The sequence below is a fragment of the Urocampus carinirostris genome, chromosome 14 (assembly GCF_059441175.1).
Source record: "Urocampus carinirostris isolate Australia breed hairy pipefish chromosome 14, RoL_Ucar_1.0, whole genome shotgun sequence".
Taxonomy (NCBI): Eukaryota; Metazoa; Chordata; class Actinopteri; order Syngnathiformes; family Syngnathidae; genus Urocampus; species Urocampus carinirostris.
In genome coordinates, this window is record NC_142362.1 from 23,124,693 (window position 1) to 23,193,615 (window position 68,923).

At 39.9% G+C, this 68,923-nt stretch overlaps 4 protein-coding genes across 6 annotated transcripts in view; 1 reads left to right on the plus strand and 3 right to left on the minus strand.

The window, feature by feature from the left end:
- The window catches only part of phf11 (PHD finger protein 11), a 10,381-nt gene extending 5,383 nt beyond the window's left edge, over positions 1 to 4,998 (plus strand). Inside the window, exons 5-8 of one of the 3 annotated variants that reach the window (XM_088352999.1) lie at positions 1,551 to 1,688; positions 1,771 to 1,842; positions 3,459 to 3,556; positions 3,667 to 4,998. In XM_088352999.1, the coding sequence (XP_088209125.1) occupies positions 1,551 to 1,688; positions 1,771 to 1,842; positions 3,459 to 3,535 (287 nt within the window). In that variant the 3' untranslated portion in view covers positions 3,536 to 3,556; positions 3,667 to 4,998. Of the gene's footprint in view, positions 1 to 1,515; positions 1,689 to 1,770; positions 1,843 to 3,458; positions 3,557 to 3,666 lie in introns of those variants that run through there. The other 2 variants (XM_088353000.1, XR_015852711.1) reach the window with 2 other exon arrangements.
- Positions 4,999 to 10,922: 5,924 nt separating this feature from the next.
- On the minus strand, positions 10,923 to 27,874 carry rcbtb1 (regulator of chromosome condensation (RCC1) and BTB (POZ) domain containing protein 1). The gene is made up of 11 exons (XM_088352495.1): positions 27,746 to 27,874; positions 26,391 to 26,541; positions 26,149 to 26,315; positions 24,833 to 24,991; positions 24,652 to 24,759; positions 20,765 to 20,907; positions 18,060 to 18,250; positions 17,134 to 17,260; positions 15,888 to 16,039; positions 15,681 to 15,811; positions 10,923 to 13,250 (listed from the first exon to the last, which is right to left on the minus strand). The coding sequence occupies exons 1-11, from the start codon at positions 27,869 to 27,871 to the stop codon at positions 13,110 to 13,112; spliced, it is 1,596 nt and encodes a 531-aa protein (XP_088208621.1). The 5' UTR covers positions 27,872 to 27,874; the 3' UTR covers positions 10,923 to 13,109.
- A 7,203-nt stretch (positions 27,875 to 35,077) lies between these two features.
- kpna3 (karyopherin alpha 3 (importin alpha 4)) lies at positions 35,078 to 59,515 on the minus strand. Its single transcript, XM_088352201.1, has 17 exons — positions 59,298 to 59,515; positions 49,220 to 49,264; positions 48,059 to 48,148; positions 46,355 to 46,384; positions 46,208 to 46,260; positions 46,012 to 46,107; positions 45,579 to 45,664; positions 45,091 to 45,177; positions 42,705 to 42,874; positions 42,467 to 42,511; positions 42,062 to 42,193; positions 41,845 to 41,973; positions 41,651 to 41,755; positions 41,096 to 41,167; positions 40,218 to 40,380; positions 40,046 to 40,140; positions 35,078 to 35,550 (listed from the first exon to the last, which is right to left on the minus strand). Exons 1-17 carry the CDS (start codon positions 59,364 to 59,366, stop codon positions 35,452 to 35,454), a joined length of 1,566 nt encoding a protein of 521 aa, XP_088208327.1. The 5' UTR covers positions 59,367 to 59,515; the 3' UTR covers positions 35,078 to 35,451.
- Positions 59,516 to 62,956: 3,441 nt separating this feature from the next.
- spryd7b (SPRY domain containing 7b) overlaps positions 62,957 to 68,923 on the minus strand; it is an 8,888-nt gene continuing 2,921 nt past the window's right edge. The window contains exons 4-5 of the mRNA XM_088353263.1: positions 66,891 to 66,993; positions 62,957 to 63,811 (exon numbers count right to left, since the gene is read on the minus strand). Coding sequence (XP_088209389.1) covers positions 63,714 to 63,811; positions 66,891 to 66,993 — 201 coding nt within the window. The 3' untranslated portion in view covers positions 62,957 to 63,713. The remainder of the gene's footprint in view (positions 63,812 to 66,890; positions 66,994 to 68,923) is intronic.

Consider the following 68,923-nt stretch of genomic DNA (forward strand, 5'->3'; position numbering starts at 1 on the left):
TTTTTACAGCACAGACACCGACAATGACATAATATTTGCAGAAAATTATGCATAAATGTTTTATAAAATTTCAAATTTTAAAAAGTGACATTGGATAAGGGCAGCACGGCGAGGCAGTGGTTAGCGCGAGTGTGGCACAGTTCTGAGTTCATGAGATCGAACCTCCTGTGTGGAGCTTGCATGTTCTCCCCGTGCTTGCGTGGGTTTCCTCCCACGTTCCAAAAACATGCCTGTCGGGTTAAATCGTCCCTAGGTGTGAATGAGTGAGTGAGTTGTCTGTCTCTGTGTGCCCTGTGACTGCCTAGCAACCAATTCAGGGTGTCCCCTGCCCACTGCCCGGAGATGGCTGGGATGAGCTCAAGCACCCCCGCGACCCTACTGAGGATAAGCGGTGCAGATAATGGATGGATGGACTTTGGATAATTTCTCACGGAGCACCTGACGATCTCTCACGGCACACTAGTGTGTCGCGGCACAGTGATTCAAACTCACTGCTGTAAAGTATGAAACCTATAGAAAGGTTGACAGAAATTACCCAACGAAATAACAAAACTGAAAATGTTCGAATTACTGTTGAGTATGGAAAAGTCCAAAAGTAGGAAAAGTACAGAAGAGCATGAAAAACTATGTTGAAGAAAGTGCTGTGAAGTATGAAACGTATGATAAAGTAGAAATTTGAAAAAAAGTACTGAAAATGTACAAAAAGCTACTGAAAAGTATGGATATAGTACTGATAAGTACGGACTGAAAAAGTTCTGAAAGATTGTATTTAAAGGTACAGAACACCGCTAAAAAAAATGAACTATAAAAAATGTGATTTACTGAAAAGAATGGAAAAAAGTAATAATAGTAGGGAAAAGTATAAAAAGAACAGAAAAGGTACGTAAAAGTAACGAACCTTTATGTGGAAAAATGTACTGTAAAGTGTGAGCATTTACAAAATAGTAGTAGTACTGAAAAGTACTAAAATATCTGAAATGTCCTGAGGTTAAAATTTTACTGAATAGATTCCCAAAACATTGTAAACGTTTTAAAACATATTGAAAAGTATGCAAAAGTACCATATAGTATGAAAATGAGGTGCTCAATAATACACAATGTCCCTTCATGTTGGGATTTTAAATGATACCGTTTAGACTTTGAGTCATTTTGTTTCATTTGTGGTGTTGAGGTCCTCCAAGGGATTTTATCCGGACGGCTTTTTTCTCTTTCTTTTTTCTTCCTCTTGATTTATCTTGCTGTTTCTCTTTCCTTTGCTCTCTTTATATCTATGTATTTTTTCTCTCTCCCTTCATTCTATTTTTCTCTCTACCTCTTTTTTTCTCTTTCTTCACCCCTCCCTTTCTCTGTCATTTTCCTCCCCCTCTTTCTCTCTCATTTTCTCTTTCTTTTTCCCCCTCCCTCTCTCTTGCTTCCTCTTTAATTCACGAGTCCGGCCCCCATCAAAGTTTTTTGTCTACCATGTAGCCCCCCACCTCAAACGTTAACGAAAAACTGTTATTCGCAAATCCGCAGTTACGCAAAACAAACGGAAATATTGCCGTTTTCAGCAGAGGCCGTTTTGGACTCCGCCACCTTCTGGCGGCACTGCAACATGGCAGGATGCACGGACGCCATCTTCAGCGATTTCCTCAGCGACATGCAGGACGTATCTTTGAGGATCCAGCAGGATCAGGCGAGTCAGCAAGGTGAGCGGTGCTGGACTGCTCTGCGTCAACTGTGAACAAAACAGGAAAGACAAAGCAATGAAAAAAAAATACGTCCGTGCAGATTTTGACCTGGCATTTAACGTCATGATGGCGTCTGGGAAAATGGCGGAGCTGCTGAGGAAACAGCAAAAAGGTGATGTCGCTCACAAAATCTACATGAATATCGGGAATCTAATTACCGTAAATTCCGGACGGCGAGACGCTACTTTTTTCTTGAAGTTTGCGTGAAGTGCTTGTCAATGTTTGAAGTGGTTGCCGCTACTTTTTTCTACTTCTATGTTTTAGAATATGATGTGTCTTATTTTCAGGGTTCGTACGGGTGTTTGAAACCCTTAAAATGCTTGAATTTTTATGTTAAGTTTTCAAGGATTGAAACGGGCTTGAAGTTTGAGTGAAGTGCTTGGAAATGCTTGAAGTTGTTTTCATTTTCCTCCAAAAGTCTGCCTAATATGACGCCGATGCTGCTCTCCGTTGGCTTCGCTCTGCCATTGCATTTCTTCTACCCTCAAGATTAACTGCAGCCGGCATTAGTTTGTATGGCGTTACCCTTTGAAGTATCATTGGCCCCCATGGGTGGCGCCCAAAAGGGTGGGTGCATGCTACTCCTTAACAGGGCACTATGAATTATGTAGTAATGCCAAGTTTACGTATCGCTAATGGACATTTATTATGGGACATGCAAAAAAAATGAAGGTAGCGTTTCCTACTGGTAAAATGTAATTGGAAGAACTTCCTGCACCTGAAAATGTAAGATATTTATTAGCGTCAATGCAGAGGGAGAGCATTTTCTCAAAACATTTACACAAATACTGTTCAGATTCACAAATGTATCTGTGATTCACTCAATATGTAAAAATCAAGTAGTTTATTTTTATGGTTGTTTTAAGCCTGTCGCTCAAAATCCGGTGCAGCTTGTACAATGACAACGATGAGTGCAAAGTTGACTTAAAGGAAGATTGTGCAATATTCAACCACTGGATGTCTCTGTATGGTGTTGCGCAACTGAAAAAGAGTGCTACACGCACAAGGAAGAATACAAAACTAAGGTGACCAAGACACAAAAATTCTTTCCCCTCAATTTTTTGCCCTAGCCTTTCACGAAGAAGAAAGAAAAGAATAAGAATGGTGGAAGGGTAGAAAATAAAAGAGGAATTATAATAAAAAACAGAAAAAGGGAGAGAAAAAAAATATGAAAAAATGGAAAGAGGAAAAAATAAATGAAAAAATAAATAAAAAATAATACTTTGAACTATAATATTACTTTGCAGTAGAACTGTTTTTCAACATTTTAATGACGTGCAAAAGAAAAAAAGGTTCTGAGGGCATCATGTGCAGCAAGATGGCGACCAATCATGGCTTGAAGCCCCAGCGTGTAATATTTGACCACTAGATGGCATGTATTGTCTAATGCAAACAAAAACCAGTGCCAAGATGCCAGACAAACATGGTGGCGATTTCTAGGTACGGATTCCACTATGTGTAAGAAATACAAATTTCTCGACCTATAATTTTTTTTTTTTTACGATAGTTAATGTATTCTGCCTAGTATTCAAATCAATGTTTTGTTTTGTACTAAATTAATGTCCTTTCCTACCACTAGGAGGCGCTAAATATTACATGCTGTCCTTTTAAATCAATTTTCTTTTTTCAAAAATTTAGTTTTTTTCCCCACCAGGAAGCAGTAAATAATACGCACTGCCCCTTAAAATGAAATTTGGGTCTCACTGAGTCTTGTTTGTGGTTTGTTAGAATTGGAGCAGAAAGAAGTGGTGGTGAAGAAGTCCCTGGCAGCTATGCAGCAAGTCATGTCTTTGCTGAGGAGTTGATGAGAACGTTGCAGCGCAAAGGCGAGCAGCTCTTGAATTCAAAGCGTTTTTTTTTTGTTTTGTTTGTTTTTTCGCCTAAACCCCCCTCCCCCCGGCCCGCCATTTAAAACGGTCTATTTGTTTACTTCCAGATCTGGTGGAAATTGCCGACGTCCTCAGAAAGCATTTAGTCTTGTTGAAATGATCCTACCTTCCTTTTAGAACTTAAAAGAAAAGGCCATGTGGAGCTTTTATATCCCTCTCTGAATTGCCAAAAATCAGCATGTAAAGGGGGGTGCTTCTGAAGAGCAACGACCTGTAAAATAGATCCCCGTTTTTCAAACTTATGGAGTCAAGGCAGAAACAAATCTCAAGGCAGTCAGTGGGAAGTATTAAAGAATTAATTTAAGGCACCAGTTTTATGTTCATCTCATCTCATTAGCTGCGCCGCTTATCCTCAGTAGGGTCGCGGGGGTGCTGGAGCCCATCCCAGCTATCATCGGGCAGGGGACACCCTGAACTGGTTGCCAGCCAATCGCAGGGCACACAGGGACAGACAACTCGCTCGCTCATTCACACCTAGGGACAATTTGGACCGGCCAATCCAACTGAAATGCATGTCTTTGGAATGTGGGAGGAAACCGGAGTGCCCGGAGGAAACCCACGCAAGCACGGGGAGAACATACAAACTCCGCACAGGAAGTCCGGTAGCTGGATTTGAACCAACACAGGAGGTTCCCAAGACCATAGAACTGTGCCGCACACGCGCTAACCGCCGTGTTGCCAGTTTTATGTTATTTTAATTTTTTGTTATTGTTTTTTTAAGCTTATGTTGCCCAAATCCACAGTACAAAGTTATACAGACGCTCCCCTACTTACGACCATTAGACTTTTGAAAAACAGTAGATCCGAACATTTTTCTCGGGATGTCGAAAAATATCCGGACATTCCAGTAAGTTAGATTTTGTATTGTGTGCACTTTTTTGCGAATACAGGACATTACTGCAGTGTTCTCGTCTGCCGGCGTCACTGCGTCCTAGACGCATCGTTTTCTCTGGGGACACATAGTGACAAATCAACGTGCGTCCCTGGAACGCAACTTCTTTGACACAAAATTGTCATTATTACCCGATTACATTTTTTTTAAACAAAGATTCACCGCACTCCAAACTTTTCGTCAGGCAGATCCACAATTGTTGTTTTGGTCTCGCGGTTCGAGTTTTTGTCTGCACGCCGATCTCGGCAAACGAGATCTCGTTGCTTTGAAATTACGTCATTGTTGTGGTGCTTGTCGTTGAGTGAAGGTTAAGTATGCATAGCTGTCAACCTGTACGTTTTTGCCATACAAAGTATGTTTATTATGCATTTTAAGACGTTTGCGACGTACAAGAAAATCTGTACGGAAAAACGCAAATTTGGCAATGATGGGTACCATCCTGTATACACCGACTATCACGAAACGGCAAATCAATCATGTCAAACGAGTTCTCAAACGGCTCACTTGCTTTGATGCATTATATTACGAATTATGATGTTCTATAAAGAGGTTAAGAAAAAAGGAAGTATAAAAGGAGAAAATGAGAAGACAGGTTTGTGGTTATCCCTCTAATCAGTACATTACCAACAATAATTTAATGCAGAAAATGAATTCATAATTTGAATAAGAAAATGTAGTATTCTACATAGTTATATTTGCATGTATTTTTTCCTTCTATAGTGAACGTCCAAGCTACTTCATTTTCTAACTTTTTTTAATGATAAACCTCAATTCATGTCAAGCAACTCAGTGTCTCACAACAAAATGTTCATTAACAATATATATGATATAAGGAAACACATGTACAATATAACATGTTAAAGTACTTAAATAAACACGTTTGAAAAAAAAAATATGGTGTAAGATTTTTTGTATTTTGTAAGGGAGCCCTGGAGGTTGACAGGATGAGTATGCCTCCGAAAAAACAGTAAGTATTAGGGGACAATCAACACAAAATTGGTAATTTCTTCAGTGTCAGTAATAAGTCGAAACATAATGCAGAAAGTGATAACAACGGCAATAATTCCGGCACATGGAAACGGCAGAGAAATTCTTGGGAAGATCGCGGAGGCAAGGAAAACACGTGTGTTGAAGCGAACGATTCCACGAAAGAAAATAAACAAAAGAATACTCCTAGCAAGTAAAGGACTTTTCTGCCAAAATGGACTAAATTATATTCCTGGTGACGCTATGAGGATGATAATGGATTGGACTTTGAGAGGGCATTACAACTGTGGCGGGACAGCAAACCACGAAGAATATATGAACTGAAAAGTCTGAAGTGATAACTGCTTTGTATTACCAATTAACTGTGATAATTAAAACTGAATAAATATATAGATTTATATTATATATTTGTCGCCGATTTACAATTTCAACCTCGATAACACTAAATTTTGGGGACCCATAGATCTCTGTTGGGTTGCAAAATTCCCGGAATTTTCAATTTAGGGAAATTTTCCTGGAAATTTTCCGGAATTTTGGGAAATATTGGGAATATTCAGGACGTATTGCTTTGTCTTTTGTTTTATTCATAACAATTGCAAATAAAGTCTTGATTTATAATACACATAAGTCTAAAAAATGCAATGCTGACAGTATAAGAATTGGCAGAATGAACAAAAAAAAACACAGAAAAAATAACTTTTTGTGAAATATGTTTATTTGAAAATTCCCAACAAATAATTAACCGTCTAACTTTGCTAAAATTGCCTCAAATCTACCATAATCATCGCTTATACAACTTGCTGAACAAACAATAAATTATGAAATTTTGACCTAATAAAAGACTTAAGAACTGTAGTAGCTTAATTATCAGGTCCAGAACACTTATTAGTAACTAGTTCACCATTTCCATGTCTGACGTTTCATCCTCATTGTCTGTGTCATAGGCTTCATTTATGTGTGATTCCTCAAGGAGACTAGTGTTATCAGAGCTGGCTTCAAACAGTCCAAGATTAGCCCTTACAGAAACCAGCATCTGTATTCTGTCATTCGTTAGTCTGTTGCGTGTTTTAGTGTGGATATTGCCAAATAAAGACCAGTTGCGTTCAGATGATGCCGAACTAGGAGGAATTCGGAGAAGAATTGTTCCAATTGGTGAGACAGCTTCAGTACCACATAGGCCCTTCCACCAGGTTGATGGCGACACATGTTTAGCAGAGGCCCATAACCCTTCTCCCTTCCAAAGGCCATCTTTAGCTCTAAACTTGGCAAGGCTTGCCAAAACTTTTCCTTGGTCTAGATGGAGATGTTCTTCCAATTTACTTATTTCAGTGTAGCACCTGCCTATTACTTCTTCCTGGAAAGCTATGCCTTCTGTATGATCATCATCATCCTGTAAGTTGCTGTTCTGAAACTGTGGATCAAGCATGAATGCTAGTTTGTGAATAGGTGTGACAAAATGTTGTTGTCGTTTCTCAATATAGTCTCGAATTTTCTTTTCTTCTTGTCGCTGCAAGGGGGAAGTTGGTAGAGCCTCAATGATTTTCAGCTTTATGTCATGAAAAAGCCTGTAGACATCGGAGAGGCGAGCACTGTCACTCTCCACTTTTGCAATGGCACTGGTTATGGGTTCTAGGATTGACAAACAGGAAGTGATGCGTGCCCAAAATATATCATTGTCTAATATTGTTTTTCTGATATCTCCCGCAATGTCCAAAGAGTCCATGATTGCCATTTCTTGCAGAGACTCTTTTCCATCCTGGAGACTTTGGTACATAATCACTGTGGAACCCCACCTTGTAACGACAGGGAACTTTAAAGAAGTGGGTTTTCCTTTCTGCTTTTGTTTCTCTGCGAAGGTGGCAGACACTATTTGTTTATTTCTGACAAATTTTGCTATCTTTTTTGCCCTATTGTATATTGCTTGTAGGGTTGGTGTGGACATTATGTCCCCAAGAAGTAGATTGCGCCCATGAGCTGAACATCCAATGGGTGTAATGTGTGAATAGGCTTCCCTAATTTCGGTCCATGCAGATTTCATATTTGCTGCATTGTCCGTTACAGTTGCGTAAATTTTGTTGGGCCCTATTTCTTCTATGACAGTTTTTAGCTGATCTGCAATGTAGGCACCAGTATGTCTATTGTCCTTTGTATCAATGCATTTGAAGAAAACTGGTTGAGGTGTACAGGCAATAAAGTTAATTATTCCTTCCCCGCGAATGTTAGACCAACCATCTGATACCAGTGTAACACAGTCTGATGACTGGATCAGATTCATAACCTTTTCGTGGACTCTCATATTCTCCTTGCAACAAGGATGTGGACAGCATGTGTCTGGATGGTGGCACGTATGAAGGTCGGAGATCTTTTAAAAATCTCTGCCAATAGATGTTTGATGTTAGGGAAAGTGGACACCCTGTTGCATAGATTGCCTTCGCTAAGTTTTCATCTGCTCGCTCTTGAGATTTGGCATCCATGACATCAAAGAATTTGCGCAGAGAATGGGAACTCGGACTTGGCTGAGGTAGACCACTGTATGCACTCGTTGCGGATGAAGTGCTTGGCACAGGGCTCTCTCTTGTCGTTGAGGACTGACAATTCTGCTCCTCTTCGGATATTTCATACACTACTCTAGATGAGCTCTTTGTTTTGTTGCAATTTTTGTAAATCTTTGATCACAGTACTTGCAGATTGAAAACTGCTTGTTGTCTTCATTGACTACGGTAAAATGTTGAAACACATCTGATTTTTGACGAGGCATGTCTGGACCTGAAATGTAAAATGTTATTTCTGTTAATGCACCACTCAATGCATTATAAACAATGTGCTGTGGAAATATAAAAGCTACAATACTGTATTCAGGGATCAGAATGGAGATTTTCATTTTCAGCTGAAATAGCCAGCGTCCAGGAATAAACCAGGGCGGAACCCCCCCAAGCCCCCCCAAGACCCCCCCCCCCCCCCCAATTTTTCTAACGGCCGCCAGGGTGCGCCAGAGCAATAAAGGAAAGAGTGAGACAGTCGGATTTTGAATTTGTTTGCTACGCAAGAGAAAAAGTGAAAAAGTCGGAATGCCTTTGGGGTTCAAAAACAGCGGAAATCCGCGGATCCGCGGAAAATTCTGATCCCTGTGTATTGCAGTGATTAACAAAGCTAAGTAACAAAATTACCTTAGAAAATACCCGTACCCAACTGGCAATGATCAAACGAGCCGCTGAAACACAACTGACACAAGACCTTGCGAAATCACTGTGATCTTGGCAGGATGACATCAGCTTCAAATTAGGTCAGATTATAATAGACTTTGAGAGGCTGATTTCAGCAGTAAAAAAAAACAACTAATTGATTTCATAAATTCCTTGTGAAATTGTGAATAAAAATATAAAATATCGTTAAAAAGAATTTGTCAAATAAAAATCCCAATATTTCCAAAATTTCCGAGCTGTTGAAAGTTTCCGAAATTTCCAATATTTCCGGAAACTTTCCAAGCCTTTGCAACCCTAGTTGGGACCCATAGATTTTTGAGCATGCGAGTCCCCGGGACCCATCACTTTTCAGAGGTAAGATAAACACTGTTACTGTAGTGCTTCTTTCCACCACGCTGTGAGAGGTCACCCAGCATCCACCCGAAGAAGAAATCCGCTTCCTCTTCCTAATTCGTGTGTGAACATTATACACTGTAACTCCCGCTAAGAGCTTTGACACTTTTATTGTTCAATATCTCGTGCATCCATTCAGTATGGTTGGTGTAAAGTGTAAAAAAAGAGGCGAGCCATTTCTTTTGAAATGAAAGTGGAATAAGAAAGCTTGATGCGGTTGAGAAAATGGTCGGATTGCTTTTTTTTTCTGTCCACTTTTTACCACGGAGTAAAAGTAGCCTCATTCTTGAACCTCATCTTCCACAAGTAAGTTAAACTTCACTTTATCTTTATTGAGCATATCATTTTATTGAATGTTTATTTTCAGTACAAAAAATACAGTTTGCTTATATAAACTTTAAACATACATTCCATACAAAATATAGCACTGAACCAACTTACGAACAAATTCAACTTACGAACATTCGTAAGTAGGGCAGCGTCTGTAAATGTTACAGGTAATTATCACTGGAAAAATGAGATGACAAGAAAAAAAACAATGGCATGCTTTTGTTTCAAAGATAAAATGAGGCAATTTCCTGCTGCACGCGAGTTCAAAAACACGAAAGTAGATGATGTTGCCTCATGAGTTCTTTGCAAAAAAGTTAGGCAAAAACTTCAGCTTCTATCCATCTACCTGTCTTAGTCATATACCCCTCAAGAGGGGTGACTGATAGTAAGAAAAAACACATACAATAACAAAGAAAATAAAAAGGGGGAAAAAATAGCAAAAAAACAGATGAAATGGGACACAAGGAAGCGGCCATGTCACTCAGGGTGACACAACACACTCTTCTGTTCAACAGCAGGGCCCGACAGCTTTCACTGGTTTACCCCTGCCGCATCATACGAGTGCCCTGCCCATCCCTTAGATTAGAACGTGTCCAAACTTCTCACTAAAACTAAACAAGTGCAAATTTTAAGCTTAACGCACCTAAATTGATCAATTGTCAATTCAACATTTTTTTCTCTGTAATGACATTAAATATGACTTTTCCAGTGGCGGACTGTGCAGTTTACACCTACACCTTCCCTCCAGTGTAACTTAGCAGCTTGTCGTTTGTTTTTCCAGCGTTTCCTTGTCGTTGACTTTGAATTTGTCGAGTAAAGAAAAAGCTTAAATTGTTTTGCATTTGATTTTTTTTCGTAAAACTGTACATATTTCAATTTATGTTTCCCATGGCAAATGTAAAGTTTTGTTTTTTGCTGCGGTGAAAAGTCTTTTTAGTATTCTGTTTTTTAGAGATTGTCATTTGCTTGAAGTTGACTTTAATGATCGTTAATATAAAATAGTTCAAAGTTTAAATGAGTTACACAACACTGCGACATCCTTTGGTAGAGTGAAAGAATAAATGTTCTTATAATTTAGAACAATGGACTTTTTTTTTGAAATCATCAATTCTGTGTATTTTTACATCATTATTGGTGTTATACTGATAAAGGGGATCCCAGCTTTTTTATTTTTCTTCCTTATTTCTTGTTTTATGTTCTCCCTTTTTCAAGTAATGACTAATCTGAATCCATCCAGCCCATTATGAGTATTTCACAGCCATGAAACCGCGTATTGGTTACAACCGGGGCAACATAAGAAATGCATCAATAACCTCATCAAATTTCAATATAGCCACACTTTATACTCACCACAAATATATTTTTTTATTTTGACACAAAATCCATCCTCCTGTCTTTTCTCAAGAAATTTTCGATTATTCCGTACAGATGATACTGAAAGTGCGTTTCAGTTCCATGAAAATGTTCTTTTCTATAAAGATCCGGCACGTTTTCAAAATAAATGCACAAGTAATGTTTATTTGTGTAGCTCTTAATCACAAGAAATCTCATAGGCCTCTACAGTCAATTATTACAGCATCTCCTGATCTAAATCCAACATGAGGGTAAGGATAAAGTCAAAAACCTCAGCATGAGGAAAAAAAAATGTTGAGAAGGGGGCCACACATGAAGTAATCCCCCTTCCAGGAGAAATGAGCAAAAGTAAAACATTTTGTCGGATTTGGTCCGTGCATAGCCAAAGCTACTTTCTTTTAGTGAATTGTTCGGGCCAGTATATAAAGGGGTGTTTTACTTAGTTTACAGGCAAGGTGTCACACGGGTACAGACGGTGCTTTTTCAGCAGAGCGTGCACCAAATTTACAGCACCTGGTGAGCTCCCATCCAAGTACTTGCCCCTGCTTAGCTTTCCGAGATCAGGCATTCTCAGTGGTATGGCCGTAAACAGGCATGACTGTAAATCAGTTTAATAACCGAAGAAAAAAAATCAACTATTTTTCAATTCATAAAAAAAAGTCTTAATTTGGTCATAAAAACAAATAAAACAAACAGCAGTTTAAATACTAAAGGTATAAACTCTCAAACCACCATGGTCCTTTGAAAGTAAATGTGTGTTTGAGGTGTCATTCAAAAGTTGAAAGTACGTGATAACAAGGCCCAACAGCGTTTAAACGACCTCTAGGTGGCGTTAAGTACACACATCCCTTTTAATGCAATTGTATCTAGAAGTGCTTTCTGGGAATACATGGCCTTCACCATTTCAACCTCATTCAAGTGTGTACTTTGACTCTTGTTGGAACTCAACAAATCCATGTTTGTGAAAATTTCAAGTTTTAATAAAAAAATCTGTGTATTTTTGATTTTCTTTCTGAGCACATTTTGTCATTTGTATTCATTTCCATCCGAGGAATTGCTGACTATAATGTTGGCATGAAACTGATTTAATGTGTATATATTAATTGTAACATTACATCAAAATTCATTAAAAGTTGTACGGGACTCTGCATCGCTTATCCTCAGTAGGGTTGCGGGGGTGCTGGAGCCCATCCTAGCCGTCCTCAGGCAGTGGGCAGGGGACACCCGGAACTGGTTGTCAGCCCGTCGCAGGGCACAGAGACAGACAACTCACTCACATCTAAGGACAATTTGGACGGGCAAATTAACCTGACGTGCATGTTTTCGAAATATAGGAGGAAACCGGAGTGCCCGGAGGAAACCCATATAAGCACAGGGAGAACATGCAAACTCCACACAGAAGGTTCGATCTCATGACCTCAGAACTGCCACACTCGCTAACCACTGCGTCGCCGTGGTGCCTTGTACAGGACCAACACAGATATTTTTTCTACTTTGTCATATGTTAATTTAGATTTGTTACATTTTGATTCAGGCTAATTAGTCTTATATATGCAATGCCAAAGCAAAAATATTGATTTCGTATCAGGAGTAAAAGCAATTTTCGATGTGACCATCAGCTAAATTATATATTAAGATTCTGTTTAGTGATATAAAAAAAAAAATACTGATTTCATATCAGGAGTAAAATTGAATCATCTGATTTTCAACATGATCAGCCGCCAAACAGCAAATATTTTGTGTCCTTTATTTGTAAAATCAATATGAACAGACCTTTCAAATGATACAGTCGAATATCCGTAGTTCAAAAAAAGAAAATCAATTATTGACCTGTAGCAAAAGGAAGAGAACGTTAAATTATTCTGCCCAATCCGAATGATCAATCCTAAAAGCAAAGGGCACAAGTGCAAATCCAATAAAATTCTCGACTACTTGGTCCAAGATCTGTGTGGTCACCTGAATGTTCCGATTTCGTTTGGAGCCGACTAAACTTTCTTCGCTGTCCAGAAACCGTAATAAAAGCAGTCCCGCACTTGAAGCTTTTTCTTCAAAACTGGCCATCAAACGGTGTTTCTAGTGATTTAATGATTATTTCAAGAGGTCCGGCCTAGGGGCAGTACTGCTACTCGGAGTTTTGATGTTTCCATCCTTTCCAAAAATGATAATCGCCGTACTTTGGAGGACGGAACCATCGAAAACTCTCATTCAGATTTCTAAATACATTTTGGATCATTCCATGAGTGCAATCGGACGTAAAAAACAAAAGTGCTTCAAATTCCTTGGACCGATTATAAAAAAACATTCCGAATGTCCCTGAAGGCAACGTTCCAAGTTAGTTTTTGAATGCGCCAGAGCGGCTGGCTCGGCACATGAACGATTTGAGCAAGTCGCCGTCGATTTGACTGAAGGCGTCCGTCTGCGTCACTTTGGTCAGGTGGTTGACGCAAAACCTAAAGCAGAAATCCTCCAGGTCCTGTTCAACGAGAGGACAATCAAGTCATTCTTCTTGTAACTTTCCACCCCTGATACGGTGGTATGAATAACTATCCGAAACTTTGGGAAATTCTGACAATTTTGCATAAAATTCCCATCAAATGCGACTGCTTCAACTAAAACCATCCGAACTACGGGAATGAAAATCTATTACTTTTTGGAGTGTTGAAAATAAAAAGGGTGACCTATGCGAATTGTGTAGATTCAAGGAGAAAATTCTTTGAAGGAAGAAGGGGGATTTGTGAGATTTCGTAGAGAATGAACTGCAGGCGGTAGTAGTTTCTAGTTGGGCCGTGCAAGTGTGGGAAGATAAAGCAATGGATTCATTCAAAACCAAATTTCGGGGTTTCTAGCCAATCAGGGTGTAGAATGGTCAATCACAGCCCAAACATAATAAAAAGAATGTGAGAAAAACTAGAACAGGCCCCCAAGGACATGTCCTGAAAATAGCCCACTTATCCTGGGTCATTGTGATTTTCCAGGAAATGTGATTTTTCTGGGGGGTCGTGTACCAAGTTTAATTAACCCTTCTTTCAATAATTGACCTGGTAATAGTTGCCTTTACCTTTAAAATAAAAAATATCCGGTCTAACTCGTGAATTTTGCAGAGCCACAAATACATCTTTCATTTACATATGCCATTTTTACTCTTGTGTTAGATTTTAAGACAATTGCGAATATTTTTGTGGATGTGAACAATACGTGTGTCGATATTTTTGAGACAAATCCCTTCCCATATATGTAGCTTTTAAATAGCATGTTTTCCCATTAGAATTTACATGACCCACAATACATACATAATACTAGCACTAATGCACATTTTATCATTTTATAGTACACTGTTTGGGTGTAGCATGTATCAAAAAGTAAGCAAAAAAAGTCATAGTTAAGCTAGTCATCTCTGTGAGTAACCTTTCACATGACTGGAAAGCACCGACTCTCCCATTTTGTAACCTAAGATATCTCATAAAAAGAAAAGTCTCTAGGGCCTCTAAAAAAGGTTTGGGATTCCTTATCTGAAGGTTTCTCTTCCCGTCTTCCTTGCAAGTTCCAAAACCATGGATGTCTTCTCTCTTCATTTTGAGTGTCTATTAAAGTTCAAACTTAACAGCTGGTTCGTTTAAAGACGGTCTGCAATACGCCTCGGGCTTCTGGCCACTGTGATGGACGTCTAGCTACATCCTCAGCAATGGCAGCGAGTGTTCTCTGGGACTTGGTTCTGTGTCTGCGGGCTGACTACTGTGGCAGCACCACCGGGAGTGAAAACATCTGCTTACTTGGCTGTGAGCACGGTTGGCACGCGTGTAGGGGGAGTGATAATGACTGGCACTTATAACCCTGAGAATACAAATCCCTGTCAGGTGGTAGCGGACTTGGTCTCTGCGTCCTATCTGCTATGTGCACAGTTTTAAGCACTGAACACCAAACCTCGCTTTAGTATCCATATCTGTATAACAATGGTATTAATTTTGATGAATACAGGCTGGGATTTGACTTGCTAAAAGGATTGGAGCATGTGCACTGACCAGCTTAATTCGCGATAGGCTCGAATGAGGGTGGCATGCTGCTCTTTAGGCAGATAATTCAGTTACTTATTCCTCCCCCTCAGCGTTTGCATGTTATCCTCATTCAAATATGAAAACCTATAAATGTTTGGCTGATTTTAAAGCAGACACCCTTTTCATTTGTGTGATTTTGCTAAAGATCAGATCACATTTGATGGTGATTTCATTTAGTCTATCTACCTTGGTCATATCCCTCAAGAGGGGTGACCGACAGCAAGACAAACACATACAATAACAAAGAAAATTAAAGGGAAAAAAATGTTTGGACCATGGCCAACCCAAATGCCCAAACAAGTTAGGCACCTCAGCACCCAAGTTGATCATGCTTTCGTCCCTCCAGATGAAACAGGACACAAGAAAGCGGCCATGTCACTCGGGTCAGGGTGACACGACACACTCTTTGTTCAACAACAGGGCCCGACAGCTTTCACTGGTTTACCCCTGCCGCATCATACAGGTGCCCTGCCCATCTCTTAGAACGCACCCAAACATCCCACTATCCTTTTATAACAATCCTTTTGTCCCTGTGGTGAGGGGGGCCTCTCCTCGTGAGAGGTAAGAGAATTCTGCCACCGTGGACCGCTGCGTGTCGTAAGAGGCGACTGAAATGGAGGGAGTGAGGGGACCCTCTCCTCTCTCTACTCCCTAAGAGACAGCAAGGCAAAAAAAGGGGGGCGGGAGACCGAAAGGTCTCACAAACCCTAGTTATAGGGTCACTGAATGTGAGAGGATGTGGAAGTAAAGCGACTGAGTGGAAGAAAGAGGAGATCGGATTTCATTTAGAAATGTGAGAATTTCCAAAAAGGTTGGGATACATTTTCATACATCTGTTCGAGCGACCGAACCTCGGCTTCGTATCGTACGGCGGCCGACAGCAGCGTGAAGGCGTTCTCCTCCGTGATGCCTCGCTTGATGATGAGCTGGCATAGACGCTTCAGTCGGTTCTCACAATATGACGTTGCCAAGTCCAGGAGTCCTGCAACACACGGCGCTCGAGATAAGCAGTCGTTCTGGGTGTATTTTGTCTCCAAGTCACAATCTTTTTAGACTACCGATGGCGTCCTCTGGTGGAAGGTCCACGCAGTCTGTGTAGAGGAACTCCAGGAAGGAGCGATACACCGGGAAAGAGAAGTGGTCGATTTCAATCACCTCCTTGAGGTCTTCGTTCCAGTGTGAGCGGAACATGTTGCGGAAGTGCTCACACCTGAACAAGATTGCATGGCGCATCGTCACATCTGGTCATTTCCAAACAGACTGAACTACAGCTTGGCATTAGACAACATTATTTAACAGTGGCCCATCTAAATACGAGATTAGGTAGATTCAATTTAATTTATTCGTCCTCTTGGGGGAATTCACTTCCAACGACTGTATTGGGTAACACAACAGACATTACACATTAAAAAAAAAAAACAGCAGCAGGATGACATACATGTCAGTGGACCAATGATGGCAGACCTAGTCGATGAGTCAGCGGGGCTTGCTGTTTAGAAAGGGAATGGTAGAGGGGATCAGGCTTTTCTAGAGGCGGGGCCTCCGAAATATTACTGTCCTGTGTCTGCCCCTGACATATCGGTATAGTGGGTGAGAGATACCCTTGACTAATGTGTTTGCCAGTGGGATGATGGACCTGTTATTTAAGTCTGAGAGGTTGGGTGTGGCTCTACCGATTTAAGCTACCGTGTATGCGATGCGTTCAGTTTGTACCTGAGCATTGTAAAGAAACATGTGGAGCAATACAGGAGAATGGGTTGAATAATGCTTTGGTACAGTAATAACAGGAGGTGAGGAGCATATATAACCCTTTAAATTCACAGATGAGTGATAGTCTTTGTGGGCTCCTTTTTTCGAATGTCTAATGTGAGTTCAAAGGTGAGTTTGTTGACAGATGTTACTAAAATGAGTATAGTGTTAGCATTTAAACATTAGCCAAATATCAGCTAGTTGCTACCTGAAAGGTGCCAGAAGAGGGACAACCGAACTTTAGAGAAGATGCCTGGTTGGTAAAAATTTAGAAGAGCTCCTCTTTTGATGGCTCTCTCCCCTTTTCTTCTTGCATCCAAAATGAAAAAGAAGCCGCGCCTTCAACAAACTTCTGCCAAGGTGAAAGCCAGCTACGCAACTCTCGCCTCACATTTGAAGTCAAAGATGCAACAGACTGTCTCCCTTAACAAAATATCTTTGGCGGCATTTATAGTTTAGTATTTTTCTTTCGGATGAAACTGGAAACACACTTTTTGGTTCAAAATCACTAGTTTCCCAGATTTTTAATTAAATACACATTGAACGGTGTCCAACCTGATCTTCAGAACTGCTTTGTGGACGTGGATGTACTTGCCATCCACGAGGAACTTGAGGTCCGTCGTCTCCGGGTTGTCAAACTGATTCTTAAGGGACTGAGCAACCGTCATGGAGTCGTCAAACTCTGAAATAAGATCGAGCACACGTGAGGCAAAAATCTCGTTAACTCATTCAGAGCCATAACGTATAAATATGTTTTCAGAAGCGTAGTCGCCGAGTGCAAAAATGTTCAAATATGTTGGGGTTTTTTTGTTTTATTAAAAAATAAAAAACAAAACTATTTTAAGGCTTTGACACTGCTGATCAGTAAGAGTCAAGCCCTTGGGAAAGATTTCAGTATGATAAATAACCAATAGGTGGTAGGGATGCCATTTATCAGATCTTTGTCTACATATCAAGGAGCCTCCACTTCATGTTGCTTTATTTTCTCTATCAAGCGATTGAAAGTGTGTGAGCAGCCCCCAAAAGACCAAAATCTCAGGTGCTGTAAAGTTCTTGCAAAGTGAATGCATCGTTTATGCCTGAGTGTTGCAGTAATATATAATTTAAAAAGCCATTTTTCTTCTTGGAAACTAGTATTTTCAGGAAACTTAGTAATGTTTAACTGAAGTTTACTTAACAGTGGTAAAAGCTAGAAATATTTTTTCCTCATAAAAAGAGGGTTGAAGCTTTTATCTGATATGTCCAATGCTTATATAGCTACAGAACCACATTTTCAGTAGGCCTTCAAAAAATGAGTCAAAATGGCAAAAATTGTCCAGCACTCACACTTCCCATTTGGGAGAAACGTCTTGCCCTGAATGAGTTAATCTCATCCCAGATTTGGGTTGTGACTCGTTTCATCATCTTCTTAGTAGGACAGGCTTGATTTACCAGCTTTCTGTTGATTTATGACCACGACGCAAAACGATTCTGTATCTCACCCATGGAGAGAAGCCTCCATGTGACGGAGGGCGTGGCGAAGCAGGCAAAGACGTCGTCAGTGCAGCTGAAGTGCGTGAGGTGGGGCTCCAGGATGGACTGGCCCCGACATTGGCCCCACATGTACACCTGGCCGCTCTGCGTCTTTGCGGCCGACGTGTGGGTGGAGTGACAGGCGGCCACCTCCACAATCCTGTAGGGTTGATGATGTCATAGCTACATATAAAATTACACATTCAAAAAGAAGGAACACACCACTTCTCTCAGGTAACTAACATCTACAGCCTAAAAAAAGCACACTAGGCATCCACAAGTGTTCATCCAAACAGTAAAGTTCCAGGAAGGTGACTTGTGCTGGGATCAAGCGCTTCAAACACATTTCTTTCATTAGCTATTTCCACTTTGAACAATATACCCACCACTATTTCAAAAACTCCAGCAAAGCCATGTATTTCCAATTTCCATCTTGTTGAAATGTTCATTGATTGGTTTTAACTCAAATAAATTTAGTGGTGTGTTTGACATCCAATGTGTGCTTATTTTTGTTCACTTTAGTAATTTAGCGACAAATCGATGAACTGTAGCTCCTTCTTAAGAGTCATCTTTATTTTTTTCTTAGTGGAACTTTGGCGTAATCTGGAGTAACTTTAATCTAGAAATCCTAAAACTAAAACAAGATAAAAACGCTAAATGAATCAATTTTTTGCATAGCATTTCCTGCAAAAAATCTTAAATTGTTAGTGTTGGGATGAAAGCGTTACAAAGAAACCCGTTCCAGGAACTCAATTACTTTTCTCGGTAACGAGTCCAAATTAACAATTTGTAACTCTACTGTGGTTACGGCGTTACTCTGCTACTTATCAAAAACAGATAAATTAGTGTCTTTTATTTGCTAATCACTGACGTTGTCATATACAAGTACAACCACCTATCCGCCACCAACGTTCCCTGGAGAGTGGGCATGTTTACATTTACCTACAAAGTACAACTGAATACAGTAATGGTGATGCTGTCTCAAGCACAAAGTATGAGGACACTAAATTTCTCCTCACGGAGAGATTCTCCTATCTGTATAGAACGCAAAATATGGACTTTAAGCCGTGACTTTTTTTACCAAGCTTTCAACCCTGCGCCTTATATATGCTTTTTTTTTTTAACTGCCGCTAAGGGATCCCGAGCAGTTAAAGGCAAGAGTGAGACAGGTGGAATGTATGTGTCGAGGAAGACACAAGTTGAATATAATTTTGCGCATAAAAAAACTAACACGAACAGAGACAAAAGAGAAGGGCTGACTACCATATTGGGAAACATTTTACATTTGTAAACAGAAATAATGTGGCCAAACGAGCACATTACAAGAACTTTCAACAAAGCAGAAATGTTTTAGGTGGATTCGTATTTATCTGTCGGCAGTATCGTGCGTTTTGGAATAAATATTTTATACGGTTGGATTCTATGGAACGTCTTTGATGTAACGAAGCCATTTTTGCGGACATTCCAAAAAGTTGAAGACTGCCGGGGGATGTAATGGTGAGTTAAGCCCGCTCTACAGTTTTCGCGTTTTTTGTTTAAGACTGATTGTAATCTTTGAAGAGTATATTTTGAAATCGTCATCATATGTTGAATTCCAAGAGTTCAAGCTTTTCAATGATATTTGGCATGACATATTTTAGTGACTGGTGACATCGTACCGACACAAATTTGAAGTATTGTATTGTATATTATTAAAACTCTGTATACCGTCTTTCTTTGTAAATATCTCATGTTTCAATGTTGGTACATGCAGCTTATAGTCAGATGCGGCTTATGTACAAAATGTTTCTTCCATTGAAATGTACTGGGTGCAGCTTATATTCATGTGCACTCTGTAGTCCGAAATTTTATGGTATTCGTGTCTAAGCCTAATTTACAACTACAAAATAAACAACTGAAGCACGGCGGGGCAGTGGTTATCGCGTGTGCGGAAAAGTTCTGAGGTCATGAGATCGAACCTTCCTGTGTGGAGTTTGCATGTTCTCATGTTCTCCCCGTGCTTGCGTGAGTTTCCTCCGGGCACTCCGGTTTCCTCCCACATTCCAAAAACATGCGTGTCAGGTTAATTGGCCGGTCCAAATTGTCCCTAGGTGTGAATGAGTGAGTTTTTTGTCTCTGTGTGCCCTGCGACCGGCTGGCAACCAGTTCAGGGTGTCCCCTGCCCACTGCCCAAAGACAACTGGGATGGGCTCCTGCACCCCGCAAACCTACTGAGGATTAGCGGTGCAGATAATGGATGGATGGATATAAAAAAATGAAATCAGGGGGAAAGCTTATTTGTGTGTAACCAAAGGTAAGTGGTCGGCAGTGAGTGGGGGGGTGGTTTGTACAGGAACAACAAACCATAAGGAAATCAATGGGAGAAATGTGAGCAGAGAAAAGTATTCTGAAATTTGGTGTTTCGCAAAGTATTTGCAGAGTAACGCGCTACTTATTGGTGTCATTACTCTGCGGGGTAATTTGATTATTTTTTTAAATGGAGAAACCAGTAACTAACCAATTACTGTTTTTCAGCAACGCAGCATTGTGCTACAGTAGGATCTGTGTGAAAAGGTGCCTTAAACGATAGAGATGCCAAGGAAACAGCAAATAATCCTACCTTTGTAGGACAATATTATTCTTTTTTTAGATTTCATAAATCACATCAGCAGGGAGCACAGAAATTTTTTCCCACCTTTCTTTGTCGCTCATAACCTGCACAGGGTACAACAGGTTGTCCTTGTTGCCCGTGCCCAGCTGCCCATACGTGTTAGCGCCCCACGTATACAAAACGCCTTTGTCCGTCAGCGCCATCGTATGTGCGTAACCGCACACCATCTGGAGTGGAAACCACAACATATTAAGAGCACTTAAAAAAAAACTGGACTAATAATGAAAAAACTGCCAATCTGGGGGACTATTGCATGAAAGTGGAATCACAAAAAAGCTAGGCTAACTCAATAGATGCAGCTTGATCTAGTTTGACTTGTGCATTCTGCTAAATCAGTAGCACGTTTGCAAAGCCAGGATGAAAGTGAATGGTGCTTCACTGCAAATAGACCCCGCAATTGATCTCAGAATCAAGGATCGGAACATGGAAAAGTGTCGCCCGTCGTCTTTTACGGCTGATGAACATCAGCTCCTTATGGAATTTTGGAAGATGTGCAAATTATAAGAAAACAAAACACAACCCCGTTACGGAAAAAGAAAGCCTGGCAACTTGTGCACAGGTTCAATGAAACTGAATGCCTGTCATTGATACTATATTTGAGTCACTCGTTAGAAAGACAAAAAGCCATTTATACACTACCGTTCAAAGGTTTAGATCGCTTAGTAATGTCATTTTTTAAGGATAGGTACTGTTTTTTGATTCAAGATAACATGAAATTAACAATTTATCTGCAAATTCCTGACTTTTAAAGCAATAGCTACATAGATGTATGGAGACCAATGTATAGCAACTAGCACTCCAGATTTCTAATAGTACATTGTGATTGCTAAATGCGTGATGACAAAAGCACAGCGGTTAGAGACGGTAAAAAACTGGCCTTCCTTTGAGATGGTCAAGTACCTGCAGGATCACGTTTGTGGGTGTGATTAAACTTCCAGAATAATTAGAAAAAGAGCTTCCTAGTGAAACTTGACCGTCTATACCTGTTCCAAGAAAATAAAATTGCCACAAAACCGAAGCTCTACTACAATGGTGTGTACTACTTCTTTCAGAGAACGGCACAAAAAGGCCCTAACCCAGGGGTGTCCAAACTTTTCAGAAAGCGGGCCAGATTTGGTATACTGAAAATGTGTGGGGGCCGACTCATCAACCTAACATTCTTTGAACAGTCTTTAGTAAATTCACCCTCTGTGAAAGGTTTGCAATGCTTGGAGATTTGCTGGGTGATCAGCGTTGCAACCCTGTAGCTCGCCTTTGTAGCCTTTTCATTTGACTTGTTGACTTGCAGGGTCTTGTGAAAAGTGCTGCTGTGCCGTTAAAACAGCTTCCAGTTGTTTCACCTTTTCCAGATAGCTTTTTGTAATCAGCAGGTTTTGTCCGGCAGTATCTCTCAATATTATCTCATCTCATTAGCTGCACCGCTTATCCTCAGTAGGGTCGCGAGGGTGCTGGAGCCCATCCCAGCTATCACCGGGCAGTGGGCAGGGGACACCCTGAACTGGTTGCCAGCCAATCGCAGGGCACACAGGGACAGACAACTCACTCGCTCATTCACACCTAGGGACAATCTGGACCGACCAATTCACCTGAAATGCATGTCTTTGGAATGTGGGAGGAAACCGGAGTGCCCGGAGGAAACCCACGCAAGCATGGGAAGAACATAAACTCCGCACAGGAAGGCCGGTAGCTGGATTTGAGCCCACGCAGGAGGTTCCCATGACCTCAGAACTGCCGCACAGTCGCCCTGGAAATTAAATTCCGGACTATAAGCCGCTACTTTTTTCCCAATGTTCAGCCCTGCGGCTTAATCAGTGAAGCGGCCAATTTATGTTATTTTTCTAACGGCCACCAGCGGCACTCGAGTACAAAAGGTAAGTTTTAGACCGGTGGAATTGTGCGTCGAGGTAGACTGCATCTGCATCCTCTTAGTTTACGTTCGAATTGTCTGTATGACAAAGGTTAGTTCCAATTATGGGTAAAACGCCCTTGATGGCGACAGTTATAAGGAGAAAGCTGAAGACAGTTTGACGTGAATTTCGCAATTGCGGTACGGCTTTTTTGAACAGCTACGCTTTGTGCGTTGCGAGCGTGTTAGGAGTAGCGTGGTGGTACCTTTCACAGGCACGGTTTGGGATGAAAGTTATACTATTATTATTAAAGCTTTGAAAACTCTCTCGGTGTACCGTCTTTCTTTGTAAATATGTGTAACCATGTATAATATGTATTTGCAACTGTATATTTTTGTAATGTATTTATTTTAGAGACTTATTGTGATATGTTTTCTACGAGCGAATCAAAAAGAAGGGGCGGAGCAAACGCGGGCTGACGGGAAGTGGGGTAAAGCTGAGTTAAATCTCTGTTGTTGCAGCGGACAATAGTGGATATATATTTTTCCCACCCTTAACTTTGGAAATATACATTTTTTTTCATTGGATTACTCTCAACGGGACCTGGACTTTAAAGGTTTGCATTAAATCCTAACTACTGGTATCATTTTCCGTTCATGTTGTCGATTGTGGTGGATGGATTGTGTACTACTGCAGCTACAATCGCGGCACCTAAAGTCAGGTTTGGGTTAAACTTGTGACTGTGTTACATGTTTAAATGTTGGCGCATGCGGCTTATTTACAGGGGCGGCTTGTGTAAGGACAAAAATAAATATGTCCGCAAAATGTGATGCGTGCGGCTTATAATCAGGTGCGCTCTATTGTCCGGATTTTACGGTAGTTGTTTTGGATTTTGGTGAAAGAAAATACTCTAATTTTTACTTGTCCTGGAAGCAGCAGCCATCACAGTCAACTTTCCTTATTTTATTAGAGTGGCCATTTCGGAAATGGGGTGGGCTAAAATTCTCACAGAAAGCAAAGGGCAAGTTGGTCGAAGGGCTACAACCATCATCTGGTGAAATGGTGATTTTTTTTTTTGGGGTGTACAAATTGTATTGTGTGATTAACATTACTGGTGGGCTGCATATCATTAATTTTATTACAGAGGCTGCGGGCCAGTAAAAAAATTCATCACAGGCCGTAACTGGCCCCCTGAACGGACTTTGGATATGCCTGCCTTAACCTGAGCAGAAAAAGAAGTGGAATGCCCCGTTTTACAACCGAGCATGAGGAAAAGTACATTAGAGTCTCTAGTTCTAGAAATAGACGCCTTACAGGTCCTTAACTAGCAGATTCGTTAATATGAACCTCCATAACACTGGTACCAACATCTATTCCGACCGGCTAACAGAATAAAGAGATTAATACTAAACAAATAGACATTAGACAACACATTAAATAAAAAACACAGAATTATCTGGGTGACTAAACTTTTGAACGGTAGTGTACATATTCATCTAAGCTGTGATGGCAATTTAACAAGTATTCTTATTTAGCTGAGCAAAAAAAAAAAATCATATGACCTGACAGCAATAAATTTACTATATAAATGCCTGTTGCAGTAATACAGTTGAATGTAGAATTATATGTTGAGGTTTATTAGTGCATTATAATCAAAATAATGCAACATATAAAGAAAATGCATAGAAATACTATAAAACCCTTTGATTTTTCACACAATTGACACTAGAAGTGTCAGGCGTGTTACTGGTCATTAGCCTGCTCCGGACCAGGCTAGCTGTAGAGAATAAATCACTATGGTAACATAGGCGAGCTAAATTTAACCTACTTTCATGCAACCGATTTAGGGCCAAATTTAGCTAAGGTAAAAAACATGTCCCAGCTTAATCCCTTATCTTGGTTTTGTACAATATCCCCCAGGTTCCAGAAAGCAATTATTGAGAACTTTATAAAAATGGTGTGGTTGCAATTCTTTCTGAGTTATGGTGGAAAAAAACTTACTCCTTGGATTACTTTTGAGCTTGTGTATTTGGTCCATGTGCAACAACGTTAACATCAACTGACCTGCTGCACGCACACGCCTTGCAAGCCTGAGAGTCGGCAAGGAGTCAGCTGGTTACTGTTATTCCCCACCCCGAGCTGTCCATTCCCGTTGTACCCCCAACCGTAGACCTGGCCAGGAGGACGGGCAAGGAAGTCAGAGTCGAGCGATGTTTGAGCGTGAAGCTGAAGATGCAGTCGTCACCTCTCCATTATCCACCACCGCCATGGAGGAGTTCTGCCCGCACACAATGCCGACCGCAATCTTGTTTTGAAGGCCGCTGGAAACACGCCGTGGGTAAGGCTGTGTGGACGTGGAACCCGAGCCCACCTGGCCGCAGTTGTTGCAACCCCATGCATGCACCTGATAGGGAGAAAGTCAATGAATCAGTGGTACGTTTATTCTGCTTGCTTACAATAAAGAATCAATTTGTGCTTTTTACTATTGGACACCTGCAAAGGGGATTGCACAGGATGCCAGGATAGTTTGTCATGTGGATTCTTATGTACGGTTTACACCAGTGAAGTGAGCGTCTCCATATCCACCTCCATTATATCCCGCTTGCGGAAGCAGACACGTGACGTCACATGTAATGCATTGTTGGCGGAAGTACTCATGGATGCCAACGCCGTAGCATATCTAGCACTCTGATTTATTGAGCTACCCGAGACTGAACAGAGTTGTGCCCCCAAATATTCATTTAATCCAAAACCTGACTTTCCGTACATAGAATACTTTAAGTGTTTTCTTCCACAATGGTGTGTTGATTTCCACGTTATGCGGAAGAAAAGCAAGGAGCGGCGAGAAAATTGAAAATTAAATAATCAAGGGTTTGCAAGTGGAGGAAGCTGAAAGGGGGAACTCATACAAGTTGTTTGTGTGTTTTACTTTGTAATTAATACTTGAACCACAACCAAACTCGGTTTTGCTACTGCTGGATCTTTAAGAATGCACACTTGTATACGTGTCTGCGTTGTGCCTAAAACTGACCTCCCCCTGCATGACATGTACCCCACCCCTCGCGCAAACGTTACCAAGACATCTTCTTATATAATCTTGGGGTGAATGTAATAGAACAGAAAGGCACGGAGCATTTCCACCTTGTATGCACGAAGGGGCAAAATCAAGCAAAAAGCACCCACGCACTACTGTGCACGTGTTAAATACGGAAATAAAACCAGCTACAGAGACTGTGCCATTTGTTCGTAAACAGTACAGAAAAATGTAGTCAGCTGTTTGAACGTTGGTCATGAACCCAGTAGTATAGTTTTTAGCTTCACCATTGACAGTTGCGGCGGCCAATCAGAGTGATTGGGTTAAGTGTACAAGTGGAGATATTAGGCAGCAAAATTAGTTATCTTTTCCTGTAACTTATTTGATTGCGAAGTAACAGTTAATTTTTGGGAGACGGAGAAAAACAGATAAATGGATTGTAAGCGCTTAAGGATGGATTACATCAATAGATGAATGGATGTTAATGAGGGGAGAATGGCAAATTTTCTACTTGTCCCTAAACCCACCTCTCCCGAATCGATGAGCGCCATGGAGTGGTGCGAGCCACAGGCCACCTCCACCACCTTCCTGTTGGCCAGGTTGGCCGACACAAGAACCGGGGGAAGCCCTTGGTTGGTGGTCCCGTTCCCCAGCTGGCTGTAGCTGTTGTGGCCCCAAGCAAACACCTCTCCGTCTTAAACCGCAAAGAGACGGCCAAATTAAGATTTGCGAGATGGCGACGGATCATAATTTCACAGCATGTTGATACCCTCGGTGGCCAGCAGCACGTGTGGCCCGCTGCCATAGCTCATGCTGGTCACCTTCCTACCGCTCATGAAATCCAGCTTCTTGGGAAGTATGGTGCTATGGTTGTCTCCGGTGCCAAGGCAGTTGCTACAGTTGAGCCCAAAGACAAACACCTGAAATGTGCAGAGTGAAAAAAAACAACTTTTTTTTGTTTGTTTTTTATATTACTGTAAATTCCAGACTACAGAGGCAAACTTATTAAAAGCCCAATGTTTAAATTTAAGAACGAAACTGTTGAAATTTTGTCATTGAGCCCCACCGGGCTTAAAGCTGCAAGCTTAAAAAGGTGGAGTGCATCATATGAGGTGTCCTTAACCCCCGTGGAATAAGTTTTTTTGAGCAAAAATATATGCAAGCATACATTATTTGGATGGAAAGTGTGATAGCTCATCTTTTAATGAAGAAACTGAAAATATTCGGTGGCATAAGACCTATCATACACATATCTTCAATATATGCAATTTTTTTTTTACTTTGCATACGAAAATCTGGGCAGCCTGTGATGCCAAAATCAACCATATCTGGAATTTACAGATTTACACAGGTAAGGCTGCATTTGACATCATTGAGAAATAAAAACAGGGAAAATGTTTATTGTTTTTAACATGGTTAGACCACTACCGACTATTACTCCATCCTCTGATCTAATACCTACATGCGGGCAAGGAAAACAACTCAAAACCTCAGCAAAAGGAAAATGAAGAATCCTTGAGAAAGAAAAATAATATTTAGCAGATATGCTGTAATACCTCTCAATAATAGTCAGGTAACAGAGCCCCTTTTTATTTATTTGTTTATATCGTCATCTTGAGGTCCATTGAACCATTTAAAAAATATAAATTAAGGGGTATACTGGCAGAAAAAAGGCCCAGAGACCTATACCAAAATTAGAAAAACACCATTTTAATGGATAAGGAAGACTTATCAAGGTAACCAAGAGATAAGAAAATCAGTGGCATAAGACCTATCATACACATATTTTCAATACATGCCAATTACTTTTTTGCTTTGCATACGATTGATTCCACCCCATTGAGGAGAATCCTCCCAAAAACCTGGAAGATGCATTGTAATAAACCAGGAGATATAAAATATCATCAATTAGAATAAAAGTCTATACGGCCGTACTGAATTATTGCTTTAAGCATATTTCATTGTTGCGGGTTGCAACCGGCCTGTTAACATGGGCCATGTTACCAAACAACTATCACAAGAAAAGGATTAAAATGTAGGGAAAAGGTAACTGCTTGTGATCCGGAATTTACGGTAGATTAAGAGGAAACTAGAAGCTGCGCTGTCAGCATTATATTGACTTACCTCATTGTCTTTGGTGATGAACATGGCCTCGTTGGCTGAAGCGCCAAAAACACATGCTTTCCAAATGCTGGCTAGCTCTTGGGGCGCCATCAAACTGAAAAGGGGCCATTTTGCCACATCCACCATTTTGCCCTTTGGTCCTGCTGTGGTGCCCAAGAGAGGGAAGAGTGGCAGGCAAAAGCAGCCTGTAAACAAGACGTCTTAATGTTTTTACAATACACAACCATGAACAGGTGACTGGGATATATACAGGACTGCCATGAACTTTTGACTATTGGGATAAAGTTCTTCATTTTCTGTTATACAACCTCAAAAAATGTTAAAGATATTATTGCTAACGTTTCATTATTTTACCACATTCAGTGCCATAAGGTATAAATACGGGGGATCGCCCTATAAGTTCAGTGTTCTTGCAATAAAATGTAATTTTGCAAGCAAAGTGGCTTTGTGCTTAGATGTTGGAGGTATCACAAATACAAACATTTTCAAGAAACTTAGCAAATGTTGTTTACTAAACAATTGTAAAAGCTAGAAATGGACTTTATTTTCAAAGGAAAGATGAGGTGTAAAACTTGATTGTGTCCAAAGCCTTTACGGCTTGAGAGAAATGTCTGGCATTAATTGAGTGAAGATAATTGTAATTTATAATACATTTTTTAATAATGTACATATAAAGTTGGGGTTAACCGTGGTTCCTTCCAAAATATTCCACTTGCTGACGCCATCTTCTGACTGAAATCATCATTGCAGCCTGTGTTAAGCTGCTTGACAGCCGCGTGCAAGTGTCTCACACGTGTTCGAATAGTCTCTTTTTTAATCTTTTTGGTTTTGAAACAGTCGTGTTCTTAAATTTGACCATTTTCAGATTAAAGCAACCAGTACGCGCGTGAAATAACTCCATCCCTCCACCTCCCATCCCTACATCTCGAATGCGTTGCGCGTCCCAAACAGGGTTGCCGACAGTCGGATAAAAGCAGATGGGTGCGATGAAAAAATGTATACATACACTAGAGCTTTCGCACTGAAAATGCTGGTCTGCATTGGCTCCCTGTTAGCTTAAGATGTGATTTTAAGGTTCTGTTGGTAGCATTCAAAATCATGCATGGACTTGCTCCCTCATATCTTTCAGATTTAATTTCCCCCTATGTTACGGTCCGGAGCCTTCACTCTAAAAACGCTGGTCTACTAGTGATCATGAGCCAAGAAGACATCCGCAGGTTCGAGAGCGTTCTCCATTCGGGTTAGAGCGTGTGCGGCACAGTTCTGAGGTCATGGGTTCAAATCCAGCTACCAACCTTCCTGTGCGGAGTTTGCATGTTCTCCCCGTGCTTGCGTGGGTTTCCTCCCATAATCCAAAAACATGCATGTCAGGTTAATCGACCGGTCCAAATTGTTCCTAGGTGTGAATGAGAGAGCGAATTGTCTGTCCCTGTGTGCCCTGCGACTGGCTGGCAACCAATTCAGGGTGTCCCCTGCCCACTGCCAGGAGATGGCTGGGATGGGCTCCAGCACCCCTGCAACCCGACTGAGGATAAGCGGTGCAGATAATTGATGGACTTGACTTAACTCAGTAGGGCTTTGTTAACATATACTTCATAGAGAAACTATTAACTCTAAACTTTTAAGTACAAACTCAATGATTCATTGACTTCCTCCCTATCAGGTGCATGCATGGGGTTGCAACAACTCAAACTACGCACCCACGTTTGAAGTAAAAATAGATCCAAGTTGTACATAGTATCCATTTAAAAAACATGACTTTTCTTTTAGGGAATGTCTAATATTTCACTGTTGTGTTGGTAAATTGAAAAGGCATGATTACAAAATAATGGCGGGCATATTAAGAGGAATACGTTGAGAACGCTCTCGAACACGCAGCATCTGACAAAAAGCCTGTTATTTTTACGAACACGCGAATCAGCAACAAGAGAAAATAAAGCCCTTGCTGGAACTCATTCGTCGCTTGAGTAATGGATAAGCTAGCTCAACAGCTAAGAAGCAGTCAACAAAGAAAACGAGTTGGTTGTCGGTAAATTAGAGACATAGACTTACCTGTTATAAATTTGTGGAAGTGAGTCTAACTATTGTTTCGACCATGGCCCCCTGACGGTCAGCTCGGGCCCCATTGACAGTGGAGGTTTCCAGCCGTCGGCTGCCTTTTAAACCGCTAGCAGTCGATCCTCAGCGGCCGCATCCATTCCACTCGATTTAGCTGACCTGGCATGAAAAACTTGTTTGCGGAAGTCGCGCAGACACAGGCTAACTAATCAATCTTAGATCAGGGGATGTGCGTGCATTTTTATTTTCATTTTAGTTTGTTCTGTTGAACATTCGCACAACTAAAATATGAACGAAACGAAAAAAAAAAACAGTAAACTAAAATATGCCAGAAAAAAAGAAAGTTACATACAAATGCCAAATTGTTCGTAAATATTTGTCTCAATGGCTTTCTCGTTCTGGGAAAGCTTCATGGATATCATGTTTCACTTCACATTGGAAGGCAACGAAATAAATGTTTCTACTTGTGAATGTTCATAGATCTATCGATTGTTTCCAGAAAATGACATCTTCGCGTGTTCATGATTCGCTTTATTAAAAAACAGCGTGCTGATTTTATTATTATCCTGAGGAAAAAGGAAAATAATAAAGGAACTTTTTAAAAAAAAGAAGATAAAATGGGGGGGGGGGGTTAGCATGGGGGGGGAGGGCAAAACAAGAAAAAGAAGACAAGAAATAAGGAAAAAAAAAAAGAAAAAAAAGGCAGGGAAAAAAAGACAGTTAGGGAGGAAGTAACAAAAAAAAAAGAAAAGTAATAAGCTCAGGATGTAGTGCGCTCTTCTCGGGATCAAGAGGTCGCAGGTTCGATTACCAGCTCCTCTGTGTTATATGTCGAAGTTTCCTTGGGCAGGACACCGAATCCTTAATGCCCCCAATAAGCTGGTTGGCGCCTTGCATGGCTGCACGGCCGCTATTGGAGTGTGAGTGTGTGTGCGAGTGTGTGTGAATGGGAATGAAGCACATTGTAAAGCGCTTTGGGAAGTCTTCATTGACTTGAAAAGCACTAAATAAATGCAGACCATTTATAATGGAAACCCCTGTGGACTTGTCAGACACAGCAAGTATTTGTTTTATAACAATTGTATTATACAAAAATTGTAAATGTATCATACAACAATTAAATTTGTATTAAAAGTCTTAGTTTTTGACCACTAGTTTAAAAAAAAAAAAAAAAGATAAATAGGGAAACATTACATGGACATTAATGAAAAGTACATTGATTGATTCAATGCTTTTTCATTAGGGAAGCCGTACAGAATTCGGATCTTTACTCACAGCTGCCATTTCCTGGCTTGTGTAATTATTGCAGCCTCATTCAGATAGTTAATGATGCTTATGCAAGTACTATTATTTCTTAGACACGCTCAAAAACCCTAACCCTAACCCTTTTTCATCTTTCTTGAAGTTTGGATTGGTGTTTGGAGTGTAATTAGAGGCCTCTTATATTCACTATTTTCATGTTACATTAACCATTAGAACGCCAAAGAAAGCACCAAGCACTATGTCATTACCCAGCACTCCACCCAGTCCCCATTCCTCCTACCTGATGTGTTCTGCCTCAAACAGGTTTGCAAATAGTAAGCTTTATCAGATGGGCACGATGGGAAACAAAGCATAAGCATGAACTCAGCTAGGCATTATTAAACAATGTATTTTGACTTTCAACATTTAAGGACACATCAAACGATGCATCCTATCTTCAATAGTAAAACTAGAGGGTTAACTAGTGATTTAATGTATAAATACTTTCTTCTACCTTGATTACTGTGATTCCAAGTTGTCGCAAGTGGAAGACGATCAATCGGCTTGGACAGCAGGTTTTTAATTTTTACTTTGGCTAAGAAACACGGGTCATGTCCCGAGGGTGCCAGGATGCTATGGCATTTTTTTTCCGTGAATAAGGTTACATGGTGATGACCGTGTGTTGTGATAGGAGCGGTGCAAACGAAATTCAATTTGCATCACCATGGCAACCCGCCTGCGTGGGGTCACATGTGACATCTGACGTGTTATATTTGGTTGAAAATGTTTTCAGTGTTGGGTGATGCGCCGATAAATAAGGGACAACCATTATTACCGTTAAATATAATAATTGAACAGTTTACCATTTTTACAAGTGGTGGTAAGGCGCAGCCGTTTTAGGTTTCAACTTCCCCACACTTAAAAAAAAAAAACATTTCCTTACGTATTAGTGTTGTCAGCGCAAAAGCCAACTCCAGTCAACACTTTGAAGCTGTTTAAACCTGATTTTGGCGTATGAATGGTGATTTTAAGCTTCAGGGTTCGTACAACATTTTCATGGTCAAACATTATTTAAAGACTTTTAAAGCAAGATTTCCAATTCCTCCACGTCATAATTGTTTATCACTGCAAAGCGTTAGCTTAACTCGTTGCATGGCCCATAATAAATGTCTCTACATCTTTGCACCAATACCCAATTCTTAGTGCCCTGTTTAAGTGTAACATGCACCTGTCCTCTTGGACACAGCCCATAGAGGCGATGTTTCATAGCAAAATGCCATACAAACTAATGCCGGCTGCATATAATCACAAGGAAATAAATACAATGGCAAAGCCAAGCCACCAGAGGGCGTAATTTTTAAGCACACATGTTAAAAAACATGGCAAAAATTTCAAGTATTTGCAAGCACCTCACCCTGAATGCAACAATTTGAATCCTTTAAAACAAACAAACAAACAAAATTCAAGAATTTAAGGTTTTCAATCACCCGTACGAACCCTAAAGCTTGAGAGCTGCTCCGAGTTAACTCGAGTTAAAGCACGGACAGCACTTAAGTCCTTGACAAATGACAAAAACAAAAAGGCACAATGACTATTTTGTGTTCCAACTCACGTTTGTCTTTAATATGCACAGGAGTTGAAAGCATCAGTGAGCCACCTTAAAGAGAGAAGAGTTCAATCTAAAATTTATAAAAAGATATAAACAATCAGAGGCCAAAACGCTGTCTGTTGCTTTTCTTATGACATTTAAAACAACTTTTTTTCCTTTCAAGAGCAAGTAAAAATCTTGCAACAAACATAAGCTTGTATCCAATGCGGGTACAAGGCAAACATAATTGTAAATCTTTAAAGTGGCTCGGTCTAGACTGCTAGTGTTTGACTGTACACCCTTGCTCTAGATTTTTTTTTTTGTTCTGTTATAAACAACTAGCACCCTTCCCATATTTACCCCCCAGCAGTTGCGCGCATGCCCTCTCAGTAGTTAGCAGCCGACCAGAAGAGCTTTTTAGTCCTGGGAGTGCGAGCGCATCAGCCCAATACCACTAAAAAGGAAACACCCCCCCAAAAAAGTGTTCCAATTATTAATAACCAGCATATCGTCACAATACATATGCAAGTCAAAAATAAAAACAAAAGAAAATATTGCTTTGACAAGAAAAAAACTGAACATGGCTCAGCAGCCAGTATTGTCCTCCAACAAGTGTCAGCTGCAGCAGCTTTTTACAGGCTTCATGTCAATATACTCATATTTATATTCAATAGATGGCAAAGAGATACACACCACATTTTGTTTTTACAAGTGTTCAAATTAAGTGAGCGAGCTCTTCAGCAGATAGTGAGAGTTCTGTGAATGTGTGTTTTCCCTCAACCTAAACTTTTATAATTACGATTTTTGTTGTTGTTAGTGAGCCATAAAGCCGACCGTCGAGGGCACACAGTAAAGGAACTAAACAGGAACGAAACAAAGCCTCTGTTAAGAGTCGTCCAAAATAAGGTCGAAATATTTCCAGTGACTAGAGGAAAGGTTATAAGCGTAAAGAATTCAATAGGGACGAATACTTCAAAAAATGGCGTAAGCTTCTGGTAACAAAAAGACTTTTTCAACCCTTATTATTTTGCAACATATTCTATGCTTCAGTGTTTTTTGTTGAGAACCCACCTCTAACACCCCTCATCAAATTTGACCTTTAGCTTTACATTACCCATCTATTATCTGCACTGTTTATCTCCAGTAGGGTCACGGGGGTCCTCAAGCAGTGGGCAGGGGACACCCTGAACTGGTTGGTCGAAGGGCACGCTTCTACATTATATTTTTGTATTTTCCGTCAACTCCCCCAATGAGGTTTTTGAGTGTTTTGCTGTAGCTTCACAACAAAAGATGAGACTATTTTTTTTTTCTTTAAAGCAATATTTGCAGTTTGGTTTCTTCAAATCAAAACAGAAAAAAACTTTCAATACTAAAAATGTAAAAAAAAAGGTTTTACAAATAAAATAAAAATGTATATATAAAAAATAATAAAATGTGTACTTTTTCCTAAATTCTGAGTTAACTTGAAAAATGTTGACCGTATTTTGTTTGTGATGGTTCAACCTTTTCCCCAAATGTCTTTGTTCTTTTAACAGAACTAACATTTGTGGCAACTTGATGAATTTCCCCCAAAGTCTTTCAGTGGTTATATCACGCTGCACCCTGCTCCTAAATCCCCTAATCACACTCTTAAAACTAAAACACGATGAAGGTCTGAACAAAACAAAAAGGTATTTGGAAGCTCGAACTAGAAGTAACCACGTCACAAAAAAAGAAATAAATGTTTTTGATTACATCTGGGTCAGAGTTTGAGCAAATTCTGGGATAAATCCCCCTCCAGCCCCGGCTACTACAATTAACTCAAAGATTTCACATTACAGGGGAATCATGAGCAAACAGGACATCCAGTGCGGTCCAGTCCGGGGGTAACTTAGGGGGGTTGTTAGACATGCTACAGCGGACACCAAATGTCTCTGCACTTCCCCACAAACCATTTTCATACTCTGCTGAGTCCTTCCCTGCAGGTAGCTCAGTAAAGAAAAAAATGGCAGTTAGATCACTTTTGCGGGGAAATGGATTGGGGCTGGGAGGGAGCGTGACACCGTTGAATTATTCAAGAAGTCACATTAAAAAATGTTTTACAAAAAAAAGGTGACATCATGGAGCTCCACCAAGTCTGCCACCATTTCAAGCCCTTTCACTCACTGGAACGGGGAGCAAACTCATCTGTGGTTAATCATGGCTTCGTTTTGCAAAGTGTGACAGAAGGTAACTTGGGAAAAAAAAGGGGGGGATACTTGCATGAACTTGTGTGACCCCAAAGTAGTGTAAATGTGTTGAGGTTTCACAAAAGCAAATGTGAAATAACAAAAACATCAGCATTTCTCCCCCAATTTGTGATTTGAAAAGAAGTATGTCCACAAATATTCCAAATGTGTTAGAGTGTGCATGTTTGCATGCGTGTCGCTGAGGCAGACTAGTCAAGTCAAGTCAAGTCAAGACTACCAACCCAAGTGTGCTTTTATACATTTTGGCAAGTAAACCTTGCCGCTGTTGCTCTTCTGTCCTTTGCATTTCCTGTGTTATGTGATATGTCAAAGCAAAAATCAGTGCTGTGATTCAAGTTGCCAGATGGTGGAGAGGGTTGAACATTAAAAAAAAAATTACAAAAAGAAACTCCACAACCCCCTGCAGTGTAGCGGTGAGGGCCATTAATCCCTCAATGGGTGCTTGTGAATATTTATATTGACGTGAATCCTTCCATATTGCCAGATTGCAGGAGAAATGAATGTCGTCGTGGGAACCAGGGGAGTGGAAATACCAGAGTACCCGTGCAGCTGGTTGAAGCAAACATCACGGCTTTTGCTTTTTGTTCTTCTTAGAAATTAAAGTCCTTTGTTTGCATGTTGGAAGCTGGTTCAAAGTTGAAAGTTCCTCCTTGAGTGGTTTCCGGGATCAAGCTAGACTCTTCGTCGATCTAAAAAAAAGGTGGCCACAGTCAAATATCCATTTGCATCCATTATTACATTAAACAAAACTCTAATAGAACAATAGGCCCAAAACAAGTTTTGCTTGTTGTAAAACTTGTATAATTCTTCACCCATTGAATTATTTGTAATTCTCATCAGTCAGAGAAGCCTGGCCAGTGAGGTCAAGCTGGCAAAAGATTTTTGGGATGATGGGGGTGGGGAACAAGCCTAGTATTTTGACCACTTAACATTTCTGTAAAATTCACCTCGAGTCCCAATCCATGACGTACCCAAAGTAAATTGAATGCTGTTCATGAACCATTTAGAGCAAATTGACCCTTTTAGTCTCTTTTGAAAGGTAAGATTCAAATGTTTCGTCTCGAACGGAAATAATCACTGCAAGTGCTACTAACATTGAGTAATCGAATTGGATCATACAAAAACGGAAGGTTTCTATACTCCCCTGCTTTTTTTTTCCAATCAAATGCGTGTAGATGAGTGCAACAAGGGCATGTTAGCTGAAAAACAGGTGTGACAATAGCTTGAAGCTTTACCTGGCACGTTGTCAAATTTGATCACAATCTGAAAAACTAGACACAGTAGTATTTTACACATTTTCTAATGGTAGGTCAAGGCCTTTCCAAAAGTGGCCATTTTGGAGATGAACAGTTAACAGTTTTGCAACAGTGTATTTTACTTTTGCCAATTTTTAGACATTTTGAAAGAGTTGTAAATGTTTGACTTCCCTTTCCAGAAGTCAATCAATTATAGTGCACACTTACACGTAATAATGGTGTTTGAAAATGCATTACAAGTGGGGTTGCGCACTTTGATTTTGGGGTCTGTTTGAACACATATTGAATGTATGTGCTATGTTCCGTTCAGAATTTTATTGGGTAATGTATCAATCTTTTAAATTGGTTACTACTAGCTGAAGGTGTTCTGAACTGGAGGTGATCCCTTTTATCAAACAAGCCCTTATTGGCTAATGCGGACTTTGGGCCACAGAAAAATGCCTGCTATTGGCCGACAGTGATATCAATCAAAAGGTCAGACGCTAACAGCTGTATTGACAATAGTTTTACGAGTCTGTTTATTTGTAAACGGACATTATATGGCAAAACAAATGGATTAGACAATGAACGTCCAAGCACGCAAAAATGCTTTAAGGCAAATTATTTTTATCTGTTGGCATTATCGTGAGTTTTGGAGTAAATATTTTACACTCTAGAATTCACTGGATGGTCCTGGATGAAATGACTTCTGCAGAATATCAACTCATCGGCCAAATTCCTTGGGGACTTTTAGGTGAACTATCAAGACGTTATAGTTTTCGGGTATCTTGTTTCAGACCGATTGTGATGTTTCTGTGATCATTATATTTCGAAATGGTCAACAATGGACATAGTGCAGTATATTCGCATTCGTTTATCAACAGGTTGACAGCCTGGCGAACGTAAAGGGGTTAATTGTTCTCAACATCATAATTAACATTAAAATTGTTGTTCTTGTTATTGGTATTATTGTCATTATTACGGTTGGTATTATCATAATTGTGAATTATAATATCATTATTGATCATATGTACATGAAATCTGACAAGAACAGAGACCAAATCTTGTTAGATGTTCTACATTGTTCTGCAACCAAGGCTGGGAAATTTTGAACCCCCCTAAAATCAGATTTTTACTCATTACATACACAGAAATTGAATGCATCGTAGAATGATCCTCCTGGGCTTCTCGGCTCCTCCGAGTTAGATGTCGAAGTGTCCGAGGGAAGGACACTGAACCCCTAATGATGCCCAATAAGCTGATAGGCGCCTTGCATGGCTGATTCCGACTATGTGTCTGAGTGTGTGAATAGGTATGTGTTATCACATTGTCAAGCGCTTTGGGAGGTCTTCAGTTACTTGAAAAGCGCTATATAAATGCAGACCATTAACCATTAAATAGACTATACAATTATCTATAAAATTACAGAATTTTAAAAATGGGTGTCAGGGTTCATCACCTTTTTTCATTGCCAATTTCAAGCACTTTTAAGCACGTCCAAAGCCAATTTCCCAAATTTTTCAGTACCGTTAAAAGAACAAAGTCAAGACCCAAAAAAAAAAAAAAAGTTTTTTTTGTTGTTGTTGTTGGCTTTGCTCAATAAAATAACATTGCTATCTAGCTGCTTGGATATATTTTGTGCTTTTTTAAGATGTTCATGTCCATGACCTCTCAATGGGCTGGTATAAATTGACATGAATTCTGCCTAAACAATGCGAGCGCAGCTTGGCTACGTCACACTTGTTGGCAAATTGGAAAGGGCTCTATAAGTGCTGGGTAAAAATTGAGTGAAATACAGAGAACAAAAAAAGTACTATATATCAATAGCAGAAAAATAAGCCACATTTGGACTCCTTTAATGATATTAATGGCTCTGAACCAGAGTGCATTCAATCTTCCAATTTTGGAGACTGCTGATAATTTTATTTCTATTTCTAAATTGGTTGAAATAAAACTATTAAGTTTTGTTAATCATTTATTTATAGCACAAAATAATATTTATATTTTATATTTTAATATTTTACATTTTCAGGGATTCTGAGTCATCATTCGACATTAAATCTGTTCAGTGTGTAAAAACCTAAATTTTGTATATCTGTAAATATTTTAAATAAAATGTCATGTGTTTTTCATGGAACCCTTCTCACACTTTGAATTGCATCAAAATAAATACATAAATTATTTGATTATAGATACAAAAATAAACAAAATGCAAAATGTTTTACCCAAACAACATGTCACAAAAGCAAAGGACGGAACGTCGTCACCCTACAATGTGAAAAAGAAAGGTATTTGTGGGCCTTTAAAAAATCTAAAAGTATTTTTGTAGGTTTTAGATCAGGGGATTGCGTAATGTTCTTTAACAAGTCCGGGAATTGACTGAGGCGACGCCAGAAGGGAACGCTAACAGCTAGGCAAACAACTCTTAAACCACCACTGCCGAACTTAGCTAGTCACCAACGCCTGATCCACTACCAAAGAAACGGACGACTTGGAGCTACCACTGGCGGAAAACCGCTACATATGTGACGCTTGTATTTGAATCACTACAAAGCACTTGCAGAAGTTGCGGTTACACGTCATCCGCTCTCTATTTTGCTTTCTTACACTGAAAGGAGTCGCCCTCTAATTTAGTTTAATTTTTGTATAATGACAATAAAGACCATTTATAGAACTGCAATTTTGTTTTTATTTAGAAATCTAGTTATTTTGTTACAGTTGTATACTCTCAGTCTCTAAGGGCGTCATCTTGAGGTAAGTTGGCATGTCATTATGTTCTCGCCCAAAAAAAAAACAAGCACAGAAATGCAGTTGGGGTTTTTTTTTCAAATCGAAAATCGCATATTTTGCAATTGCAACACAGGTCTGAAAAATCGCAATTAAGTTTTTCTCCCAAACCGTGCAGCCCTCCTGTAGAGCCCTTTTAGACATGTGATTAGTGGCTATACAAATTAACATGACTTAACTTGACTATTTTGTACTTTTATTTGTTGCTGCAGTATGTAAATGTTTTTACTTTACATATTGTTGTGTGTTTCCGGGGATTCTGTGTTGCTTGACTTTAAAGTTGCTTAGTAAAAATCCATCCATCCATTATCTGCACCGCTTATCCTCAGTAGGGTCGCGGGGGAGCTGGAGCCCATCCCAGCCATCTTCGGGCAGTGGGCAGGCGACACCCTGAACTGGTTGCCAGCCAATCGCAGGGCAAACAGGGACAATTTTGACCGGCCAATTAACCTGACACGCATGTTTTTGGAATGTGGGAGGAAACCGGAGTGCCCGAAGGAAACCCACGCAAGCACAGGGAGAACATGCAAACTCCACACAGGAAGGTTGGTAGCTGGATTTGAACCCATGACCTCAGAACTGTGCCGCACACGTGCTAACCACTGCATTGCCGTGCTGAGCTTGAAAGTTTAAGTTAAGTAAAAATTCACTGTGGATTACTGTTAAAGTCAAAAAGAATATACACTTTTAAATTAATTTATAATTAGTGCATAATGTTTTATTATAATTTATAATATATTGCTTAAAATTAAAAAAAAAAAAAATCAAAAATCTGAGGAGCCGGTTAAGAGCTGAAAGGCTCTTTTCAGCAAGCAGAGCCGAAAGTTTTCCAAACAGAGGTTGGAATTGCGATCACTCGTCTGATGCACCGGTCTTCTTGGGTGCGACGACGCTTCAAATGACATCGTAATGAGAAGCCACCAGAGCAGGTGTTTGAGCGTAATTTTTAAGAAGACTTATTTTATTTATCTTCATTCCAAGCGTGGTCTATCGAGTCAGGCTGCCAAGAAATATGGCAATCGCAACCATTTCAAGCATTTATAAGCACTTCACCCAAAATTCCAGCACTTTTCAAATCTTAAAAAAAAACATTAAAATTAAAGCATTTTCAGGGTTATCAAGCACCCATGCAAACCCTGGTCGGTTGACAGTGTGGACTTACATCATCTGCTGCAAAGTACTGATCAATAATCTCAAAGGCTAGTTTGTAGATGTCTTCATTTTCATGCTGCTGCAAGCTTTCAATCTTCTCCAAACCTGAGAAATTAGGAGTCAGTGTTTATGTGGAGAGAGCAAGGCATAAAAAAAGAAATGGCCACTGCCACGCCACCCACCTCCGCACTCCTCGATGATCTCGGCAATGTTGCTGGACTCTTCACCCGCCATGATGAGGATGTTTTTGAGGCCGTCCAAGACAACCTGCACAACCTGAGGGTCCTTCACCATCATGAGGTTACAGAAGGGAGGGATGACATTTTTCTCCACCAGGTACTCCACCTACACACCACAGCCATAATAATGATTATCATAACAAAGGATCTCCCGATCACAGAGTCTTTGGTTCTAGGGAACTAGAGATTTGGGGACCTGTATGTGGAGACACTTCACTGCTGTCAACTAGAAGTAAAAGTGTCAAGAGGGCGTGGCACTGACTAAAACACATTCACATGTACATCCATTATGCGGAGTTAATTGTAATTTATTGTTTCAACGATTGGTAATTTCCTTTAGGAAATGAGCAGGTGCATAAAGGAAAAAGGAGAGGAAGGATCAGCTTGAAGTCATATGATTGGGATAAATTTCTGATCAGGTGATAAGAACCTCCCCAATATCTACTTGGAAGAGTCAAAGCATAATAAGAGCTTCTTCAAAACTAGTAACTGGGATGTCACTATCTGGTGACACGACTATATATAATTATATACTGAATGTAGTGGTATATTGCTGTGCCGGCGTGCTGCCAAAATTGTCGCACATGTTGCCGGGCTGCCACTTGATGCAGTGCAAAATAAATTGAGAATGTACGGGCCTTGATCAAAAACACGGGTCGACATAAGTCGAGCCGGTCATAAGTCAGATTTTACGTGGACTTAAATGAGTTGCAAGTTCAGTCATAATTAAAAAATAAAACAACATACAATTCTAAGTCAAACCGTATATGCTGATGATCGATGATTAGGATACTTCTTTGGATTGTCTTGAAAAAGCTCACCTGATCTTTCCTTCCACTGATGGTGAGGTTACTGATGGCCCACGCTGCCTCTTTCTGAGTGCCAAAATCCCCCTGCGGAGAAGCAAGCTGTTTAACATGGGTTATTTCCACTGCAGAGGTCCCAAGTTGAGTATTAGAGCACAATTGAAACATAAGACTACAGCAATGACATGACATCCATCCATTTTCTACACCGGTTATCCTCACTAAGGTCGCGGTGGTGCTGGAGCCCATCCCAGCCATCTTCGGGCAGTAGACACTCTGAACTGTTTGCCAGCCAGTCGCAAGCTACAGAAACAGACAACTCACTCAATCACACCGAGGGACAATTCGGACCGGCCAATCAACCCGACATGCATGTTTTGGAATGTGGGGGGAGGAAAACTGAGTGCCTGGAGCAAACCCAGGCAGGCACTGCGAGAACAGGCAAACTGGAATTGAACCCTGGAATTGAACCCTGGATTCCACACCGTGCGGCTGCACGCTACCCACCCAGCCGCTATAGCACCATGACACAACATAACGCGAGGCAATTTGGAATACAATAGAAGAAACCTTGGCCAGTTGATGTATTATCATAGGGATGAGTCCTGCGTCAATCACAGCCTGGACCTGCTGCTGGTTTCCTGCTGTGATATTGGACAGGAACCACACCGCTTCCTACATAGCACACACAAATACCACAACAAATCTTAAAAACTCGACTTGAGAGAAAGTTAAACATTTTTTTGTATTGATGCTTTTGATACCTTGTTGATCTTTTCTTTAGGGTGTGTGAGCAAGTTAGGGAAGTATCTGAGGACCTCGCAGTTGAGAACGACTTGCGTCTGCTCATCAGTGCCGGTCACAATGTTACCCACTGCCCGCAGGGCTGCAGTCTACAATTGAAAACCCATTGAGGGCAATTTATTTATTTATTCATATTATTAAGCATATTAATTCAGTCATCCAAGTTAGGAGACTCACCTGTACTTTCACCTCCTGGTGACTGAGGAGAGGTACGAGAAGTGGAACGACACCAGAATCGATGACCATTTGAATCTGCTCATTGCCACCATCCGTTAGGTAAGACAATGCCCACACTGTGTCGACAAGGATCTACATACATACAATGTATGGATTAGGTCAGGTGCACGCTGAAGAATTTGGATCATTTGGGATGGGTGGAATAATCAAACAATTTACGTTAATGCAACATTGTAACAATTTAACGCGGCATTCCCTGCAAAGTATTACAGTTCAAGTTGCGTGATATTTGCCAGATTTTTGAATAGAATGGAATAGAATATACCTTTATTGTCATTGTTACAAAATGGGTTAACATATTGTGACAACGAAATTGGGCGGAACCACGGTTTGGTTCATACTCACATTAATGTCCGTGTGATGTATCAACACACACAGGGCAGGCAAAATCTGTATGGGAGGGATGAGAGAATGAAGGGAAAAAGTTAGGATATAATCGAGCAAAGAGTGGAAAGCACTTTTTAAAAGAAAAAAGCAAGGCGAACTGAAGCAAGTAAAGGAAAAATAACGTGGTGGCGGGCAAGTGTCCAGTTTGAATGTTCCAATAAATGCCACATAAGTGGGTCAAGACAAAGCATGTTACCTCTTGAACCGTCTCCATGGGCGGGGGCGGGTCCTTATTGCGGCAGAGATTAACAATGACCCACGTGACATTTCGAAGGAACGTGATGGGGATTGACGGGTCAATGAAGGTAAGCAGTGGCTTGACCACACCCAGTGAGATGACGTAATCCCTGCACTGGGGCCCATCACCTGAAAGTGAAGGTGCAAAGGATCCACTTACTCAATGTCAACTTCTTATTCTGTGCAGTGCACAGTGGTACCTCTTCATATGAGCTTAATTTGTTCCAGGATAGTGCCCGTAGCTCAAAAACTTTACAGTTATAAAAGTCTTAAAAACGAATTGGCCTGCTCCCGACTTCCAAAAAAGCATCTAAGTGAACCTAACATTTTCTGAAAAAATAACTGATCTCATCTTGCTCATTGTGGCTCTAATCCATAACCATTTTTGCAATATTTTACATAATTTTGCTGTGAGTAGGTGCTGCATTGTGTTTGTAAGATTATTGCTTATTGAAGGTTTATTGAAGGTATTGTTGGATACATTAATCAAAACATGACACAAAAAGAAAAACTAATGCTGAGAGTGAGCATGGCCAAATATGGTCACCTTACGCCCCCTCCCCTAAGGAAATTTGACAGATCTGTTTCTGCCAACCTTTGCTTAAAGGTTTGCACCGTATTTGCACTAATAACCCGGTCAGGCAAAAAATTCCAAATTTTTGGTATCCTGAAAGAAATAAAGTTTCCGTGCAAGTTGCTGGTAGGTCTAGGCACCCGTGACCACGTAAACCATCAACACGACAGAACTCAAAAAATTGATCAAAAGGCACATCGATCATTCCATGCAGTACTTTGAACACAAAAATTAAATCAAATCGAATTCTACGGAGCTCCAAAAAGTCCAAGTTCAGTCTTTGTAGTCTTTCCGGATATGACAATAATAATAAGGAGGATTTATAGTCATGGATAAGGCGAGCCATCAGCAGTGGTTGCTAGGTATGAGATCAAGATATTGCAACATATGCAACTTAGTGCATATTTAAAATTAGTTACTTTAAATAAACCTACATACAAAAGAATATTTCCAGCACATTGTTTTCATCGAGCGGTCTCGAGCGGCAGCCTCTGTGACTTGCATTTCACTACTTACAGGGAGCAAGATTTTTGTTGCAAATAAAAATCATATACAGAGGTTCTTGTGTTTAGAGGTGCTTGTATAAAAAGGTACCACTGTATAGTTAATGGGGAAGCTTCACAATTTACAAACATATTTATTTTTAGAAGTTTACAAGATTAAATCCCATTTTAAATGTTATTCAATAATAAAACAGATTAAAAAAATATATCCTTTATGGAGAAAATTCAATAGGTATCGAAATATTTTAAATAAGACCGTTAAATTCATTAATATACAGGGGCCATGATTTAGAACCAAAATATTTTCAGAAATGTTGTACCAGTGCTTCTTTCTAACATTGCAAACACTAAAAGGATACATTTCTTGATTTTGGTTTACACGTAGGAGGATTTTTCCCGTCTTTTATTCTTAAAAATGTATGTACTAGCGATATCCAAAACCCATGATGGGAAATCAGGTCCATTCACATGACTTTCAGCTGATCGGTATTGGAAAATTATGGGGGGGGGAACATTTTGAGGGTCATCTCTATGATGTGTTGTCCTCTGAGAGGCGCTAGAGGTCTCTTAGAAAAGGACTAACTCAGAGACAGTTCTTCCCCAGAGCCATCGTCACCCTCAACAAGCACACCTGACTGAAAAATATACAGTATACGTTGTAGCTTGTATATATGAATGAGTATTGTATACAAAAATGGGTAGTCATGTGATATTTATGAACTTATTTGGGATCTCAGTTGCTGTAAGTGTTATTGCACTAATGATACTATTAACTCCAAAAACTACCTGGAAATTATTTTTACCTTAATAGCCTGACATTTTTTTCTCCTTTAATTTTTTACGTCTTTATCCTGGAGTGACATGTCTTATCGCATTGTAAACAATGTTCACAATGTTCTTATCAATGACAATAAGGACAATTAAAATTTTGACAAAACCAAAGGATAAACCATGCGTAGTACTTTATTGCTTAACAGTAATAGTTATTTATAGCTAAATGTTACATTTTTCTCTGTTTTTACATTTACTTGTGTTGCGGTCACATAAAAAGACGGCATACAGAATTACATTTGAGAAAAATTTAAAATATTTTCCCCTTCATGCATTGCCAAGTTAGTGGATACGGACTCTGCATGGCAGAAAGCTAAAATCAAAGACAATTGCGATCATGAAATCCCTAGTAAGGACTTATTGAATGAAAGCAAACACTAAATAAATGACTCAAACACAATATTTTTTTTGCATGAGCATGCACACATTTTACTAACCTATAATGTTTCCCAGGGCCCAAACAGCCTGTTCGCATACGTTCTGATGAGGAGAGCCGAGCAGTCGCAAGAAAAGTGGCACTGCGCCTAAAGAAACACAAACGGACTGTCAACATAAAATATGACAAAAAATAACCATATTGTCTTGGGGCAGTTAATATCAAACGACAGAGACAAGCAAAAAAAATTTGCATTCAATTAGTAATAGTATTACCATTTATATTTCAACTCGGTAAATTCTAAAATCTTTGCTTCAAAGCCAAAATGTGGCCGCACTACACCTTGCAAGAGTACATGTTCCCAACATTTACCCAGTTCAATCAAATGTTCATATTTCATGTTGCAGCCAGCTGTACATGCTTTATTTCTTTGAATGAGTGTGGAAAATATTGTAGAGTCTTAAACAAACAAGATGAATTTCCCGGGCAGTCAGCTAGCAAACACAAATAGCTGGGGAACACTAAGGGCTCAGTGTCGGGTCAACTTACTAGATTTAACCACCGCTTGAGTCTGTGCCGACGTTCCAGAGGCAATGTTGGTCAGGGCCCAAGCTGCCTCGAATTGAAGAGAGGGGCTGACGGATATCAGAAGATACAGTTACAGGGACAGTCCAGGAGGATGATGATGATGGATGAAAATTTTGCTAGAACACTTTTTTTTGATTTGAAACAAGCAATTCAGTGTTTTTCAAACTATCAATTATCACTGCTTCATGCCGTCATGGCGCTTCTTCAAATTCTTTCAGTTCAGCTAATCATCCTCTCATCTGCGGCGTACATAGGTCCTAGGAATTCAGGACCCCGGAGAGGCAGGAATGCAGTTATATTAGGCCTGGTCCTGTCATCTGTCCGCTGCACGTCCATACGCACACACACACACTCACACTAATAGTTTGCATTTACCTCAATGTTTCAAACTTACTTGTCATCTCTTTCCAGGCAATTGACTAATATAGGCAGGATGCCAGACTTTATTAAGTCATCAATGGGGGGATTTCTGTCGCTGGACAGCAATTTTCTGGCAGACACAAAAAGCACCCTCGTGTTAAAAGATGAACTGGCATCATTTTGTGTGTTCTCACTTGTGTGTGCATATGTGTGTATGAGAATTTTGTCACCTGGCAGCCTGAACAGCACTTAGCTGGATGACAGCATTGTCACTGGTGGCATTCTGAGGGAGAGGCAGAAAGAGATGAGTCTCTATAGAATATGATCTTTTACATATACAGTATATTTGGAAAGAAAAGAAAGGGGTTGGCTTTTACCTGTAGGATGGTGTCAAGCGTAACGTTTTGCTGGAAAAAAAAGAGAAAAATGGGAGAGGAAGGAGATCAGAGCATAGGTTTCCCAAATATGCTGAGTGTGTTTCGTTTCACTCATGCAAACATAAACTTGCTTTTTCTATCATGTTTTATATTTTTGTCATGATTAAATACGATAAAATGGAAACTGATATGACGAAGAAAGGCACGGAAACGGTAATAATAACACTTTGAAATGTTTGAGAACAACATTATTAAAAGTGTTATTAGGTTGAATGAAAACGTCTGACTCCCATGGTTTTAAGTAAATGTCAAGTAAATGAATTAAGCTAGCATGCAAAACCTAAATGCAAAGTAATTTCATATTGTTCTAATGAGCTACCCCAAAACAGCAAAGCAATACAAAAACTCAAAAATTACAAAGCGTCAAGAATGCTCCAATGAAAATCTACTTGGTGTGAATTGATTTTGAGTAATATCTTTTTGAAATTAAAATTTGGACAACAGGGTTTTAGTTATAACTGGTCACTGCGCAAAGTGAGATGCTCATTTAAAACGTGGCAGAACATGTTTTGGTTGGTTGTCAAGTTTTAAATCTCCCAGAATCATCTTTTTGAAGTTATTAAAAAGCGGGCAGTTTTAAAATCGGGGTCGTACATCTTTTTCATGGCCAAATTCAAAAACATTTTAAGGGATTTTAAAGCCAATTGTTAAATTTCTCCAGTACCATTAAAAGAATAAATCTGGTGAAACATGTATTTTGCAGGGCCAAAAAATATCTGATTTAAAAATGCCATTTTCAATCTTGCGAATGCATTAATCAAGACATAGGATTTTTACATCTCAGGTAAATCCCAAATATATATATATATAGATCTGAACAATACGTGTGTAAATATTTTTGAGACAACTTTCTCTCCATATAGGTGATGGGTAAAACGACAGTAAAATGTAGCTTACATTTTCAGTTGCAGGAAGTTCTTTCCATTGCAAATTACTACTGGAAAACACTTGCTTGATTTTTTTTGCAAGGCTCATAAAAAATGTCCATAATTGACATGTAATATACATATACATTTAATAGTGCCCTGTTTAGGTGTAGCATGCACTTGTCTACTTGGGTGAGACCCGTAGGGGGTGATGATGCTTCATAGGACCAATGCCAGACAAACTAATGACAGCTGCCATTAATCACAAGGAAAGAAGCAATGCAAGGGCATAAAGAAGCCACCAGAGTGCAGCGTCTGTGTCATTTTTAAGCAGTCTTGTTGAGAAACATAGCGAACATTTCAAGTATTTTCAAGCAATTCACAAATAATTCAAGCACTTTTTAATCCTGAAAACACAACTTAAAACTCAAACATTTAAGGATTTCCAAACACCGTACAAACCCTGTGAAAAGTTTATTAAGCGTGGCAGCCACTCCAGCAGCTCCCGTGTTATTTTCGATTGTTCTCGATTGTTCTCAGCTCAGGGATGCTGCTGGAAATGTGAATTTCCCTTCGGGGATGAACAAAGTATCTATCTATCTATCTATCTATCTAAAAGCAGAATGTAGTCATCCCCAACCATTTATAGTATGCGTCATTACAGTTAATGTTGATAATACTGCAATACTCTGCAACTTTTGCAGTCAATTTGCTTCAATTACTTAATTAAATGACTAAGTAATTGTAAATTTCACGTAATAAATGATTTGTCGTTTACCCCTTTAAAATCGGAATCCAAGTCAGAGTCCTCCAGACTTTCTTCTTGTGGGACGTTCCTCTTCTTGAGTAGGTGTTCGTCTCGTTTATTCTAGTATGGGGAAAGGGGAAGTCAGGAAAAAAATCGGTGGTGGTTGAATGCATTCATGAATCCTAAGCAGCACAGTGATTGCAGGACATCCACAACTAAATGCTTATTTAAGGGTTGAGGAGTCATTCTCATTTGAAAATTCCACAAATTTGAGCATCCATCCCAATCCTTTGTGGGAGCACTAATACACTGTCAAATAATGCACACAAGCACACACACTCCACTCGTAGGGGGAGAATCCCTTGGCCTACATTCTTGTGCATCATGCTGTGGTGCGTCAGCGATGACTAATCAGCCTACTGCACTGTTTTGGTCCTGACCCGATGTGGAATGTGCTGGGCGCCAGACCACCACCGCAGCACTGCTTAGCCATGATGCTTTAACGTTACAGCGTTTAGTCCGTTGGCACAAAACACCCTGCTGCTTAGCACCATGTGCTTACTAACATGGTTAAGCTTCCAATGCATCATACGGGACTTGTTGTTTTAATAATTTACCTAAACTTATGCAGCAAAATGGGTTTATGATACAGGAAATGACTTGAGTTCAGTTGCTCTGCTTTGTAAGATTACACTGGAGAAAATAGTGTTTAAAACTGCTGTGATGCAGACATACAAAGGCACTAAAGAGCAGAAGACTCAATTACTTTTGTTGACTTTTCCCATAGATTTCCTAGTGCATCCCTGTGTTTGTTACTTTCTATACGTGGACAATGGAGCCGTTTTGTAGCACACAAGCTGAGATTAATAGATGAAACAAACAGACAAAACATTTTATAGTGATGTGAGGTCAAATGGATCGCATACAGTGGTTTCAACAGTGTTTTCAGGAAATGTGTGATTCCTTTTCTTGAGATTTAAAGAGATGTGCTGGTTTGGCGCCTTGATGTGACAGTGAAGAGAAATTAGTAACTTGACTATTCCTTGGAGCACTACACTCTTGGGAAGAATACCGGTACTTTCCTTTATTGAGAAGGGAGTGTGGGGTTGCACAGTCATCACTACAGAACAGGTGCTTAGAAATGACAGTTCACACCTTTTCTTTAAATATGTGTGCGTGTGAGATTCATACCTTTCTCAACTCCACTGTCACCTCATTCCGGTGCCTTCGCATAGTCTGTACGGGATAAAGGAGGGAAACACAGTTAGAGAAAAACAATTTCAGTAGTAAACTAAATGTGGATAGGAAATTTGCAGAAAATGTCAGTGATCAAACAACTAGTACAGCAAAATTGTTACGAAAAGCATGAACACTAAAATGATGACATTGTCTCAAGTCAATTCAACAAAAAAAGAAATATTTGCTTCAGTAGACCCACAGGTAAATGTCAGTGTCCAAATTGTCTAGTTTTTGGAACTTTGCGTGAGATATGCAAAATAAAATTCTCGTTATTCTAACAGACTTAAATACATCTAACATAATTAAAATGTAGTTTTCCAAAAATTTACATCAACATTTTAAAACAGTATAATGATTGAGTAAACTCAGCTGAACTTCCCAGCTTCACAACGACAAGGCAAAATAGCTTTTGCATAACATTGTTGGTCGAATACCACAGAGAAAACAATTCAAACATTTATTGGAAACCAACAATGCATCATTCTGTCCCATGTTCAAAATTAAAACTCAAATATTTGGATATTAGCACTAAGAAAATATTTTAATTAATGGTGAGTACCAGACTTGACTATTTGAAATGAAACTCATTAGCTTTCGTTTATTTTGTGATATTTCTTTTAAAGACAAATATCGTTTATTTTTAAAATGCTAAAATGTTCTATTTAATTTGATTTTTCGCCAGCCTTAGTAGGTCAGCCATAAGAACGATATCTGAAAGTGGTCCTTCCCCAACACCTGAGAGCCAGCGTTTGTTAAAGCCCAGAGGTGAGGAGAGACAAGTTGGAGTAATTGCTGTATTTGTGCATCTGTTGGCATTTGCCGTTTGCGATCTTGTGACTCTTTCGAAGGGTTCATGTTGCTTTCCCAAATAGCCTCTTGTGTAATGTCCTTACAGCCAAAGCTGAGGGTAAGAATGCTTCTTCCCGCAAACTACAACTGGACAAGAAAAAACTAAACTTGGGTCAGAAAATAGGATGGGTTGTTTTGAGCCACTGTTAAAATCCTTCGAAAAAGTGGGATGCATAAGTTATAGACAATCAAGAATCATCAAGAATCTACAGTTTATAGTTATGTATTTGGACAAAATTGCTAACTTAGTTTTAATTTTAAAGTCGCTCCAACATAACTCAACTGTATTTAACTAAGTAATTATCAATTGTTGTCTAATGTAATAAGAAGAGTTCTAAGTAACAAGCAACTAACGGGGCCATACATTGTTGTTCATATCTTGCGTATCACTGGCTTAAAAGCCACAACATACTTTTTTTGGAAAACTTTCACACTCTACCCCTTTGTGCCAAAACAACTCAAAAAAGTAACAAAAGAAAGTAAACTTAAGTTTATGAATAATTTTCGTCTGTAAATTGTTTTTAAAGGGCCAATTATTCAGGTGAATTGACCTTCTTGTGCTTATAGTTATTTTAAAAGGCCAATTCCTCATGAAAAACAGTAATTTTTTCTGATCTGTGAAAACATTTCAGGATATCGAAAGCAGCTCCACATCTAAACTCGCAAAAAACGGCCAAGATGCACACTTGTTACAAAAATGTGGACATGACCTAATCCAGCCAAATGCAAACTAAACCCATGCACAATATAATCGGAACACTTAGATGAGCATTCTTTGTAAGCCATAGTCGCAACATAGCAATGCAATTAGATATTAAAAAAGTACTTGAATGTCAAACGTCTGAAACAATAAATTAATTAGAACTTTCAGCGGTTACAGCACGATCCATCCAGGATGCCTGAAATAGCATCAAGAATGCATTGGCAAAGTCCTTCTGTCAAAGCAGTCATGAGCTTGTTCCACCGACTCACAAACATTTAAAACAAGCAGTGGCTGAACATTCAACTGCAAGTTTTAGACTGGGTGGATTTGGTGAATGTTTTATATTCATTGTACATCATTTAGATTTTTCAAGATTGTGAAAATTATTCAGAAAGCGAAATGATCTTGAATTTCTTCAGAATTATTTTTAATTTACTGAATCATATTTGTTGTTGTGTTTTATCCCGGAAAAGCCAAAGCTTCATCTACAAAGAGGTGAATTATGAAATAATTGGCACCTATTTTTGTAATTGATAAATTCTGTATTTTGGGAGTTAAAATTCGCTGCACCCTCAGAATTTAATTTTCTCTGCATTTAATATTTGCTTTTTTTTTTTTTTTTGCAGTGACCACGCGGTGGAACCACGGCCACAACGCAGCCAAACCAGCGCGCCGGGTGACCGCTCGCCTCTACTCCTAAAGCCTGGGACCGCTCCCGGGACCTTAGACATTGAGCGCGCTGGCTGGCACTGAGGCAGGTGACAGTGTGGGGGCGAACCGGAACTGTTAGTTCGGGACTTCAGTTGGGCGACCCAGTGACGGAGGTCTGCACCGTACTACCGCCGTTATCCCTGCCGCGCCTGATGCCCCTGCTGCGATGGGTTCAGGAAGTCAACTGGAAGACCACATAATGGAGGTCCGCGCCCAACTGACGCCTTTATCCCTGCTGCACCAGACACCCCCCTGCGATGGGTTCGGGACGTCAGCAGAGTGACCCTTTGACAGATCTGCGCCCCACTGCTTCAGTTATTCCCGCCACGACGAGTTCAGGATGTCAGCCGCGCGACCCAGTGACGGAGGTCCGTGCTCAACTGTCGCCGTTATACCCACCGCACCCGATACCCTTCCTACGATGGGTTCAGGATGTCAGCTGGAAGACTAAGTGAGAGAAGTCCTCCCCCAACTGCTGCAGTTATCCCCGCTGCGCCAGGCACCCCTGCCACGACAGGTTTCCTACGTCAGGTGGGCGACCCTGTGACAGAGATCCGTGCCTGGCTGCCTCAGTTAGCCTCGCGACTCACGACCTCCCCGCTGCCACAAGTTCAGGATGTCAGCCGGGCGACCCAGTGAGGGAGGTCTGTGCCTGACTGCCGCCGCTATCCCTGCATCGCCAGATGCCTCCACGCGGATGGGTTTCGGACGTCAGCTGGTCGACCCCAGTAAGCGGCAAACTGACTCCGTTATACCTGCGCCCAACATCCCCACTGCGACGAGTTTAGGACGTCAGCCGGGCAAACTTATGACAGAAATCCGCACCCGACTGACGCTGTTATCCCAGCTTTGCCAACCGTAAAGGTTTAGGCGTCAGCTGGGTGACCCGACCCACTCATTCCCTTGGTGCAGCCAGAACCCCGTTATACTAAAAATCTCTCAACCACAACGGGTTAAACTGATACTTTCTCATCTCAAAGTTACTCTGTTGACAACAACGGTTAGAGACTGACTGTCTGTAAGGCTCCAATGTAAAGCACCATTTTCGTAACACAGAAATCTGGATTTTCTCACAGACACATTGCATCAATCAATCAGAGATTGATAAATTTCACAACACCATGTTCCATACTTTTGTTAGATTACTTATTTTACAGTCATTAGCTCTGTCACAAAGATAAGACAGTGAAGTTCAGGGCTAACTAATCAGGCAACAGGACTGGGAGGACGGAACGGTTTGGTTGGAGATTGATGTTTTCTGTTGTGCCGTTCCACTCCCCTATTTTGCCTGGGTCAGGTTTATGGATCAAGTCACCATTTAAGATGGCAATTTCAAATATAGAATAAAATATGGACTGTCAACCCCCCCCCCGATTTGCTCCCAATAATATAAGAATAATGTGGCCAAAACATCAACTAATTTTTCTCGAACAGACGTCACCGTGCTTTGTATGTTTATTTCTTTCCTTGCTGGCTTCTTGAATATTTATACAGAAAGGTGTTTTAGGTGATTATTTTTTTTTCTAGTCCGCACAAATTCTAAGCCAGGTTCTAGGTGCCAGGCAAGGTGACGTGCCAGGGATAATGTAGTACTTTAATTTAACCTACTGAAAAGCTAACAAATATGTTCCAATATGATTAAATAAAGCAATTATTTCTAATTGCCCCATCAGTAATCTTTCATTTTCAACAAGCAAAGACGAACGATAAGTTCCTTGATATAAAAATTCCCCGTTACACGACCATTAAATGGAAGAATCAGGTATCATTAAGGGACCATCAGTATCCTATATTTTAAAAAATGTGGGCTAAAATCATTGTAAAAATGACACGAATTTTCTATAATTCACTAAACTACAATAAAACCGCAAAAGAAAAATGTGGTCATTTAGGCTCTAAAGAACACACAAAACTAATTACATTAATTTGAAAACCTATTTGACTGTCTCAACATTTTTAATTAAAAAGAGTGACTTGGTCAGTGTGGGTACTAACAAAGGAATATATTTTTGGACTGCAATTACTTTTCAGAGTGAAATATATTGTCACGTGTTATTAATAAAATGTATCTATGTAAAAACATAGAATGTTACTCGATGCAAATAATAAATTGCAATGTCATCTGAATGTTAAATAATTCTGCATCACTTACATAGTAAAATACAACCCTCGATACGCCAGCATCAATGTGTGGGTATGTTTAGATCCACCTACAAAGTACAACTAAATGCAAGCGAGATCTCTAGCCAAGGACGCTGGATTTCTCTTCATGCAGATAGTCTCCCTACTGTAAATACTAGCGTCAAAGTCAAATTTACAAACATAGAATAAAGTACTCAGATCTCGGTGTCAGCTTATATCAATCGGCAAACAAGCACAGAATTTACTGTAATAGATAATCGACTATGATCCCCATGAAGAGACAGCCAAGCGCCACTAAATGGCAGTTTTTCCATATCCATGCCAATGAGTGAAATAAGTAACATTAATAATTACATCAGGCCCTTTGAGGACAGATATTACATAGGTCACCCTTGGTGAAAATAAGTTTGAAACCCCTGCTATATGCAGTAATTTGTAACTAGTTACATTTTAAATCATGCATGTCAAACATATAGCCCGCCGGCTAAATCCAGCCCGTTGAATGATGGAATCCGGCCCACCATAAATTTCTGAGTACAGTGGGACCTCGCTACTTCGCGCTTCGACGTTCGCGGGCCCAAAAAAATCATAATTAAATTTAAAAAATATATTTATTTATTTATTTATTTTTTCAAAGCATTTTTGAAGGGGCGTCGCTACTTCGTGGTTCCATGTTCGCGGGTTCAGAGCTTCGCAGGTCTGAAAAAAAATAATAATAATAATAATAAAATAAAATAAAAAAAATTAAAAATACATATATATTAAGCATTTTTGAAGGGGCGTCGCTACTTTGTGGTTCCACGTTCGCGGGTTCAGAGCTTCGCAGGTCTGAAAAATAATAATAATAGAATAAAATAGTTTAAAAATACAAATGTTTTTTTTTGAAGGGGCGTCGCTACTTCGTAGATTGTCACTTTTCGCGGGTGGTTTTGGTCCCCATTAACCACGATAACCGAGGTCCCACTGTATGTGAAAAATAGATGCAAGTCTCTAGGTCACTCCTATCAAAAAATACTTTTTAAATAAAGGAAACAAATTGCTCTCTCCACTAGATGGCACTGTTGAGTTTGTATAGTGTGCGCAGACGGTTTAGGTGAAAAACTGCAATTACTCAACTGCTAAAATAAACCAGTTGACACATTCAATGGCAAAAAATAAAAATATTTTTGTTTGTGAATGAATGTGTTAAGAGATTCCTTGAGATCCGTGATTATAACATGCAGGGTAAGTTACTTATGTAGGCTGAATGATAACATTTAATGAAAAACAAAGCTAAAAATTTGGAGTTGACATTCTTTTACAGCTCCGGCCCGCTACAGAACACAAAGTCTGGATCCAGCCCCAGTTCTACATCAGAGCTGCAACGATTTGTCAATGTTGTCGACAAAATTCAATAAAAGAAATAGTTGACAATGAATTTAATTGTCGACTATAGTGATCAGACACGTTTTTTTCCAACAAAAAAGGGCATTTATGCATGAATATAACCTCAACTACAACTACTTCTAAATTTTGGCAGCATTCTAGCCTGGATACGGCCAATAAAAAAAAAGACTACTTGACTATTTTTGCCTAACCTGTTGCGAGATTATGTAAAGCAGACCCATGCATAAATCGGTGATGCACCAACATTTAAAGAACACAGACATTTGAACGAAATTGGTAAAATTAAAGCAACATTTAGGCCAATAAAGGTTTTAACGACATGCATTGTACATTTTATACTTGTATATTTCGCTATAAAAGAGTTATGCCAGACTGTGACTGACAAACGTATTTGAAATTAAATGCATGCAGTCTGAAGAACAAACGCCACTTGTTAAAACTGTTGAGAATCTTTAAGTACTTTTGTTTCAGACTTGTGGTTGACGACTGAATGTACTTCACAAAATGAACATCATATTAGTTACATTGACAATTCTGACAGGCAAAGAAAATATTTAATTGATTTTAATGTCGTGATGTGCTCCTCGGCATTTCTAATCATGAGCAGAGTATTTAAGATGAGTGGTTCATGTACTGCGAGTCGGGGTGTGTGTCGTGACGAGAAGCAGGTGTACCATGTCACTGATTCCGGAAATGATTCGCTAGCTTTGAGTGTGTTTTGAAGTGGAAAAGGGTTCGGTCCGAGTTGGGGCTTAAAATGTCAATCAGTAAGTCGGGCCGGTCAGGCTACTCAGTCGCAGTTTTTTTTCCCCTTCATGGAGGATCTACCCAGCTTGCACTTACTTTTACTCAAATAATTATTTAGATAAAGAAAATGCTTACCAAACAATCCGTCTAGAATTTTCTTCCTCTGTGTTGGGGTAAAAGACACGCCGCTTCCTCCTTCCACCTCCCTCACGTCAGACCTCATTTCTGCTTCTTGCCAATAGCTTACAAGCTTTACAAACTTTCTGCTTTTTGGCCAAATATTTTGCTATTTGCAGCTTGTAATCTGATTAATTTGATTTTATTTTCAGGGCCATTTTGTTTCGTTTTACTTTCGTTCGCTGCACGTCGCCAAAATCCGGACTTCGGCGCCGAACATTTCATTTTGGCGCTGCACTTGCAGTGCACACTTGATTTGACCGTTTGGCGCAGAAGTATGTACGATCAAATTGAATGGTCAGCATTTATGGTCTGCATTTATACAGCTCTTTTCAAGTCAATGAAGACCTCCCAAAGCGCTTTACAATGTGCTTCACGCATTTCCCTTTTACACACTTACTAACCGATAGCAGCGTCAGGCATGCAACTACCTGCTATGGGGGGGCCACTAGGGATTCAGTGTCTTGCCCAAGACCCAACACAGGGGAATCGAACCTGCGACCTCTTAATCTCGAGACGAGCGCTCTCCCTCCTGAGCTAATGCCGCTAGTAAAGCTTTGTGTTACTTTGGCAGCAAAATAGGGCCTTGGGTGTATTTTGGCTCGGTTATCAAATCAAGTTAATCCGTCAGAATTGGGCAGGTTCAGGTTTATATACCCGCGACTTGGGTCAGGTCGGGCTAAATTCTTTAGGCCCGATCTTACCGCCTGTGTGGAGCATTCCCCTTGAGGGCTTTATGGAGCTTCATTTTGCCATGACTATTTCAATGTATTAAATATTTGTTTGTCCCTTAAAATAGACAAGAGGTTTAGTTACTGCAATTTGCTTACCAGGAGAAAGTGGGAGTGGAGGATGCTATAGTATACATGTTACACCGATCCCTCGCTCACCTAGATAGGGCTAAGGGGGCTGTAAGGATTACATTTTTGGACTTCTCCAGTGCCTTCAATACCATACAGCCTCTGCTACTGAGTAGGAAACTGACTGAGATGGGAGTTAGCTCACACCTTGTAGAATGGATTGCTGACTACCTGACAGGCAGACCCCAGTATGTGAAACAGGGGGGCTGTACATCGGACACTGTGGTTAGCAGCACAGGATCTCCGCAGGGGACCATGCTCTCTCCGTTCCTATTCACTCTATATACATCGGACTTTAAGTACAACTCTGAGTCCTGCCATGTGCAAAAGTTTGCCGACGACACTGCGATCGTGGGATGTATCAGAAACGGGCAGGAGGAGGAGTACAGGAAATTGATTCAGGACTTTGTCCGATGGAGCGACGCAAACCACCTGCACCTGAACACCACCAAGACCAGGGAGATGGTGGTGGACTTCAGGAGAACCAGAACTCACCCGGTTCCTGTAACCATCAAAGGAGAATGTGTAGAATATGTCCAGACCTACAAACACCTGGGTGTGCAGCTGGACAACAAACTGGACTGGACTGCCAACACAGAAGCTCTATGTAGGAAAGGGCAAAGCCGACTTTACTTCCTCAGAAGGCTGGCCTCCTTCAAAATCTGCAAAAAGCTCCTGAAAATATTCTATGAGACAGTTGTGGCGAGCGCCCTCTTCTATGCGACAGCGTGTTGGGGAGGCAGCGTCAAGAAGAAGGATGCCACTCGTCTCAATAAACTGGCTCTGTTGTGGGCAAAGAGCTGGACAGCCTAACAACAGTAGCTGAGATACGGGCACTGGAAAAGCTGCGGTCAATCATGGACAATCCATCGCATCCACTACACAGCATTATCTCCAGACAGAAGAGCAGTTTCAGCGACAGACTGTTGTCACTGTCTTGTACTACGGACAGACTGAAGAGATCTTTTCTTTCTCATGCCATGAGGCTCTTTAACTCTACCCGGCAGAGTACAAGCCCACAGTAAACCACACCACCTACGTTGCATATTATCGATTCTTATTGCAATATGTATTCTGTGTAGCACTATTTAGTTATTCTATATAACACGCTACAGTGGGCATTTGCACGTCACACTGGGTATTTGTATATTGTATTCTTTTTGCTTTATTATTGTATTGTTCTCAGCTCAGGGATGCTGCTGGAAATGTGAATTTCCCTTCGGAGATGAATAAAGTATCTATCTATCTAGTAATGGATTAATGTCTCTACCGACAGAACATAGTTCCTACTTTATTTTCTAGCGTCTCTTTATATTTAATTTTTGTACGAATCCTGAGCATGTTCGAGAAACAACCTATTTTCCGTTGCACCCATTTTTCTTGTATTTATCATCACATGTCACAAATCAATTCCATGATACATCGAAAACAATAAAAATCTGATTAGTTAACTAATAGTTTCAATAGCCTGTGACCAGTAGACTGTTTAAGCCCCACTGTACATTATTTGACCACTAGATGGCACTGTATTGTGGAGTAGGAAGGCAAACCAGTGCCCCAGAGCACAGAAAAGCAGCAAGTTGCCTGACAAACAAGGCGGTGACCTTAGGTAAGGATTCCAATATGTGCAAGAACCTATGATTTAAAAAAATGATCCCGAAGCATCATACCAATTGTAATTTTTCCCAGTATTCAATTTTTATGAATGAACGGTTCTTTGTCCCACTAGAAGACATTAATTATAACACGCTGTCCCTTTAAAATTGTCGTTGGTTGCAGCCCCACATGACATCCCTGCTTTAAATAAAGTAACTAGTAACGGATTCCTGTTTTCAATAACCTACCCAACCCAACACTGGACTTGGCTATAGAAACGCTGGAAAACACGGCCGTGGAGTCACCGTGTAATTAATGCTTAATCCTGGGAGTCGCTTCAGCTAGCTCACCTGGCTAGCTCGCTAGACGGGCGCTTTTGAAATGTAACCAAACGGTGCGTTTGCACTTCCAAGAGCGTCGAGGCCAAACGCACTCCGGTATAATGTTCGAAACTGGAGCCGCAAGGGGGTTACAGGAGGGCAAACACGACGCTTATATCCCCGGCAAAGGCCCGCTGTACAAGCGGCCGGTGCCAAACAAGCTAGCTTCCAGCGCTAAACGCTACTGACAGCTAGCTTAATCACCAATGCTCCATTTGCGCAGTCTTCACCAAACATGTTAGCATTAAAATGGGGGCATCACAAAACACAAGTTAATTCTAACTCGGAAGTCGTAAAAATGTGAAATTCGTAAATAGTTTAGAAAGCAAACACTCCACGCTAGCGGAGGTTGCCTCGCCTGAAGCTGTAGCAGGGGCCGGGCTACTGCTCCTCCTCCGAGCGAGCAAGCGAGGCCCGGAAAGAAGCGCTCGAAGGCGCTCAAATCAGCCATGAAGTGAGGCACAGAGCCGACGTCTCACCTCGACATCTCGCCCCTTGTTTTTGAAGCTCTTGATGCGGTGGTTTTCCAAGCTGGCGTTGTCGGCCATGGCTGTGTGCGTGCGAGTGGAGGCGGGAAGGGGTAGCCGGGGTGGGGGAATTCTCTTGGGTGACTTTCGGGATCTCCTCCTCGAGAGATGAGACTCGTGTCCTGCTAGCGCCGCTGCTGAGCTCCAGAGGGCGGGGCTGGTGGAGTTACGTCAGAGGTCACGTGGCGGAAGTGAGCGTGTGGTCCAGGTTTGATGGTTTGGATGCGTTCGAGTTTGAAGCCCCAGCGTTTGAGGTGTGATTAAAAAGTTGAAGGTTATATATTTTCTTGATTAAGTCATTCGATGCATGACGTTTCCCCTCAAATGGGAAGTTTGGGTGCCTGTCAATGTTTGCCATTTTCATACCTGTCAACCTCCACAGCTCCATGCGCTTACAAAACTGTCGTATTTTCCCTTACAACATAATCTTACACCATATTTTTTTCCAAACGTGTTTAATTATGTAGTTTAACATGTTATATTGTACATGTTTCGTTGTATCATATTTATTGTAAATTAACATTTTGTTGTGAGATCCTGAGTTGCTCGACATGAATGAGGTTTATTGTAAAAAAAAAAGTTCAAAAATGAAGTAGCTTGGACGTTCACTGTAGAAGGAAAAAAATACATGCAAATATAATTAAGTAGAATAATACATTTTCTTATCCAAATTATGAATTCATTTTCTGCATTACATTATTGTTGGTAATATACTGATTAAAGGGATAACCACGAACATGTCTTTTTTCATTTTTCCTTTCATACTTCCTTTTTTTCTTAACTTCTTTATACAACATAATAATTCGTAATATAATGCATCAAAGCAAGTGAGCCGTTTGAGAGCCGGCTCTCTTTAATGAGTCTCTTTAATAAGCCGGTTCTCTAAAAAGAGACGGACTTCCTTTCACTACATCAAACCGCTTGCAACAAAAAAAAAAACAATACCGAGATAGAGGCTTCCACTGCAAACTCGTTTGACTTGGTTGATTTGCCGTTTCGTGATAGTCTGTGTATACCGGATGGTACCCATCATTGACAAATTTGCGTTTTTCCGTACAGATTTTCTGGTACGTCGTACACGTCTTAAAACGCATAGTAAACATACTTTGTACGGCAAAAACGTACAGGTTGACAGGTATGCATTTTTACTCGTTTTTGAAGGCTTACTGAAGTTCTGTAGCTATATTGGCACAGGGCATATCAAGAGAAAGCTTGAAGCATCATCTTTCAGTAGAAAAAAAGTACGTTTTTAGCTTTCAACATTGTTAGGTGAACAACAGTTGAGCGTTGCAAAGTTTCTTGAAAAAATTTTTCTCCAAGAAATACGGTTTTTGAGAAAGGACAAATTTCAGACGCAACTTTCACTTCGGTGCTGTTTTTTTATGGGGGCATTTGTAATACCTCCAAATGTAAACAATGTTTTCCATAATCACAAGGGCACCTTGCTTGTAAAAACAAAATTTTATTGCAAGAACACTGAACTTGTACGTTAACGATGCATGAACTTTAAAAAACTTTGAAGTCACCCGGGGGGCCACCCACACGCTCTCAATTGCTGGATAGAGGAAGAAAAGCAACATGAAGAAGTAGAGGCTTCCTGGATGTGTGGTCAAAGATTTGATCAACGCCGTTCCTGCTATCTTGTGGAGAATTATCATACTGAAACCATTTCTAATCAGCAGCACCAAACTCTTTGAAATAGATTTTTAAAAATAAAACAAAATTTAAAAAGTACGTTTTTTTACGTTTTGGCACTCAGTGAATGCTTCTGAAAACATATTCATATGTTATGGCACTGAATGAGTTAATGCTGGGCTGCATTTTTGAGAAGTGATTAAAAAAATAAAGATTTTTACTCTGTTAAGTATGTGTTAACAATGCTCACTTGAGATTTTTCAATGCATCTTTCTGCTTTTATCTTACATTTAGCAAAGCTGTTCCGTGTGGAACACAAAAGGTAGGAGGAATGGGGGAGTACTGGAGTGTGACATCATGCTCGTCCTTGGAGGTTTATTCCCCCTGTCTGGATCTGTTAGTTTAGCATGAAAATGGTGAAAGAAAAGGTCAGCTTCAAGTGGAGTCCAAATGCCTTCCCAGACCCCAAGAAAGACGTAAAATGGTTTATCCAAGCGCATCTTTGAAATGCCCATAATTGCATGGGCATAATAAAGAAGCTGACAGAGACTGCAATGACACAGGCCAGGAGATGGCAACACTAGCAAAATATTTCCACATCCCATCCAGCTCCTTCAAAGAAGCTGTATGAAACTTTTCATGAAATATTCCTGCGCAATATGGCTGCGTCGGGTACCCCTAAATACCTCACAACAGGTTAGGCAAAGAATGAAAATGAAAATTGTGCCGTTTGGTCACCAAAGTCTCCGTGATTTGTGTTCTTCCTTGTGCTTTTAAAGCACTCGTTTGCGGTTGCACTACACAATACAGTGACATCAAGGTCAAATTTTGCAAAAGTCCCTTTAAAACATGTTTTTATATATCTTTAGATCTTTTAAGCAGAGAAAATTTGGGAAAGCAAATTCTGCGTCAAGGTAAAAAAAACAATTTTGTTGTTACAAAGCAGCATTAAATACAGTTCAGTGAAAAAGTATTACCCTCTTTATAGTTCATTTTTTCTGCATACTAAATCACTCACAAAGGTTTCAGATCATCAAACCAATTTGAATATCACACAGACAACCCAAGGAAATATAAAATGCAGTTATGAGATGTTCATTCAATTTGTCAGGGCACACAAAAAAATCCAAACCTATCTGGCACTATGTGAAAAAGGGATTGCCCCTTGAAACTAAGAGCAAGTTGGGTCATCTTGAACAGCGATAACGGAAATCAAACTTTTACAACCATGTGGAGGAATTTCAACCCACTCTTCTTTGCAAAATTGTGCCATGTTGGAGGGTTTTCTAGTATAAACTACCTGATTAATGTCACACCACAGAATCTCATTTGGAATTAAATCCGGGCATCCAGAACTTTCATTTTGTTTTGTTTGTTTAACCATTCAGAGGTGTCTTTGCTGGTGTTTCAGATCGTTGCACTATCCAAGAGCACTCGAGCTTGAAGGCGCTATATAAATGGTTCTCCTTAAGGATATTCTGTTAAACACCAGAATTCATTATTCCGTCAACCACAGCAGGCTGTCCTGGTCCTGAGGCAGCAAACCAGCCCCAGACCATCGTACTGCCACCACCATGCTTTACTGTCAGCACCATGTCCTTTTTGTCCAATGTTGTGCCATTTTTAAGCCATTTTCACGTAGAGCCAGTTAGATCTTTATGTGCCTTAATAGTTAGAATCAACATTTAGAAAACTGCATTTGTGTATTTCCTTGTCTCTGATATTCAAATTGTTTTGATGATCTGAAAGTTTGAGTGATAAATGGGCAAAAACACACAGAATTTAGGAAGGGGGCAAACTTTTTTATAGCACTTTAGCTTGATAGTTATAGTAGTTCATTAAAAATAATGTCTGAAAATAAAAACAAATGAACCTATTTAAATGCAGTTATAAGTAAACGTCAAATATATGCATAGTATGTTATAAAATATCGAAGAACACCGTGCAATGTATTAGTAAAAACAGAACACTCGTGATTCCTGCAGACACAAATATTTATTCAATCGACAGTATTTAGATTGGCTTGTACAATCAACTTAGGTAGTGCAAAACAAGTACAGCTGGAAATTTGAGCTGCAGACCTGCAACAAAATGAACTTTACAGCATTTCATTAAAGGGAGCCGGGCGGCACCACTTATGACATAGAAGAATAAATACCCATAAAATACTTCAAGACATACATAACAATAGAAGGGGCTAAGGAAGTGTTTATAGAAATGATTTGTCATTCCAATCTCTTATGTACCAAGGTATATACCATCAGTTTCCTGACAAAAACAAACTGCCAAATCTGACTTGGATTATGAACCTAGTAAATTCAGGCACAAAATAATCCATAAAATTAATAACAATATAATTTGAGGTTTGATCTGTAAATAACATTTTAATTACATGTCAGTGCGTGACTTAATCATTAGATTAAAAATAATCCACATTGAGAAATATCCCCCAAAAATCTTTTCAGATTCTGGAAGTTTGGGGATCCAGAATGGAAATCTAGAATGCTACTGAAGCAGTCACACAATAGATCATAAATCATGACTGTATCGTTCTCCCAACCATCAACATCTTTAGAATATAAGCACAATCCAAAACAATCCGCATCTTTCGAGGGCCCTGCTTCAGGATCGACGTGGTGGGATTGCGGCAGATAATAAGCAGCCGATCACAAGCGTAACGTTTAACGGGAGACGGCATATGAGGGCGACAATGACCACAGTAAAGTCGCTGGCTTAGAAGATCTGTTGTTCAAAAAGGATCTTTTCAAATCCTTGTGGGGGCGTGTGGTAAAAGTCACTGAACTGGCAGTCTAGGATGGCGCTGTCGTCCACTGGAAGGCAAAAAACAGGGCTCCTTCATCTTAAGGCAAGTTAAATTCAAGACTTTTTAATGCCCCCCGAAATCATATTTAAGACCAAGTCAACAACAAAAAAATAATAATAATAATTTAAACAAACAAAACAAAAACCCCACAAATATTTCTTGCACAAGATACACCGTGCCTTATACACATTACCGGCACAGCTTTTAGCCATGGCAGAAAAATGTTTGTCGGACAGCTACTTCTTATCAAATTTAAACTTTCCAGGCAGTAAACGTCTCTGTTCGAAGTTGCCATGTGTATTGTGGATAGACCTAAGGCACGGGCCTGCTCTGAAAAGCCCGACTGAAACCACATCACCATTTTGATAGTTTTGATATGGGGAAAAAAAAAACACCCGTTTTAAGTTTATTTTGGCTCAGGAGGTAGAGCGCTCGTCTTGGGATTAAGAGGTCGCAAGTTCGATTCCTGGCTCCTCTGTATTATATGTCGAAGTGTCCTTGGGCAAGACACTGAATCCCTAATGCCCCCAATAAGCAGGTAGGCACCTTTCATGGCTGACTCCCTATTGGTGTGTGAGTGTGTGTGTGAATGGGGAAGTGTGAAGCACATTGTTAAGCGCTTTGGGAGGTCTTCATTGACTTGAAAAGCTCTATACAAATGCAGACCATTTACCATAGTTCTGTTTTTGTGGTCACACCAGTTTGCCACCAAAGTAAATCGGTGAATTATGAAGAAAAAAAAGAGGATTGATAAATGTTACTGCATCTTTTTAGTTAAAAATTATTAATCATATTTGTGTGTTCACTTTTTTAAGAGCCTGAACCCAGAAAAAAAGCATTGGGATGAAAAATCGGAAGTGCGCCACAATTGACTGACTTTGCTATGGGTATACACATTCATTCGTTCATTCATTCATTTTCCGAAGTGCATCCGAGCTGACGTCTGGCAGCCGGCAGGGGACACCCTGGACTGATTCTCCAGCCAATCACAGGACACGCATAGTAACGGAATACATGCAACGACGTTACAAAATAATTTGATGAAATTACAGGTATATTTAGAGAAAATAAGGATTACTTTGCAGGGTTATAATTTTATTTAAAAGCATATTTATGTTGCACACTCCAGGGGACAATGATGAAGTCCGGTGTGCGTTGGTTCTAATTCTTTTTATTCTTTACCTCGTTCACATTTAATTTGTTAACATTCGCCATGTCTGTTGGCGCCTCTCTCTTTCTGCATTCTCATTCATTACATCCACCCGCAACGATGCGCATCGCACTCTCAGGTAATGTCATGCTCCAGACACTGTAGATCAGGTGTCTCCAACGCGTTGCCCATGGGCACCAGGGTGCCCCATACGGACAGCTGAGATGCCCGCAGATCTGTTCTGAAAATAGCTTACCAGTGCTGGGTCATTGGAGTTTTCTAGTGAAATTCATATTTTTGTAAGTTTATTCAAAGAGAAAGTGTGTAATATTTATTGGTTCCTAGTGGTACAAAAAAACTTTCACCCTTAAAAAAGGTTCGAATACTGAGCAGAAATACATGAACTATCATACCAATGTTATTTATTTATTTTTTTTTTAGAAAAAATCATCGGTCGAGAAATTTGTATTTCTTTTACACAGTGGAATCCGCCATGTTTGTCCAGTCCCAAACCGCCACGCTGTGCACTGTGGCACTGGACCTCACTTGTACCTGGCAACGCAGTGCCATCTAGTGGTCAAATATTACATACTCTGGCTTTAACCATGCTTCCAATAATTAACCTAGTAAAAACATAGTAATACATATTGAATATTTGTTTGCTGTTATTTTAGAAATGCATATCAAAATGAGTGCCTTTTGCACTTATAAGCAACAAAAAGATGCTCTCAGCTTGAAAGAGGATGCGAGACCCCTGTTCCAGACATACAACCATTCACACATGCATTAATGTCTTGACAATTTGAAGTCAGTAATCAACCTGCCACGCAACTGTGAGGAAACCAGAGTGCCTGGAGAGACCCCATGCAGGCACGGGGAGAACATGCAAACTCCACACAGAGAGGCAGGCTGGTAGCTGGAATCAGACTTAGAACATCTGAACTGTGAGGTGAATGTGTTAACCAGTAACAATAGTGACGACCATTAGAATGCACAATGTGTATGATTTGTGGAGCACGGTAAAAAGCAACAACAAAAAGTTGTTTTTTTTTTTTCACAAATGTCCGCAAATAAATAGGTAATAAATTACATCTGTCAACTGTTTTCCACAAGTGCTTTAACGATTGAAAAACAAACCATAAACTAAGGGTCCACTTTGTAAATGCTGTCCCCAACTGAAGCAGGCGAGAATGGATGTTTAATGATGGAGCGACTAAAAAATATTTGCTTATTGACGGAAATTGATTTAATCAGAACCCATTAAATATGCTAAACTCATTAAGCTGTTCTAAAAGTAACCACCCGATGGCGTTAAAGGCACACAGATGAAATACGACCTGCCTTGTTTTCTTAGCAATATTGCTTTTAATATCGTGGCCATTTTAATGACGTAATATTATCACTGATTTATTTGCATCCTGCGTAATACACACAAGGTTAACATTTTTTTCAAGGATTGGAATTATTGTGATAAATGCAAACGCATACATGTTAACAAAATGCAATTTTAATTATTACAAGTTACTAAAATTTTAAAATATGGATGATTGAATTTGACTAAGTTTAATCAACATTTATTCAAAGATATTAATTTACCAGCCATGGAGATTTACCATTGACAATGCCTTCAAAATGTACAAATATGTTCATATTTGAATTTCCCTGTGGGGATGAATAAAGTATCTATCTATATGTATGAGGTCAACAGCTGTAACAAAGAAAAAAATATACTCAGACTGGGAAGGTTAGTACTGTAATTGGTTGTCTTCTTGTGACAAATCACCATAATGTGTAGAAAATGCTTTACAGGTTAAGACCATTTACCATGTATGTATGAACTGATAACTCCTTAATGCTATTGAAGGATTTTTTTTAAAAATCCCTCCGTGTGCATGACTGACAATGCAATAATAATAAAAAAAAAAAAAGCTCTTACCATAAACAACAGGGTAGACAGTGCCTCTGATCCCCGATGCAGGACAATGCATGTTCTTTCCATTCAGGTGCAAACTCATTTCCACGTGATCATAAGTGATGCCCTGGGGATTCGATGGTTTCAATCATTAGTTAAAACGTTGAAATGATCTCATTTCAAGATTATCCAATTTTTTCGATGTAAAGTTGGAAGACAAACAAGATTATTGGTCTCGAACATATAGGCTGGATTAAACACAGGAGCGGGACCAATCTGGCTTTTGCAGAACCTTGAAATATATGTCTACAACCTCGATTTAAGCATATTTTAGTGAAATCCTTCTTGGAAATCGGTAAAAAAAATCATAAATTAGGATGCAGTGAATTTGGCAGCTTAGTATTGTAAGCGTGTGGATAAGAAAGTACTCGGTTGGTTTGGACACATGGGGGAAATGGATGAGGGGCAAATGTATAAGAGGATCTACAGAGCAGAAGTAAATGGAAGGAGACCAAGAGTAAGGCCGCGATTGACATGGATGGATGGTATTATTAGTGCACTGGAGGAAAGAGGTCGAAATGTAGTGGAAGCTGGAGCTCTTTTTTGGTGATAGGAATGAGTGGAGAGGTGTTGTGAAAGGATAGTGGGATGTTTAAAGGTGTTACAAGGGATGGGCAGGAAACCAGTATGATGCGGCAGGGGTAAACCAGTGAAAGCTGTCAGGCCCTGCTGTTGATCAGAAGAGTGTGTTGTGTCACCCTGACCCGAGTGAACAGGCCGCTTTCTTGTGTCCCGTTTCATCTGGAGGGACGAAAGCATGACCAACTTGGGTGCCTAGGTGCTTAGCTTGTTTGGGCTTTTGGGAATTTGGTTTAGCCATGGTCCAAAAAAATGTTGTGTTTGTTTTTTGCTACTTTTTTCCATTTTTTTATTTTCTTTGTTTTTGTATGTGTTTGTCTTGCTGTCGGTCACCCCTCTTGAGGGATATGACCAGGGTAGATATAGATGTACATCTTTATTTATAAAGCCCTTTAAAAAAGCCACAGCTGAAGACAAAGTGCTCTACACAAGTAAAATACAGTAAACAGAAAACCTTTGGGTTTTTTTTTGGGGTTGCATAACACAATACAGCAACATTTAGAGGTTAAATAACACACATTTTTCCTTTAATGTAAGCAAAGCCCATGCAAGTTACAGATTCATTTATATATTTTTTTACATATTTATAGTTTCACGTTAATTCTTGGGATTTTGTTTTAGATCTTGTGAAGCAAATTAAAAAATATTTATTTGAGAACAGTGAAATGTTATAATCAGAAGTTGTCTTGTGGAAAAGCTGGTTTGTCCCAGTTTCAGCCCGACCCTAGCTCTCAGAGCAGTGCGAGGAATTAAATGGACAGAACTATTTTAAGAAAGTGGAGTATTTCCGATGCTAGTTTGTTCTCGTTTTTGTTTTTCTTTATATTTAGTGTTTTTTTAATCAAATTTAAGATTATTCTGTTCTAAATTAAGGAAAAGAGAGTTCTAAAAATGTGATAGTTTTTGAGGGTGCTTGGGTTGAATTTGGGGGGTGCTTCAGCCCCACCGAAAACAGGTTGGTTACGCCCATGGGTAAAAAAAAAATCCCTGTAGATGAAAGAGAAAGCCGTGGTGATTGCATCATTCAGCTAAAACTTTTATTTTGCATTTCTATTTTTAAATTTATTTCAAACCAGTACAATATTTAAAGCATTTTTTGTCTCGGCTCACAATTGAGTTTGTATACCGTGGTAAGTTGGTTCATGTGTAAAACTACATTCACTCAGCTGTTAAAATAAACCAGTTAAGTCATTGAATGGGAAACATGAAAATAATTTATTTCTCCTTGGTTTTTAAATAAATGTGTTTAAAAAGACCCCTTGTCACTATTGATCATAATATGTAGGGGTAGGTTGCTAATGTAGGCTGAATGATTAAGAATAATACTGAAAAACTATGATAAGCTAAAAAATTTAAGTCGACATTCTTTTACTGATTAAGCCCGCCTGAGATCAGAAACTCTGGATGCAACCCCAAAC

Bases quoted from the DNA above. Each gene is read 5' to 3' on its own strand.
- rcbtb1 (XM_088352495.1), bottom strand. From the start codon at position 27,871: ATGGTGGATGTGGCAAAATGGCCCCTTTTCAGTTTGATGGCGCCCCAA. The intron at 26,542-27,745 runs GTAAGTCAATAT...TGCACATTTCAG, and splicing joins TCATCACCAAAGACAATGAG to GTGTTTGTCTTTGGGCTCAA. The intron at 24,760-24,832 runs GTGACGACTGCA...CCTCCTGGCCAG, and splicing joins CGGTGGTGGATAATGGAGAG to GTCTACGGTTGGGGGTACAA.
- kpna3 (XM_088352201.1), bottom strand. From the start codon at position 59,366: ATGGCCGACAACGCCAGCTTGGAAAACCACCGCATCAAGAGCTTCAAA. The intron at 45,665-46,011 runs GTAAGTTTGAAA...GATATCCGTCAG, and splicing joins TGCCTGGAAAGAGATGACAA to CCCCTCTCTTCAATTCGAGG. The intron at 41,756-41,844 runs GTATCAAAAGCA...TGTGCTATGTAG, and splicing joins CTAAAGAAAAGATCAACAAG to GAAGCGGTGTGGTTCCTGTC.